Raw genomic sequence first — 72,089 nt, forward strand, 5'->3', positions numbered from 1 at the left:
AATTGTTCCTCTAGTGATGAAGTTGTTACCAATCAGATGCTGGTCACATGACACGGATAGTCTGCTTCTGCTACTATAGAAACTAAGCAGCTTTCTGCATTATAAATGATGTGACTGTACTACAGGAAAATGGCCGCCGCTCCCATATATACTGCTGTGTATATATAATGTTCTCCCTTCATCACAGAGAGACCCCTATAAGTGCCTGCCCCTAACCACCCCCTATAAGTGCCTACCCCTAACCACCCCCTATAAGTGCCTACCCCTAACCACCCCCTATAAGTGCCTACCCCTAATATCCCCTATAAGTGCCTACCCCTAATACCCCCTATAAGTGCCTTCCCCTAACCACCCCCTATAAGTGCCTACCCCTAACCCCCCCTATAAGTGCCTACCCCTAACCACCCCTATAAGTGTCTGCCCCTAACCTCCCCTATTACAGCTGAATCTCTCCCTGAAGCATGCTGGGAATACTGGAGCAGGAAGAGTACTGTCCCACAGAAGGGATGAAGTAGTAACTGGACAATGTTATTACACAGTATAATAGTCTATTTATGGCATAACTGAGGGCTGATTACCTAACGGTAATGTGATGTGTGACCCCGCTCGTCAGCGCACATCTGGGCGAGTCAGTAAAGCGCGTCTGTGTCCTGTAGCCTGGCTGACGTTAGTGATAGAGGGGGGGGCTGGTGTGTAGTTATTACAGACCCATAACAGACTAATACTATAACCCCCCAGTGTGATAATAGCATGGACACAGGACAGGAGTCATCCGTCCCTTACATGTTGTGTGTTATCTACATGAGACAGATATTGTTATACTGCGGTAACATAAGTTATCTATGTCTGTTACCAGATACGGCCATCATGGGAGAGCTCGTCTGGTGTGCTGGGGAGACACACGGGGCTGGTACTGACAGGAGGGACACAGCACAGGAGTGTTATGTCATTACTATACTTACTGATGGTGTAATATCTTATATATATACTGTATTGTGTGTCCTTATAGTGTTATACTGATGTACTAATCTGCTATTGTCTGCCCCAGCTCAGCCATCCGTAATACCTCACACCTCTGATATCTCACATCCGTAATACCTCCTACCTCTGCTCTCTCGCATCCGTAATACCTCCTACCTCTGCTCTCTCGCATCCGTAAACCTCCTACCTCTGCTCTCTCGCATCCGTAACACCTCCTACCTCTGCTCTCTCGCATCCGTAACACCTCCTACCTCTGCTCTCTCGCATCCGTAACACCTCCTACCTCTGCTCTCTCGCATCCGTAACACCTCCTACCTCTGCTACCTCACATCCGTAACACCTACCTCTGCTACCTCACATCCGTAACACCTCCTACCTCTGCTACCTCACATCCGTAACACCTCGTACCTCTGCAATCTCACATACGTAACACCTCCTACCTCTGCTATCTCGCATCCGTAACACCTCCTACCTCTGCTCTCTCGCATCCGTAACACCTCCTACCTCTGCTCTCTCGCATCCGTAACACCTCCTACCTCTGCTCTCTCGCATCCGTAACACCTCCTACCTCTGCTCTCTCGCATCCGTAACACCTCCTACCTCTGCTCTCTCGCATCCGTAACACCTCCTACCTCTGCTCTCTCGCATCCGTAACACCTCCTACCTCTGCTCTCTCGCATCCGTAACACCTCCTACCTCTGCTCTCTCGCATCCGTAACACCTCCTACCTCTGCTACCTCACATCCGTAACACCTCCTACCTCTGCTACCTCACATCCGTATTACCTCGTACCTCTGCAATCTCACATACGTAACACCTCGTACCTCTGCTATCTCACATCCGTAACACCTCGTACCTCTGCTATCTCACATCCGTAACACCTCGTACCTCTGCTATCTCACATCCGTAACACCTCGTACCTCTGCTATCTCACATCCGTAATACCTCCTACCTCTGCTACCTCACATCCGTATTACCTCGTACCTCTGCTATCTCACATACGTAATACCTCGTACCTCTGCTATCTCACATCCGTATTACCTCGTACCTCTGCTCTCTCACATACATAATACCTCGTACCTCTGCTCTCTCACATACATAATACCTCATACCTCTGCTCTCTCACATCCGTAATACCTCACACCTCTGCTCTCTCACATCCGTAATACCTCACACCTCTGCTCTCTCACATCTGTAATACCTCGCACCTCTGCACAATCATTGGTATCTTCGATGTACATCAGGCAGTCACGCAGCATTTATAACAGGCCTGAGTCAGCGTAGAACCTGCAAGTCTCGCCGTACGCACTCAGGCTGCGCATGTAATCACAGTGGCTAATTTCTGCACGCCCATGCTACGCGTTCATACGGACAGGCACGCCTACATTTTTCTGGCCACTCCCCCGACACCACCCCCAAACGCTCACAGCCTGTCACTCACTGTGCGATGGATTCCTATGTGTGTGTGTGTAATCGCTGTGTGACTGCAGCACAAGTGCAGCTTATACACATACACAATGGCTAACAATCGCCCGTTCTGTGTACGTAGCTGCATTTGCCATCGCTGCTTAATCAGCCCCTTTATACAGAGCCGGCCCTAGGCATAGACAAACTAGGTAAATGCCTGGGGGCATGCATACCAAGCCTAGTGCCAGCTCAGCATGAAAGCGGGCAATGGCAGTACCAGGACAGATGGATGGCACCTCTTGCTGTCCTACCACGATCGGAGCTCTCGGCACTGATTGGGCGGCAGCTCATACAGCCGGTGGCAGCGGGAGTGGGGAGCAGACAGCGGGCAGTAACTAGAATTACAGCTGGAGAAGGGTTCCCGGGCATGCCCAGCCACAGGAGCCCCCCCTGTCAAGGACCTTTGCAGAGTCCAGTAGCCCGGGCCTGTCTGCAGGGAGATAACAGGGGGGTGGGGGCGCCGATGCTCTGCCTGACATTTACACCTGTGTTATTTTACATTATAGGCCAACAAAAATAGTGTAATAACAAATGTATAACATTCACTCACACACACTCATACATACATACATATATACACACATTTTGTACATACATAAACACACACACACACACACTCATACTCACATATGTACACACTTATACTCATACATACAAACACACACATATCCATACACACATACTGTACATACATACAGACACATACTCACATACATAAACACACACTCATACATACATACACTCATACACACACATCCATACACACATACTGTACATACATACACACATACATACATATATACATACATACACACATACACAGGGTCATACTCACAGCAGCTCTCACACATACACAGGGTCACACTCACAACAGCTCTCACACATACACAGGGTCACACTCACAGCACCTATCACACATACACAGGGTCATACTCACAGCAGCTCTCACACATACACAGGGTCACACTCACAGCAACTCTCACACATACACAGGGTCACACTCACAGCACCTATCACACATACACAGGGTCACAATTACAGCAGCTCTCACACATACACAGGGTCACACTCACAGCAGCTCTCACACATACACAGGGTCACACTCACAGCAGCTCTCACACATACACAGGGTCACACTCACAGCAGCTCTCACACATACACAGGGTCACACTCACAGCAGCTCTCACACATACACAGGGTCACACTCACAGCAGCTCTCACACATACACAGGGTCACACTCACAGCAGCTCTCACACATACACAGGGTCACACTCACAGCAGCTCTCACACATACACAGGGTCACACTCACAGCAGCTCTCACACATACACAGGGTCACACAGCAGCTCTCACACATACACAGGGTCACACTCACAGCAGCTCTCACACGAACAAAGGCTCACACTCACAGCAGCTTTCACACATACACAGGGTCACACACACACAGGGTCACACTCACATCAGCTCACACATACACAGGGTCACACTCACAGCAGCTCTCACACATACACAGGGTCACACTCACAGCAGCTCTCACATACACAGGGTCACACTCACAGCAGCTCTCACACATACACAGGGTCAGATGCATTGCTTTTGGGTTCATTAATATATTATTGCAGCGGCCGGGTACGTGCGTGATCAGACCTGCGTTCATTGCGGAATCAGGGACCTGTGTTAGTAAATGCAGCCGGTAATTCTGGATTACCTAAAATCTACAAAAAGTGATATAAACAATCGCCAATGGGGGTGTCATATATATATATATATATATATAATCAACATAGATAATAATATAGAAGTATATGATTTATTAATTACAAAAACATTAATTTAGGTGTTACTGAGCACACAATAAAATATAATATACAATAAAAATTGATAAGGACTAAATATCTAACAGATATCACTACAGACAGCAACTGCGAGACAGACCAATGTCACTGTCACCCTGACACTGTATCACCTTGTACAATGTGTTACTAACCCAGAGTGTTATAGGGTCCAATTCAGTAATAATATTGTTATATGTACAATCACACACAATGTCACCTTGTATAGAGATGGCGATAAGCTTCTACTCACTGACTAATGTAATCATACACCTGTACATGTAACACAATGTATAGTCCTCCTAGTGCTGTGTCCTAGGTCTGTATGTCACCCAGCAGTGGTAGAATGATGAGCTGTAACACTATAACCACACACTAGTGCTGTGTCCTAGGTCTGTATGTCACCCAGCAGTGGTAGAATGATGAGCTGTAACACTATAACCACACACTAGTGCTGTGTCCTAGGTCTGTGTGTCACCCAGCAGTGGTAGAATGATGAGCTGTAACACTATAACCACACACTAGTGCTGTGTCCTAGGTCTGTATGTCACCCAGCAGTGGTAGAATGATGAGCTGTAACACTGTAACCACACACTAGTGCCGTGTCCTAGGTCTGTATGTCACCCAGCAGTGGTAGAATGATGAGCTGTAACACTATAACCACACACTAGTGCCGTGTCCTAGGTCTGTATGTCACCCAGCAGTGGTAGAATGATGAGCTGTTACACTATAACCACACACTAGTGCCGTGTCCTAGGTCTGTATGTCACCCAGCAGTGGTAGAATGATGAGCTGTTACACTATAACCACACACTAGTGCCGTGTCCTAGGTCTGTATGTCACCCAGCAGTGGTAGAATGATGAGCTGTAACACTATAACCACACACTAGTGCCGTGTCCTAGGTCTGTATGTCACCCAGCAGTGGTAGAATGAGATGTAACACTATAACCACACACTAGTGCCGTGTCCTAGGTCTGTATGTCACCCAGCAGTGGTAGAATGATGAGCTGTAACACTATAACCACACACTAGTGCTGTGTCCTAGGTCTGTATGTCACCCAGCAGTGGTAGAATGATGAGCTGTAACACTATAACCACACACTAGTGCTGTGTACTAGGTCTGTATGTCACCCAGCAGTGGCAGAATGATGAGCTGTAACACTCTAACCACACACTAGTGCTGTGTCCTAGGTCTCCATATCACCCAGCAGTGGTAGAATGATGAGCTGTAACACTATAACCACACACTAGTGCTGTGTCCTAGGTCTCCATATCACCCAGCAGTGGTAGAATGATGAGCTGTAACACTATAACCACACACTAGTGCTGTGTCCTAGGTCTGTATGTCACCCAGCAGTGGTAGAATAAGATGTAACACTATAACCACACACTAGTGCTGTGCCCTAGGTCTGTATGTCACCCAGCAGTGGTAGAATGATGAGATGTAACACTATAACCACACACTAGTGCTGTGTCCTAGGTCTGTATGTCACCCAGCAGTGGTAGAATGATGAGCTGTTATACTATAACCACACTAGTGCTGTGTCCTAGGTCTGTATGTCACCCAGCAGTGGTAGGATGATGAGCTGTAACACTATAACCACACACTAGTGCTGTGTCCTAGGTCTGTATGTCACCCAGCAGTGGTAGGATGATGAGCTGTAACACTATAACCACACACTAGTGCTGTGTCCTAGGTCTGTATGTCACCCAGCAGTGGTAGAATGATGAGCTGTAACACTCTAACCACACACTAGTGCTGTGTCCTAGGTCTCCATATCACCCAGCAGTGGTAGAATGATGAGCTGTAACATCACAGTATAACCACACAAATTACTAGGGAAAAATTTCTCATACTTAGGGCATGTAACTGGTTTATAACCTCTATGAGTTTCTCTGATGTGTAACAAGAGGTAATTCTGTATAAAATGCTTCCCACACTCAGAACTAGGAATGGATATCAGAAACCGATGGCTACCACCCATCAATGTTCCCAATCCGATTGAAGTACTCTTTCCATTGATGAGAGGGGTTTGCGACAGTATGAATTAAGCAGAAAACACCCTAAAGTGGTGTCTTCGGTGCCTATTGCAGTGCTGTTTTTTTTCTACACCTGGTTTAACCACCAATAATTATATAATTGCATGGTTATGATGTGATAGCTAGTAGCTATCGTATCACATGATTTGTCAGAAGCCCGGCAATCATTCGACACCAAGCTCCTCATGTCCATCCCTATTCAGAACATGGAAATGGCCTCTCATTTGTGTGACTTCTCACATGTCTAACAAGAGCTGATTTCTGTATAAAACATTTCCCACACTCAGAACATGAAAATGGTTTCTCACCTGTGTGACGTCTCTCATGTGTAACAAGATGTGATTTATGTGTAAAACATTTCCCACACTCAGGACATGGAAATGGTTTCTGACCTATGTGATTTCTTTCATGTATAACAACAGAGAATTTCCTTGTAAAACATTTCCCACACTCAGAACATGAAAATAATTTCTCACCTGTGTGACTTCTCTGATGTGTAACAAGAGCTGATTTATGTGTAAAACATCTCCCACACTCAGAGCATGGAAATGGTTTCTCACCTGTGTGACTTCTCTCATGTATAACAAGACCTGATCTCTGTGTAAAACATTTCCCACACTCAGGACATGGAAATGGTCTCTCACCTCTGTGACTTTTCTCATGTCCAACAAGAGATGATCTCTGTGTAAAACATTTCCCACACTCAGAACATGGAAATGGTTTCTCACCTGTGTGACTTCTCTCATGTATAACAAGACGTGATTTATGTGTAAAACATTTCCCACACTCAGAACATGGAAATGGTCTCTCACCTGTGTGACGTCTCTCATGTGTAACAAGATGTGATTTCTGTGTAAAACATTTCCCACACTCAGAACATGGAAATGGCCTCTCACCTGTGTGACTTCTCTTATGTGTAACAAGAGCCGATTTATCTGTAAACCATTTCCCACACTCAGAACATGGAAATGGTTTCTCACCTGTGTGACATCTCTCATGTATAACGAGCTGTGATTTATTTGTAAAACATTTCCCACACTCAGAACATGGAAATGGTTTCTCACCTGTGTGACTTCTCACATGTATAACAAGCTGTGATTTCCGTATAAAACATTTCCCACACTCAGAGCATGGAAATGGATTCTCACCTGTGTGACTTCTCTCATGTGTAACAAGATCTGATTTATGTGTAAAACATTTCCCACACTCAGAACATGGAAATGGTTTCTCACCTCTGTGACTTCTATTGTGTCTAACGAGAGCTGATTTGGGAGTAAAACATTTCCCACACTCAGAAGTGGCTGTATCACTGCTATGATCTGTACTATGTGCAGCAATATGTGAGTTACCAGGAGAACATTCCTCAATAATAGAGGGATCAGATGATATATCTGCACTAAGAAGAGCTGGATGTATATTTAGGGTAATGCGGTTTTCTTCTGGAGATCCTTGTGTGGGGTTATCTTCTAATTTAAAATCTGGAGACAAAACGAGATGCCCCTCCGAGGTCTTCCTTGTATTGTGTCCATCTGGTAGAAATAAAATAGTTATCCAAGTATCCCACAGCAAAGGCATCATTAATTATTATTTATCTCACCCCTATTCCCATAGGTTTGTGCTTAGAACATCTTGCAGAACACTTTGGGCTGGTACCGGTCACACTCATATACATAATATAGGAGAAGAAAGGAAACAAGGGGAGTTTGCCATATTAGAGCAATAAGACTTACTAAATGGAGCAGACCCCTAGGACTCTAGGCTCTTCTTACTAGCCCAGGAGCCGGCCAGCCCTACATAATGCCCAAGGGGGAACTTTCATCCAGTTCCCAAGTCTAGGCAAAGGGTGATGGATCTATCCCTCACCTCAGCATTTAGGCTATATGTCTTTATGAGGCCGCCATTTCTATTCATACAAGATAAATAGGCAGAAATAATTCCTCAGTGCTAATAAAAACATGTACAAAATACTAATGTATTAAGGTTGTATAATTATCTATATGTATCTATATATACAGTATATCTGTCTTAAAAGTCGCCCTGAGTGCTGCTGCAGATGCTATATAATTATTCCTTTCCTGACTGGGAAAAGAAATTGGAGGGCACCGGGCGCAGTACCGGACGGCAATCGTGTATGTGTACCGGCATTACCGAGTATTATACATATGGCTCTGTTGCCACTTAACGGCGAAACACATGCAGCCTGCTCAATGAGAAAAAACACAACTTATCTTCAGGACAACAGTCCAACGGCTAGTGCGGTGCCTTCTCGCAGCAAACAGAACTGACGCCCTGTGACCAGCGGCGGGGTATATAGGGCAGGACCTGGGGCATCCTGGGAGCTGAGAGCTTGAATTAACTGTTTGGTGCCTGGATGAATCCAAATACCCCAAAGTAATGGTTATGGACCGCATGGACCCCGAAGAAGAAAAGAGCAATATATAGAAATCTAAAATTTAGAGCAGTCAAAAATAAAGATACTCAGGAGTCATCCATCTTTGAGGAGGGCCGGTCTGGAGCACAGGGTCAGTATCTCTACCTTCTCAAGTATAATGGACTGTAACCTAGTGGCCACTGACATCCACAAGCTAACGTAAAGGAAAGCGCCAGCGATAACGGTAGCCATATTCTCCCAGGACCCTAGTAACATCCCAAAGATCATGACGTTTAGCAATAGTTCTAAGGGCCAAATCTTGAAAACATAAAAATAAGACATAAGGAGGACGAAACAATACTGTTCTTTGTCCTCAAAGAGAGAAATTTCAAAAGAACATCCCTAGAAGAAAGAGTGGGGGCTCACAGTCTGCAGGTTTAGGGTGCAGAGCCCGGCGAGCCCATTCAATATGGACTGAGGAACCAGAAAATTAAAGAACAGAAGATAGTTTTCCATACCTGAAGCATCTAAAGACTCAAGGATGCCACAAAGTGTGAGGTTGTTACGCCTTTGAAAGTTCTCAAGGTCCTCCGCATTAAGGAACACATTCTCCTGGTGAGGGAAGTCAATTTTATGGAGTTTATAGTCATCGTTCAGTTTAGATTCCGCAGCCACCACCCATTGGGACAAATCAGAAACATCCTTATGAATCTCCCCAATCATTGTTTGAAAGTCAGCAGTGAGTGTGTGCCGAAATTGAGACACCCACAAGTGTGATCCATATCAGCATCTGTAACCAGAGGAGTGGAGGAAGGAGGGGATTGAGGTGGAGGCATTTCCTGGCATAACGTCTGTCACTTCATAGATTTAGGTGCACTATATAAACATATCGTACAATCATCCGGACAAAAAGACATTTAGGTGAGAGGAGGTAGCTAAACCTCATGGGAGGGCTTCCGAGGGAAAACAATACATTTAGCACCCCAAAATAAAGGTCCTTACTGGTTAAGAGCTGTACAGGGAAATGGAGATGCACCCCAAATCAGGACTAGGGGAGGACAGGCAGCAGACACCTGAGGAAGAGAGGCCAGCCAAATGAACAGGAGCTGTACAGGGTACAATGGAAACTGGTGAAAGCTGAGGAGAGGTACAGGGGGTGAGACGATTACAGAATGCAGGGAGATAGCACGGTGAGTTTCCAGAGTCCAGCAGTGGCCAAAAAAAAAAAATCACACTGTTCGGCCATGCTTGCCGTGAAGGCTACTCAGTGGAGAAGGGAGAGCCAGAACATGGTGCAGTGAGTGACAGACAGCCCCCATTATATCACCAGGAAACTCCAGGAGAGGACAGTACCTCAGGTCTGCTGGCACTGACAGTCCAATGTGCATCATAAACTCCTCAGTGAGCTGCAGCTGTCAGAATGGACCCTTACAGCCTTCACAACCCTCTTCCAGAAAGAAGCCTCATCTGCTGGAGCAACCGGAGAAGAGACGTGCAGCACTCCCTCAGGTGTACAGGAGCCATCAAGCCACAGGAGGGAGACAGATGAGACAGTCTCTGCAACTAAGACAGCAGGTAGACACCATAGGGATGTCACGGAAACCAGAACGGAGACTAGCCCAGTCAGGTACAGCTGTCATAGCCTGCAAGTGTCAGGGACTCAGTGCAACCAGGGAAAAGAGGAGGACGACAACCCAGTCAGGTACAGCTGTCATAGCCTGCAAGTGCCAGGGACTCAGCGCAACCAGGCAAAAGAGGAGGAGACCAGCCCAGTCATGTACAGCTGTCATGGCCTGCAAATGCCGGGGGCTCAGTGCAAACAGGGAAAAAGAGGAGGAGACCAGCCCAGTCAGGTAAAGCTGTCATGGCCTGCAAGTGCCAGGGACTCAGTGCAAACAGGGAAAAAGAGGAGGAGACCAGCCTAGTCAGGTACAGCTGTCATGGCCTGCAAGTGCCAGGGACTCAGCACAACCAGGGAAAAGAGGAGGAGAACAGTCCAGGAAATCCTTGCAGGCATCACAGCCTAAAACCAATGGGTGAAAATAACATGGATATAAGGGTATGTGTGATGTAATACAATGGGTGAGAATAACATGGATATAAGGGTGTGTGTGATGTAAAACAATGGGTGAGAATAACATGGATATAAGGGTGTGAGTGATGTAATACAATGGGTGAGAATAACATGGAAATAAGGGTGTGTGATGTAATACAATGGGTGAGAATAACATGGATATAAGGGTGTGTGAGATGTAATACAATGGGTGAGAATAACATGGATATAAGGGTGTGTGATGTAATACAATGGGTGAGAATAACATGGATATAAGGGTGTGTGATGTAATACAATGGGTGAGGATGAGCTGTGTGATAGTGGAGGAGAGTGGTCGGATATTTAAGTTGGTAACACACAGTGACATGATGTAAGGGGGAGAGCAGGAGTGTAATAGGGGCTGATGTCTCCTGATGTATGAGATACACCAGAGAGTGTGGGGAGGAGACTGGTCAGATGTCTGGGCTGGTAATACACAGTGACATGACAGGATTAGGGGAATAGGAGTCAAACAAGGGTTGATTACATTTCCCTCATTAGCTTGTACTGACAGAGGAGGGTGTAGGATAAGAGATTGCTGTAGTGACTGAACAAGAGGAATATGTGACTCTATTCTGTAAAAAGTGTTTATTACTCACCAGTGCTGATATCTGTAGGGATTTCCTCCTCCTTACACCGCTGATCACCCCTCACATACGTCTCTTCTTCTCCCTCTATATCTTCTCCCTTTATATCAGTCACATACGTCTCTTCTTCTCCCTCTATATCTTCTCCCTTTATATCAGTCACATACGTCTCTTCTTCTCCCTCTGTATCTTCTGCCTTTATATCAGTCACATACGTCTCTTCTTCTCCTTCTATATCTTCTGCCTTCATATCAGTCACATTTGTCTCTTCTTCTCCTTCTATATCTTTTGCCTTAATATCAGTCAGAACATCAACCTTATTAATCCATTAAACAATAAAACAAATTAGTGATGTTTCTTTTCAATAATGGAGTTTACACAATATAATTTAAGTACATACAACACACACAGATTCTCTACCTGATGCTCCTGTGATTCTCCTGTATACAATCCTGGGAATAAAGAGGACGGGAACATCTCTCTGGGGTATTTCTGTTACTGAGCCCATCTGTGGGAGACACAGCACACTGAGTACATTGTATATATGTGATTATCAGGTGATGTGTATATAGGGGGCCCCAATAACTAATCCCCCCAGCAAATACAAAATAGTCTCCTCTTACCCAGTGATGTGAGGGTCCGGTGATTCTCGATCATCACTTCCTTGTACAGACCCCTGTGTTCCTCTATGTACTCCCGCTCCTGCATGGAGACATAGACAGTGACATCCTGACACCTTATAGGAACCTGACACACACAAAATGATAGTCATCACCCAGACACATCCCCTGGAATTACTGTATAATGTCCCATTCCCAGCAGTCTCCTCCCCAGTCATCACCCAGACACATCCCCTGGAATTACTGTATAATGTCCCATTCCCATGAGTCTCCTCCCCAATCATCACCCAGACACATCCCCTGGTATTACTGTATAATGTCCAATTCCCAGTAATCACCTCTCCAGTCATCACCGAGACACATCCCCTGGTGTTACTGTATAATGTCCCATTCCCAGCAGTCACCTCTCCAGTCATTACCCAGACACATCCCCCGGTGTTACTGTATAATGTCCCATTCCCAGCAGTCACCTCTCCAGTCATCAGCCAGACACGTCCCCTGGTGTTACTGTATAATGTCCCATTCCCAGTAATCATCTCTCCAGTCATCACCCAGACACATTCCCTGGTGTTACTGTATAATGTCCTATTCCCAGCAGTCTCCTCCCCAGTCATCACCCAGACACATCCCCTGGTGTTACTGTATAATGTCCCATTCCCAGTAATCATCTCTCCAGTCATCATCCAGACACATCCCCTGGTGTTACTGTATAATGTCCTATTCCCAGCAGTCACCTGTCCAGTCATCACCCAGACACATCCCCTGGAATTACTGTATAATGTCCCATTCCCAGCAGTTACCTCTCCAGTCATCACCCAGACACATCCCCTGGTGTTACTGTATAATGTCCCATTCCCAGCAGTCACCTCTCCAGTCATCACCCAGACACATCCCCTGGAATTACTGTATAATGTCCCATTCCCAGCAGTCTCCTCCCCAGTCATCACCCACACACATCCCCTGGTGTTACTGTATAATGTCCCATTCCCAGTAATCATCTCTCCAGTCATCACCCAGACACATCCCCAGTGTTACAGTATAATGTCCCATTCCCAGCAGTTACCTCTCCAGTCATCACCCAGATACATGCCCCGGTGTTACTGTATAATGTTCTATTCCCAGCAGTCACCTCTCCAGTCATCACCCACACACATCCCCTGGTGTTACTGTATAATGTCCCATTCCCAGTAATCATCTCTCCAGTCATCACCCAGACACATCCCCGGTGTTACTGTATAATGTCCCATTCCCAGCAGTTACCTCTCCAGTCATCACCCAGACACATCCCCTGGTGTTACTGTATAATGACCCATTCCCAGCAGTTACCTCTCCAGTCATCACCCAGACACATCCCCTGGTATTACTGTATAATGTCCCATTCCCAGCAGTCACCTCTCCAGTCATCACCCAGACACATCCCCTGGAATTACTGTATAATGTCCCATTCCCAGCAGTCTCCTCCCCAGTCATCACCCACACACATCCCCTGGTGTTACTGTATAATGTCCCATTCCCAGTAATCATCTCTCCAGTCATCACCCAGACACATCCCCAGTGATACTGTATAATGATCCATTCCCAGCAGTTACCTCTCCAGTCATCACCCAGATACATGCCCCGGTGTTACTGTATAATGTTCTATTCCCAGCAGTCACCTCTCCAGTCATTACCCAGACACACTCCCTGGTGTTACTGTATAATGTCCTATTCCCAGCAGTCACCTGTCCAGTCATCACCCAGACACATCCCCTGGTGTTAATGTATAATGTCCCATTCCCAGTAATCATCTCTCCAGTCATCACCCAGACACATCCCCTGGTGTTACTGTATAATGTCCCATTCCCAGCAGTCATCTCTCCAGTCATCACCCAGACACATCCCCTGGTGTTACTGTATAATGTCCCATTCCCACAGTCACCTCTCCAGTCATCACCCAGACACATCCCCAGGTGTTACTGTATAATGTCCTATTCCCAGCAGTCTCCTCCCCAGTCATCACCCAGACACATCCCCTGCTGTTACTGTATAATGTCCCATTCCCAGTAATCATCTCTCCAGTCATCATCCAGACACATCCGCTGGTGTTACTGTATAATGTCCTATTCCCAGCAGTCACCTGTCCAGTCATCACCCAGACACATCCCCTGGAATTACTGTATAATGTCCCATTCCCAGCAGTTACCTCTCCAGTCATTACCCAGACACACTCCCTGGTGTTACTGTATAATGACCCATTCCCAGCAGTCACCTCTCCAGTCATCACCCAGACACATCCCCTGGTGTTACTGTATAATGTCCCATTCCCAGTAATCATCTCTCCAGTCATCACCCAGACACATCCCCGGTGTTACTGTATAATGTCCCATTCCCAGCAGTTACCTCTCCAGTCATCACCCAGACACATCCCCTGGTGTTACTGTATAATGACCCATTCCCAGCAGTCACCTCTCCAGTCATCACCCAGACACATAACCTGGTGTTACTGTATAATGTCCCATTCCCAGCAGTCACCTCTCCAGTCATCACCCAGACACATCCCCTGGTGTTACTGTATAATGTCCCTTTCCTAGCACTCACCTCTCCAGTCATCACTCAGACACATCCCCTGGTGTTACTGTATAATGTCCCTTTCCCAGCAGTTTCCGCCCCAGTCATCACCCAGAAACATCCCCTGGTGTTACTGTATAATGTCCCATTCCCAGCAGTCACCTCTCCAGTCATCACCCAGACACATCCCCTGGTGTTACTGTATAATGTCCCATTCCCAGTAATCATCTCTCCAGTCATCACCCAGATACATGCCTAGGTGTTACTGTATAATGTTCTATTCCCAGCAGTCACCTCTCCAGTCATAACCCAGACACATCCCCTGGTGTTACTGTATAATGTCCTATTCCCAGCAGTCACCTGTCCAGTCATCACCCAGACACATCCCCTGGTGTTACTGTATAATGTCCCATTCCCAGCAGTCACCTCTCCAGTTATCACCCAGACACATCCCCTGGTGTTACTGTATAATGTCCCATTCCCAGCAGTCACCTCCCACTCATCACCCAGACACATCCCCTGTTGTTACTGTATAATGTCCCATTCCCCACAGTCACCTCTCCAGTCATCACCCAGATACATCCCCCCGATGTTACTGTATAATGTCCTATTCCCAGCAGTCATCTCTCCAGTCTTCACCCATACACATCCCCTGGTGTTACTGTATAATGTCCCCATCCTAGCAGTCACCTCCCCAGTCATCACCCAGATACATCCCCCTGTGTTACTGTATAATGTCCCATTCTCCGCAGTCACCTCTCCAGTCATTACCCAGACACATCCCCCGGTGTTACTGTATAATGTCCCATTCCCAGCAGTCACCTCTCCAGTCATCACCCAGACACATCCCCTGGTGTTACTGTATAATGTCCCATTCCCAGTAATCATCTCTCCAGTCATCACCCAGACACATAACCTGGTGTTACTGTATAATGTCCCATTCCCAGCAGTCACCTCTCCAGTCATCACCCAGACACATCCCCTGGTGTTACTGTATAATGTCCCATTCCCAGCAGTCTCCTCCCCAGTCATCACCCACACACATCCCCTGGTGTTACTGTATAATGTCCCATTCCCAGTAATCATCTCTCCAGTCATCACCCAGACACATCCCCTGGTGTTACTGTATAATGTCCCTTTCCCAGCAGTTTCCGCCCCAGTCATCACCCAGAAACATCCCCTGGTGTTACTGTATAATGTCCTATTCCCAGCAGTCACCTCTCCAGTCATCACCCAGACACATCCCCTGGTGTTACTGTATAATGACCCATTCCCAGCAGTCACCTCTCCAGTCATCACCCAGACACATCCCCTGGTGTTACTGTATAATGTCCCATTCCCAGTAATCATCTCTCCAGTCATCACCCACACACATCCCCTGGTGTTACTGTATAATGTCCCATTCCCAGCAGTCTCCTCCCCAGTCATCACCCAGATACATGACCCGGTGTTACTGTATAATGTTCTAGTCACAGCAGTCACCTCTCCAGTCATCACCCAGACACATTCCCTGGTGTTACTGTATAATGTCCTATTCCCAGCAGTCACCTGTCCAGTCATCACCCAGACACATCCCCTGGAATTACTGTATAATGTCCCATTCCCAGCAGTTACCTCTCCAGTCATCACCCAGACACATCCCCTGGTGTTACTGTATAATGTCCCATTCCCAGCAGTCTACTCCCCAGTCATCACCCAGACACATCCCCTGGTGTTACTGTATAATGTCCCATTCCCACAGTCACCTCTCCAGTCATCACCCAGACACATCCCCTGGTATTACTGTATAATGTCCAATTCCCAGTAATCATCTCTCCAGTCATCACCCAGACACATCCCCTGGTGTTAATGTATAATGTCCAATTCCCAGTAATCATCTCTCCAGTCATCACCCAGACACATCCCCTGGTGTTACTGTATAATGTCCCATTCCCAGCAGTCTCCTCCCCAGTCATCACCCAGACACATCCCCCGGTGTTACTGTATAATGTTCTATTCCCAGCAGTCACCTCTCCAGTCATCACCCAGACACATTCCCTGGTGTTACTGTATAATGTCCCATTCCCACAGTCACCTCTCCAGTCATCACCCAGACACATCCCCTGGTGTTAATGTATAATGTCCAATTCCCAGTAATCATCTCTCCAGTCATCACCCAGACACATCCCCTGGTGTTACTGTATAATGTCCCATTCCCAGCAGTCATCACCCAGACACATCCCCTGGTGTTAATGTATAATGTCCAATTCCCAGTAATCATCTCTCCAGTCATCACCCAGACACATCCCCTGGTGTTACTGTATAATGTCCCATTCCCAGCAGTCACCTCTCCAGTTATCACCCAGACACATCCCCCAGTGTTACTGTATAATGTCCTATTCCCAGCAGTCATCTCTCCAGTCTTCACCCATACACATCCCCTGGTGTTACTGTATAATGTCCCATTCCCAGTAATCATCTCTCCAGTCATCACCCAGATACATGCCCCGGTGTTACTGTATAATGTTCTATTCCCAGCAGTCACCTCTCCACTCATCACCCAGACACATCCCCTGGTGTTACTGTATAATGTCCTATTCCCAGCAGTCACCTGTCCAGTCATCACCCAGACATATCCCCTGGTGTTAATGTATAATGTCCCATTCCCAGTAATTATCTCTCCAGTTATCACCCAGACACATCCCCTTGTGTTAATGTATAATGTCCCATTCCCAGTAATCATCTCTCCAGTCATCACCCAGACACATCCCCTGGTATTACTGTATAATGTCCCCTTCCCAGCAGTCACCTGTCCAGTCATCACCCAGACACATCCCCCGGTGTTACTGTATAATGTCCCCTTCCTAGCAGTAACCTCTCCAGTCATCACCAAGACATATCCCCTGGTGTTACTATATAATGTCCTAATCCCAGCAGTCACCTCTCCAGTCATCACCAACACATATCCCCTGGTGTTACTGTATAATGTCCCATTCCTAGCAGTCATCACCCAGACACATCCCCCGGTGTTACTGTATAATGTCCCATTTCCAGCAGTCACCTCTCCAGTCATCACCCAGACACATCCCCTGGTGTTACTGTATAACGTCCCATTCCCAGCAGTCACCTCTCCACTCATCACCCAGACACATCCCCTGGTGTTAATGTATAATGTCCCATTCCCAGTAATCATCTCTCCAGTCATCACCCAGACACATCCCCTGGTGTTACTGTATAATGTCCCATTCCCAGCAGTCACCTCTCCAGTTATCACCCAGACACATCCCCCGGTGTTACTGTATAATGTCTTATTCCCAGCAGTCATCTCTCCAGTCTTCACCCATACACATCCCCTGGTGTTACTGTATAATGTCCCCTTCCCAGCAGTCTCCTCTCCCGTCATCACCCAGACACATCCCCTGGTGTTACTGTATAATGTTCCATTTCCAGCCGTCATCTCTCCGGTCATCACCCAGACACATCCCCCGGTATTACTGTATAATGTCCCCTTCCCAGCAGTCACCTGTCCAGTCATCACCCAGACACATCCCCCGGTGTTACTGTATAATGTCCCCTTCCTAGCAGTAACCTCTCCAGTCATCACCAAGACATATCCCCTGGTGTTACTATATAATGTCCTAATCCCAGCAGTCACCTCTCCAGTCATCACCAACACATATCCCCTGGTGTTACTGTATAATGTCCCATTCCCAACAGTCATCTCTCCAGTTATCACCCAGATACATCCCCCGATGTTACTGTATAATGTCCTATTCCCAGCAGTCATCTCTCCAGTCTTCACCCATACACATCCCCTGGTGTTACTGTATAATGTCCCCTTCCTAGCAGTAACCTCCCCAGTCATCACCCAGACACATCCCCCAGTGTTACTGTATAATGTCCCATTCCCAGCAGTCACCTCTCCAGTCACAACCAAGACATATAACCTGTTGTTACTGTATAATGTCCTATTCCCAGCAGTCACCTCTCCAGTCATTACCCAGACACATCCCCCGGTGTTACTGTATAAAGTCCTATTCCCAGCAGTCACCTCTCCAGTCATCACCCAGACACATCCCCTGGTATTACTGTATAATGTCCTATTCCCAGCAGTCACCTCTCCAGTCATCACCCAGACACATCCCCTGGTGTTACTGTATAATGTCTCATTCCCAGCAGTCATCTCTCCAGTCATCACCCAGACACATCCCCTGGTATTACTGTATAATGTCCTATTCCCAGCAGTCTCCTCCCCAGTCATCACCCAGACACATCCCCTGGTGTTACTGTATAATGTCCCATTCCCAGTAATCATCTCTCCAGTCATCACCCACACACATCCCCTGGTGTTACTGTATAATGTCCCATTCCCAGCGGTCTCCTCCCCAGTCATCACCCAGATACATGCCCCGGTGTTACTGTATAATGTTCTATTCCCAGCAGTCACCTCTCCAGTCATCACCCAGACACATTCCCTGGTGTTACAGTATAATGTCCTATTCCCAGCAGTCACCTGTCCAGTCATCACCCAGACACATCCCCTGGTGTTACTGTATAATGTCCCATTCCCAGCAGTCATCACCCAGACACATCCCCTGGTGTTACTGTATAATGTCCCATTCCCAGTCACCTCTCCAGTCATCACCCAGACACATCCCCTGGTGTTAATGTATAATGTCCAATTCCCAGTAATCATCTCTCCAGTCATCACCCAGACACATCCCCTGGTGTTACTGTATAATGTCCCATTCCCAGCAGTCACCTCTCCAGTTATCACCCAGACACATCCCCCGGTTTACTGTATAATGTCCCATTTCCAGCAGTCACCTCTCCAGTCATCACCCAGACACATCCCCTGGTGTTACTGTATAATGTCCCATTCCCAGCAGTCACCTCTCCAGTCATCACCCAGATACATCCCCCCAATGTTACTGTATAATGTCCTATTCCCAGCAGTCATCTCTCCAGTCTTCACCCATACACATCCCCTGGTGTTACTGTATAATGTCCCCTTCCTAGCAGTAACCTCCCCAGTCATCACCCAGATACATCCCCTTGTGTTACTGTATAATGTCCCATTCCCCGCAGTCACCTCTCCAGTCATCACCCAGACACATCCCCTGGTGTTACTGTATAATGTCCCATTCCCAGCAGTCACCTCTCCAGTCATCACCCAGACACATCCCCTGGTGTTACAGTATAATGTCCTATTCCCAGCTGTCACCTCTCCAGTCATCACCCAGACACATCCCAGGTGTCACTGTATAATGTCCTATTCCCAGTAATCATCTCTCCAGTCATCACCCAGACACATTCCCCGGTATTACAGTATAATGTCCCCTTCCCAGCAGTCACCTGTCCAGTCATCACCAAGACATATAACCTGGTGTTACTGTATAATGTCCCATTCCCAGCAGTCACCTCTCCAGTCATCACCCAGACACATCCGCTGGTGTTACTGTATAATGTCCCTTTCCCAGTAATCATCTCTCCAGTCATCACCCAGACACATCCCCAGTGTTACTGTATAATGTCCCATTCCCAGCAGTTACCTCTCCAGTCATCACCCAGACACATCCCCTGGTGTTACTGTATAATGTCCCATTCCCAGCAGTCACCTCTCCAGTCATCACCCAGACACATCCCCTGGTGTTACTGTATAATGTCCCATTCCCAGCAGTCACCTCTCCAGTCATCACCCAGACACATCCCCTGGTGTTACTGTATAATGTCCCATTCCCAGTAATCATCTCTCCAGTCATCACCCACACACATCCCCTGGTGTTACTGTATAATGTCCCATCCCCAGCAGTCTCCTCCCCAGTCATCACCCAGATACATGCCCCGGTGTTACTGTATAATGTTCTAGTCACAGCAGTCACCTCTCCAGTCATCACCCAGACACATTCCCTGGTGTTACTGTATAATGTCCTATTCCCAGCAGTCACCTGTCCAGTCATCACCCAGACACATCCCCTGGAATTACTGTATAATGTCCCATTCCCAGCAGTTACCTCTCCAGTCATCACCCAGACACATCCCCTGGTGTTACTGTATAATGTCCCATTCCCAGCAGTCTACTCCCCAGTCATCACCCAGACACATCCCCTGGTGTTACTGTATAATGTCCCATTCCCACAGTCACCTCTCCAGTCATCACCCAGACACATCCCCTGGTATTACTGTATAATGTCCAATTCCCAGTAATCATCTCTCCAGTCATCACCCAGACACATCCCCTGGTGTTACTGTATAATGTCCCATTCCCACAGTCACCTCTCCAGTCATCACCCAGACACATCCCCTGGTATTACTGTATAATGTCCAATTCCCAGTAATCATCTCTCCAGTCATCACCCAGACACATCCCCTGGTGTTAATGTATAATGTCCCATTCCCAGTAATTATGTCTCCAGTCATCACCCAGACACATCCCCTGGTGTTAATGTATAATGTCCAATTCCCAGCAGTCTCCTCCCCAGTCATCACCCAGACACATCCCCTGGTGTTAATGTATAATGTCCCATTCCCAGTAATCATCTCTCCAGTCATCACCCAGACACATCCCCTGGTGTTACTGTATAATGTCCCATTCCCAGCAGTCTCCTACCCAGTCATCACCCAGATACATGCCCCGGTGTTACTGTATAATGTTCTATTCCCAGCAGTCACCTCTCCAGTCATCACCCAGACACATTCCCTGGTGTTACAGTATAATGTCCTATTCCCAGCAGTCACCTGTCCAGTCATCACCCAGACACATCCCCTGGTGTTACTGTATAATGTCCCATTCCCAGCAGTCATCACCCAGACACATCCCCTGGTGTTACTGTATAATGTCCCATTCCCAGTCACCTCTCCAGTCATCACCCAGACACATCCCCTGGTGTTAATGTATAATGTCCAATTCCCAGTAATCATCTCTCCAGTCATCACCCAGACACATCCCCTGGTGTTACTGTATAATGTCCCATTCCCAGCAGTCACCTCTCCAGTTATCACCCAGACACATCCCCCGGTTTACTGTATAATGTCCCATTTCCAGCAGTCACCTCTCCAGTCATCACCCAGACACATCCCCTGGTGTTACTGTATAATGTCCCATTCCCAGCAGTCACCTCTCCAGTCATCACCCAGATACATCCCCCCGATGTTACTGTATAATGTCCTATTCCCAGCAGTCATCTCTCCAGTCTTCACCCATACACATCCCCTGGTGTTACTGTATAATGTCCCCTTCCTAGCAGTAACCTCCCCAGTCATCACCCAGATACATCCCCTTGTGTTACTGTATAATGTCCCATTCCCCGCAGTCACCTCTCCAGTCATCACCCAGACACATCCCCTGGTGTTACTGTATAATGTCCCATTCCCAGCAGTCACCTCTCCAGTCATCACCCAGACACATCCCCTGGTGTTACAGTATAATGTCCTATTCCCAGCTGTCACCTCTCCAGTCATCACCCAGACACATCCCAGGTGTCACTGTATAATGTCCTATTCCCAGTAATCATCTCTCCAGTCATCACCCAGACACATCCCCCGGTATTACAGTATAATGTCCCCTTCCCAGCAGTCACCTGTCCAGTCATCACCAAGACATATAACCTGGTGTTACTGTATAATGTCCCATTCCCAGCAGTCATCACCCAGACACATCCGCTGGTGTTACTGTATAATGTCCCTTTCCCAGTAATCATCTCTCCAGTCATCACCCAGACACATCCCCAGTGTTACTGTATAATGTCCCATTCCCAGCAGTTACCTCTCCAGTCATCACCCAGACACATCCCCTGGTGTTACTGTATAATGTCCCATTCCCAGCAGTCACCTCTCCAGTCATCACCCAGACACATCCCCTGGTGTTACTGTATAATGTCCCATTCCCAGCAGTCACCTCTCCAGTCATCACCCAGACACATCCCCTGGTGTTACTGTATAATGTCCCATTCCCAGTAATCATCTCTCCAGTCATCACCCACACACATCCCCTGGTGTTACTGTATAATGTCCCATCCCCAGCAGTCTCCTCCCCAGTCATCACCCAGATACATGCCCCGGTGTTACTGTATAATGTTCTAGTCACAGCAGTCACCTCTCCAGTCATCACCCAGACACATTCCCTGGTGTTACTGTATAATGTCCTATTCCCAGCAGTCACCTGTCCAGTCATCACCCAGACACATCCCCTGGAATTACTGTATAATGTCCCATTCCCAGCAGTTACCTCTCCAGTCATCACCCAGACACATCCCCTGGTGTTACTGTATAATGTCCCATTCCCAGCAGTCTACTCCCCAGTCATCACCCAGACACATCCCCTGGTGTTACTGTATAATGTCCCATTCCCACAGTCACCTCTCCAGTCATCACCCAGACACATCCCCTGGTATTACTGTATAATGTCCAATTCCCAGTAATCATCTCTCCAGTCATCACCCAGACACATCCCCTGGTGTTAATGTATAATGTCCCATTCCCAGTAATTATGTCTCCAGTCATCACCCAGACACATCCCCTGGTGTTAATGTATAATGTCCAATTCCCAGCAGTCTCCTCCCCAGTCATCACCCAGACACATCCCCTGGTGTTAATGTATAATGTCCCATTCCCAGTAATCATCTCTCCAGTCATCACCCAGACACATCCCCTGGTGTTACTGTATAATGTCCCATTCCCAGCAGTCTCCTCCCCAGTCATCACCCAGACACATCCCTTGATGTTACTGTATAATGTCCCATTCCCAGCAGTCACCTCTCCATTCATCACCCAGACACATCCCCTGGTGTTACTGTATAATGACCCATTCCCAGCAGTTACCTCTCCAATCACCCAGACACATCCCCTGGAATTACTGTATAAAGTCCCATTCCCAGCAGTCACCTCTCCAGTCATCACCCAGACACATACCCTGGTGTTACTGTATAATGTCCCCTTCCTAGCAGTAACCTCTCCAGTCATCACCAAGACATATCCCCTGGTGTTACTGTATAATGTCCCATTCCCAACAGTCATCACCCAGACACATCCCCCGGTGTTACTGTATAATGTCTCATTCCAAGCAGTCATCTCTCCAGTTATCACCCAGATACATCCCACGATGTTACTGTATAATGTCCTATTCCCAGCAGTCACCTCTCCAGTCATTACCAAGACACATCCCCCGGTGTTACTGTATAATGTCTCATTCCCAGCAGTCATCTCTCCAGTCATCACTCAGACACATCCCCTGGTGTTACTGTATAATGTACCTTTCCCAGCAGTTTCCGCCCCAGTCATCACCCAGAAACATCCCCTGGTGTTACTGTATAATGTCCTAATCCCAGCAGTCACCTCTCCAGTCATCACCCAGACACATCCCCCGGTGTTACTGTATAATGTCCCATTTCCAGCAGTCACCTCTCCAGTCATCACCCAGACACATCCCCTGGTGTTACTGTATAATGTCCTAATCCCAGCAGTCACCTCTCCAGTCATCATCAAGACATATCCCCTGGTGTTACTGTATAATGTCCCATTCCCAACAGTCATCACCCAGACAAATCCCCCGGTGTTACTGTATAATGTCTCATTCCAAGCAGTCATCTCTCCAGTTATCACCCAGATACATCCCCCGATGTTACTGTATAATGTCCTATTCCCAGCAGTCATCTCTCCAGTCTTCACCCATACACATCCCCTGGTGTTACTGTATAATGTCCCCTTCCTAGCAGTAACCTCCCCAGTCATCACCCAGACACATCCCCCAGTGTTACTGTATAAAGTCCCATTCCCAGCAGTAACCTCCCCAGTCATCACCCAGACACATCCCCTGGTATTACTGTATAATGTCCCATTCCCAGCAGTCACCTCTCCAGTCATCACCAAGACATATAACCTGGTGTTACTGTATAATGTCCTATTCCCAGCAGTCACCTCTCCAGTCATCATCCAGACACATCCCAGGTGTCACTGTATAATGTCCTATTCCCAGTAATCATCTCTCCAGTCATCACCCAGACACATCCCCTGGTGTTACTGTATAATGTCCCCTTCCCAGCAGTCTCCTCTCCGGTCATCACCCAGACACATCCCCCGGTATTACTGTTTAATGTCCCCTTCCTAGCAGTAACCTCTCCAGTCATCACCAAGACATATCCCCTGGTGTTACTGTATAATGTCCTAATCCCAGCAGTCACCTCTCCAGTCATCACCAAGACATATCCCCTGGTGTTACTGTATAATGTCCCATTCATAACAGTCATCACCCAGATACATCCCCCGGTGTTACTGTATAATGTCTCATTCCAAGCAGTCATCTCTCCAGTCTTCACCCATACACATCCCCTGGTGTTACTGTATAATGTCCCCTTCCTAGCAGTAACCTAAAGAGTCATCACCCAGACACATCCCCCAGTGTTACTGTATAAAGTCCCATTCCCAGCAGTAACCTCCCCAGTCATCACCCAGACACATTCCCTGGTGTTACTGTATAATGTCCCATTCATAACAGTCATCACCCAGATACATCCCCCGGTGTTACTGTATAATGTCTCATTCCAAGCAGTCATCTCTCCAGTCTTCACCCATACACATCCCCTGGTGTTACTGTATAATGTCCCCTTCCTAGCAGTAACCTAAAGAGTCATCACCCAGACACATCCCCTGGTGTTACTGTATAATGTCACATTCCCGGCAGTCTCCTCCCCAGTCATCACCCAGAAACATCCCCTGGTGTTACTTTATAATGTCCTAATCCCAGCACTCACCTCTCCAGTCATCACTCAGACACATCCCCTGGTGTTACTGTATAATGTCCCTATCCCAGCAGTTTCCGCCCCAGTCATCACCCAGAAACATCCCCTGGTGTTACTGTATAATTTCCTATTCCCAGCAGTCACCTCTCCAGTCATCACCCAGACACATCCCCTGGTGTTACTGTATAATGTCCCATTCCCAGTAATCATCTCTCCAGTCATCACCCACACACATCCCCTGGTGTTACTGTATAATGTCCCATTCCCAGCAGTCTCCTCCCCAGTCATCACCCAGATACATGCCCCGGTGTTACTGTATAATGTTCTATTCACAGCAGTCACCTCTCCAGTCATCACCCAGACACATTCCCTGGTGTTACTGTATAATGTCCTATTCCCAGCAGTCACCTGTCCAGTCATCACCCAGACACATCCCCTGGTGTTACTGTATAATGTCCCATTCCCAGCAGTCACCTCTCCAGTCATCACCCAGACACATCCCCCGGTGTTACTGTATAATGTCTCATTCCAAGCAGTCATCTATCCAGTTATCACCCAGATACATCCCCCGATGTTACTGTATAATGTCCCATTTCCAGCAGTCACCTCTCCAGTCATCACCCAGGACACATCCCCTGGTGTTACTGTATAATGTCCCGTTCCCATCAGTCACCTCTCCACTCATCACCCAGACACATCCCCTGGTGTTACTGTATAATGTCCCCTTCCTAGCAGTAACCTCCCCAGTCATTACCCAGACACATCCCCTGGTGTTACTGTATAATGTCCCATTCCCCACAGTCATCACCCAGACACATCACCCGGTGTTACTGTATAATGTCTCATTCCAAGCAGTCATCTCTCCAGTTATCACCCAGATACATCCCCCGATGTTACTGTATAATGTCCTATTCCCAGCAGTCATCTCTCCAGTCTTCACCCATACACATCCCCTGGTGTTACTGTATAATGTCCCCTTCCTAGCAGTAACCTCCCCAGTCATCACCCAGACACATCCCCCAGTGTTACTGTATAAAGTCCCATTCCCAGCAGTCACCTCTCCAGTCATCACCAAGACATATAACCTGGTGTTACTGTATAATGTCCTATTCCCAGCAGTCACCTCTCCAGTCATTACCCAGACACAACCCCCGGTGTTACTGTATAATGTCTCATTCCCAGCAGTCATCTCTCCAGTCATCACCCAGACACATCCCCTGGTATTACTGTATAATGTCTTATTCCCAGCAGTCACCTCTCCAGTCATCACCCAGACACATCCCCTGGTATTACTGTATAATGTCCCCTTCCTAGCACTCACTTCTCCAGTCATCACTGAGACACATCCCCTGGTGTTACTGTATAATGTCCCTTTCCCAGCAGTTTCTGCCCCAGTTATCACCCAGAAACATCCCCTGGTGTTACTGTATAATGTCCTATTCCCAGCAGTCACCTCTCCAGTCATCACCCAGACACATCCCCTGGTGTTACTGTATAATGTCCCATTCCCAGAAATCATCTCTCCAGTCATCACCCACACACATCCCCTGGTGTTACTGTATAATGTCCCATTCCCAGCAGTCTCCTCCCCAGTCATCACCCAGATACATGCCCCGGTGTTACTGTATAATGTCCCATTCCCAGCAGTCTCCTCCCCAGTCATCACCCAGACACATCCCCTGGTGTTACTGTATAAAGTCCCATTCCCAGCAGTCACCTCTCCAGTCATCACCCAGACACATCCCCTGGTGTTACTGTATAATGTCCCATTCCCAGCAGTCTCCTCCCCAGTCATCAACCAGACACATCCCCGGGTGTTACTGTATAATGTCCCATTCCCAGTAATCATCTCTCCAGTCATCACCCACACACATCCCCTGGTGTTACTGTATAATGTCCCATTCCCAACAGTCTCCTCCCCAGTCATCACCCAGATACATGCCCCGGTGTTACTGTATAATGTCCTATTCCCAGCAGTCACCTGTCCAGTCATCACCCAGACACATCCCCTGGTGTTACTGTATAATGTCCCATTCCCAGCAGTCATCACCCAGACACATCCCCTGGTGTTACTGTATAATGTCCCATTCCCACAGTCACCTCTCTAGTCATCACCCAGACACATCCCCTGGTGTTACTGTATAATGTCCAATTCCCAGTAATCATCTCTCCAGTCATCACCCAGATACATCCCCCCGATGTTACTGTATAATGTCCTATTCCCAGCAGTCATCTCTCCAGTCTTCACCCATACACATCCCCTGGTGTTACTGTATAATGTCCCATTCCCACAGTCACCTCTCCAGTCATCACCCAGACACATCCCCTGGTGTTAATGTATAATGTCCAATTCCCAGTAATCATCTCTCCAGTCATCACCCAGACACATCCCCTGGTGTTACTGTATAATGTCCCATTCCCAGCAGTCACCTCTCCAGTTATCACCCAGACACATCCCCCGGTGTTACTGTATAATGTCCCATTTCCAGCAGTCACCTCTCCAGTCATCACCCAGACACATCCCCTGGTGTTACTGTATAATGTCCCATTCCCAGCAGTCACCTCTCCACTCATCACCCAGACACATCCCCTGGTGTTACTGTATAATGTCCCATTCCCCACAGTCACCTCTCCAGTCATCACCCAGATACATCCCCCCGATGTTACTGTATAATGTCCTATTCCCAGCAGTCACCTCTCCAGTCATCACCCAGACACATCCCCTGGTGTTACTGTATAATGTCCCCTTCCTAGCAGTACACTCTCCAGTCATCACCAAGACATATCCCCTGGTGTTACTGTATAATGTCCCATTCCCAACAGTCATCACCCAGACACATCCCCCGGTGTTACTGTATAATGTCTCATTCCAAGCAGTCATCTCTCCAGTCATCACCAAGACATATAACCTGGTGTTACTGTATAATGTCCTATTCCCAGCAGTCACCTCTCCAGTCATTACCCAGACACATCCCCCGGTGTTACTGTATGTCTCATTCCCAGCAGTCATCTCTCCAGTCATCACCCAGACACATCCCCTGGTGTTACTGTATAATGTCCCTTTCCCAGCAGTTTCCGCCCCAGTCATCACCCAGAAACATCCCCTGGTGTTACTGTATAATGTCCTATTCCCAGCAGTCACCTCTCCAGTCATCACCCAGACACATCCCCTGGTGTTACTGTATAATGTCCCATTCCCAGTAATCATCTCTCCAGTCATCACCCACACACATCCCCTGGTGTTACTGTATAATGTCCCATTCCCAGCAGTCTCCTCCCCAGTCATCACCCAGATACATGCCCCGGTGTTACTGTATAATGTCCCATTCCCAGCAGTCTCCTCCCCAGTCATCACCCAGACACATCCCCTGGTGTTACTGTATAATGTCCCATTCCCAGCAGTCTCCTCCCCAGTCATCACCCAGACACATCCACTGGTGTTACTGTATAAAGTCCCATTCCCAGCAGTCATCACCCAGACACATCCCCTGGTGTTACTGTATAATGTCCAATTCCCAGCAGTCACCTCTCCAGTCATCACCCAGACACATTCCCTGGTGTTACTGTATAATGTCCCATTCCCAGCAGTCTCCTCCCCAGTCATCACCCAGACACATCCCCTGGTGTTACTGTATAATGTCACATTCCCGGCAGTCTCCTCCCCAGTCATCACCCACACACATCCCCTGGTGTTACATTATAATGTCCCATTCCCAGCAGTCTCCTCCCCAGTCATCACCCAGATACATGCCCCGGTTTACTGTATAATGTTCTATTCCCAGCAGTCACCTCTCCAGTCATCACCCAGACACATTCCCTGGTGTTACTGTATAAAGTCCCATTCCCAGCAGTCATCACCCAGACACATCCCCTGGTGTTACTGTATAATGTCCCATTCCCACAGACACCTCTCCAGTTATCACCCAGACAAATCCCCCGGTGTTAATGTATAATGTCCAATTCCCAGTAATCATATCTCCAGTCATCACCCAGACACATCCCCTGGTGTTACTGTATAATGTCCCATTCCCAGCAGTCACCTCTCCAGTCATCACCAAGACATATCCCCTGGTGTTACTGTATAATGTCCCATTCCCAACAGTCATCACCCAGACACATCCCCTGGTGTTACTGTATAATGTCCCATTCCCGGCAGTCTCCTCCCCAGTCATCACCCACACACATCCCCTGGTGTTGCTGTATAATGTCCTATTCCCAGCAGTCATCTCTCCAGTCTTCACCCATACACATCCCCTGGTGTTACTGTATAATGTCCCCTTCCTAGCAGTAACCTCCCCAGTCATCACCCAGATACATCCCCTTGTGTTACTGTATAATGTCCCATTCCCCGCAGTCACCTCTCCAGTTATCACCCAGACACATCCCCCGGTGTTACTATATAATGTCCCATTTCCAGCAGTCACCTCTCCAGTCATCACCCAGACACATCCCCTGGTGTTACTGTATAATGTCCTAATCCCAGCAGTCACCTCTCCAGTCATCACCAAGACATATCCCCTGGTGTTACTGTATAATGTCCCATTCCCAACAGTCATCGCTCCAGTTATCACCCAGACACATCCGCCGGTGTTACTGTACAATGTCTCATTCCAAGCAGTCATCTCTCCAGTTATCACCCAGATACATCCCCCGATGTTACTGTATAATGTCCTATTCCCAGCAGTCATCTCTCCAGTCTTCACCCATACACATCCCCTGGTGTTACTGTATAATGTCCCCTTCCTAGCAGTAACCTCCCCAGTCATCACCCAGACACATCCCCCAGTGTTACTGTATAAAGTCCCATTCCCAGCAGTAACCTCCCCATTCATCACCCAGACACATCCCCTGGTATTACTGTACAATGTCCCATTCCCAGCAGTCACCTCTCCAGTCATCACCAAGACATATAACCTGGTGTTACTGTATAATGTCCCCTTCATAGCACTCACCTCTCCAGTCATCACTCAGACACATCCCCTGGTGTTACAGTATAAAGTCCTATTCCCAGCAGTCACCTCTCCAGTCATCACCCAGACACATCCCAGGTGTCACTGTATAATGTCCTATTCCCAGTAATCATCTCTCCAGTCATCACCCAGACACATCCCCTGGTGTTACTGTATAATGTCCCCTTCCCAGCAGTCTCCGCTCCGGTCATCACCCAGACACATCCCCTGGTATTACTGTATAATGTCCCCTTCCCAGCAGTCACCTGTCCAGTCATCACCCAGACACATCCCCTGGTGTTAATGTTTAATGTCCCCTTCCTAGCAGTAACCTCTCCAGTCATCACCAAGACATATCCGCTGGTGTTACTGTATAATGTCCTAATCCCAGCAGTCACCTCTCCAGTCATCACCAAGACATATCCCCTGGTGTTACTGTATAAAGTCCCATTCCCAGCAGTCACCTCTCCAGTCATCACCCAGACACATCCCCTGGTGTTACTGTATAATGTCCCATTCCCAGCAGTCACCACCCAGACACATCCCCCGGTGTTACTGTATAATGTCTCATTCCAAGCAGTCATCTCTCCAGTTATCACCCAGATACATCCCCCGATGTTACTGTATAATGTCCTATTCCCAGCAGTCATCTCTACAGTCTTCACCCATACACATCGCCTGGTGTTACTGTATAAAGTCCCCTTCCTAGCAGTAACCTCCCCAGTCATCACCCAGACACATCCCCCAGTGTTACTGTATAAAGTCCCATTCCCAGCAGTAACCTCCCCAGTCATCACCCAGACACATTCCCTGGTGTTACAGTATAATGTCCTATTCCCACCAGTCACCTGTCCAGTCATCACCCAGACACATCCCCTGGTGTTACTGTATAATGTCCCATTCCCAGCAGTCATCACCCAGACACATCCCCTGGTGTTACTGTATAATGTCCCCTTCCCACAGTCACCTCTCCAGTCATCACCCAGACACATCCCCTGGTGTTAAAGTATAATGTCCAATTACCAGTAATCATCTCTCCAGTCATTACCCAGACACATCCCCCGGTGTTACTGTATAATGTCTCATTCCCAGCAGTCACCTCTCCAGTCATCACCCAGACACATCCCCTGGTGTTACTGTATAATGTCCCATTCCCAGCAGTCACCACTCCAGTTATCACCCAGACACATCCCCCGGTGTTACTGTATAATGTCCCATTTCCAGCAGTCACCTCTCCAGTCATCACCCAGGACACATCCCCTGGTGTTACTGTATAAAGTCCCATTCCCAGCAGTCTCCTCCCCAGTCATCACCCAGACACATCCCCTGGTGTTACTGTATAATGTCCCATTCCCCACAGTCATCTCTCCAGTCTTCACCCATACACATCCCCTGGTGTTACTGTATAATGTCCCCTTCCTAGCAGTAACCTCCCCAGTCATCACCCAGACACATCCCCCAGTGTTACTGTATAAAGTCCCATTCCCAGCAGTAACCTCCCCAGTCATCACCCAGACATATAACCTGGTGTTACTGTATAATGTCCTATTCCCAGCAGTCACCTCTCCAGTCATTACCTAGACACATCCCCCGGTGTTACTGTATAATGTCTCATTCCCAGCAGTCATCTCTCCAGTCATCACCCAGACACATCCCCTGGTATTACTGTATAATGTCCTATTCCCAGCCGTAACCTCTCCAGTCATCACCCAGACACATCCCAGGTGTTACTGTACAATGTCACATTCCCAGCAGTCACTTCTGCAGTCATCACAAAGATACATCCCCCCGGTGTTACTGTATAATGTTCTATTCCCAGCAGTCACCTCTCCAGTCATCACCCAGACACATTCCCTGGTGTTACTGTATAATGTCCCATTCCCAGCAGTCTCCTCCCCAGTCATCACCCAGACACATCCCCTGGTGTTACTGTATAATGTCCAATTCCCAGTAATCATCTCTCCAGTCTTCTCCCAGACACATCCCCTGGTGTTACTGTATAATGTCCCCTTCCCAGCAGTCTCCGCTCCGGTCATCACCCAGACACATCCCCTGGTATTACTGTATAATGTCCCCTTCCCAGCAGTCACCTGTCCAGTCATCACCCAGACACATCCCCTGGTGTTAATGTTTAATGTCCCCTTCCTAGCAGTAACCTCTCCAGTCATCACCAAGACATATCCGCTGGTGTTACTGTATAATGTCCTAATCCCAGCAGTCACCTCTCCAGTCATCACCAAGACATATCCCCTGGTGTTACTGTATAAAGTCCCATTCCCAGCAGTCACCTCTCCAGTCATCACCCAGACACATCCCCTGGTGTTACTGTATAATGTCCCATTCCCAGCAGTCACCACTCCAGTTATCACCCAGACACATCCCCTGGTGTTACTGTATAATGTCCCATTCCCAGCAGTCATCACCCAGACACATCCCCCGGTGTTACTGTATAATGTCTCATTCCAAGCAGTCATCTCTCCAGTTATCACCCAGATACATCCCCCGATGTTACTGTATAATGTCCTATTCCCAGCAGTCATCTCTACAGTCTTCACCCATACACATCGCCTGGTGTTACTGTATAAAGTCCCCTTCCTAGCAGTAACCTCCCCAGTCATCACCCAGACACATCCCCCAGTGTTACTGTATAAAGTCCCATTCCCAGCAGTAACCTCCCCAGTCATCACCCAGACACATTCCCTGGTGTTACAGTATAATGTCCTATTCCCACCAGTCACCTGTCCAGTCATCACCCAGACACATCCCCTGGTGTTACTGTATAATGTCCCATTCCCAGCAGTCATCACCCAGACACATCCCCTGGTGTTACTGTATAATGTCCCCTTCCCACAGTCACCTCTCCAGTCATCACCCAGACACATCCCCTGGTGTTAAAGTATAATGTCCAATTACCAGTAATCATCTCTCCAGTCATTACCCAGACACATCCCCCGGTGTTACTGTATAATGTCTCATTCCCAGCAGTCACCTCTCCAGTCATCACCCAGACACATCCCCTGGTGTTACTGTATAATGTCCCATTCCCAGCAGTCACCACTCCAGTTATCACCCAGACACATCCCCCGGTGTTACTGTATAATGTCCCATTTCCAGCAGTCACCTCTCCAGTCATCACCCAGGACACATCCCCTGGTGTTACTGTATAAAGTCCCATTCCCAGCAGTCTCCTCCCCAGTCATCACCCAGACACATCCCCTGGTGTTACTGTATAATGTCCCATTCCCCACAGTCATCTCTCCAGTCTTCACTCATACACATCCCCTGGTGTTACTGTATAATGTCCCCTTCCTAGCAGTAACCTCCCCAGTCATCACCCAGACACATCCCCCAGTGTTACTGTATAAAGTCCCATTCCCAGCAGTAACCTCCCCAGTCATCACCCAGACATATAACCTGGTGTTACTGTATAATGTCCTATTCCCAGCAGTCACCTCTCCAGTCATTACCCAGACACATCCCCCGGTGTTACTGTATAATGTCTCATTCCCAGCAGTCATCTCTCCAGTCATCACCCAGACACATCCCCTGGTATTACTGTATAATGTCCTATTCCCAGCCGTCACCTCTCCAGTCATCACCCAGACACATCCCAGGTGTTACTGTACAATGTCACATTCCCAGCAGTCACTTCTGCAGTCATCACAAAGATACATCCCCCCGGTGTTACTGTATAATGTTCTATTCCCAGCAGTCACCTCTCCAGTCATCACCCAGACACATTCCCTGGTGTTACTGTATAATGTCCCATTCCCAGCAGTCTCCTCCCCAGTCATCACCCAGACACATCCCCTGGTGTTACTGTATAATGTCCAATTCCCAGTAATCATCTCTCCAGTCTTCTCCCAGACACATCCCCTGGTGTTACTGTATAATGTCCCATTCCCAGCAGTCTCCTCTCCCGTCATCACCCAGACACATCCCCTGGTGTTACTGTATAATGTCCAATTCCCAGTAATCATCTCTCCAGTCTTCTCCCAGACACATCCCCTGGTGTTACTGTATAATGTCCCATTCCCAGCAGTCTCCTCTCCCGTCATCACCCAGACACATCCCCTGGTGTTACTGTATAATGTCCCATTCCCAGCCGTCATCTCTCCGGTCATCACCCAGACACATCCCCCGGTATTACTGTATAATGTCTCCTTCCCAGCAGTCACCTGTCCAGTCATCACCCAGACACATCCCCTGGTGTTACTGTATAATGTCCCCTTCCTAGCAGTAACCTCTCCAGTCATCACCCAGGCACATGCCCCAGTGTTACTGTATAATGTTCTATTCCCAGCAGTCACCTCTCCAGTCATCACCCAGACACATTCCCTGGTGTTACAGTATAATGTCCTATTCCCAGCAGTCACATGTCCAGTCATCACCCAGACACATCCCCTGGTGTTACTGTATAATGTCCCATTCCCAGCAGTCATCACCCAGACACATCCCCTGGTGTTACTGTATAATGTCCCATTCCCACAGTCACCTCTCCAGTTATCACCCAGACACATCCCCTGGTGTTAATGTATAATGTCCAATTACCAGTAATCATCTCTCCAGTCATCACCCAGACACATCCCCTGGTGTTACTGTATAATGTTCCCCTTCCTAGCAGTAACCTCCCCAGTCATCACCCAGATACATCCCCTGGTGTTACTGTATAATGTCCCATTCCCCGCAGTCACCTCTCCAGTCATCACCCAGACACATCCCCTGGTGTTACTGTATAATGTCCCATTCCCAGCAGTCACCTCTCCAGTCATCACCCAGACACATCCCCTGGTGTTACTGTATAAAGTCCCATTCCCAACAGTCATCACCCAGACACATCCCCTGGTGTTACTGTATAATGTCCAATTCCCAGTAATCATCTCTCCAGTCATCTCCCAGACACATCCCCTGGTGTTACTGTATAATGTCCTATTCCCAGCAGTAACCTCCCCAGTCATCACCCAGACACATCCCCTGGTATTACTGTATAATGTCCCATTCCCAGCAGTCACCTCTCCAGTCATCACCAAGACATATAACCTGGTGTTACTGTATAATGTCTCATTCCCAGCAGTCATCTCTCCAGTCATCACCCAGACACATCCCCTGGTATTACTGTATAATGTCCTATTCCCAGCAGTCACCTCTCCAGTCATCACCCAGACACATCCCCTGGTGTTACTGTATAATGTCCTATTCCCAGCACTCACCTCTCCAGTCATCACTCAGACACATCCCCTGGTGTTACTGTATAATGTCCCTTTCCCAGCAGTTACCGCCCCAGTCATCACCCAGAAACATCCCCTGGTGTTACTGTATAATGTCCTATTCCCAGCAGTCACCTCTCCAGTCATCACCAAGACATATCCCCTGGTGTTAATGTATAATGTCCCATTCCCAGTAATCATCTCTCCAGTCATCACCCAGACACATCCCCTGGTGTTACTGTATAATGTCCCATTCCCAGCAGTCACCTCTCCAGTTATCACTCAGACACAGCCCCCGGTGTTACTGTATAATGTCCCATTTCCAGCAGTCACCTCTCCAGTCATCACCCAGACACATCCCTTGGTGTTACTGTATAATGTCCCATTCCCACAGTCACCTCTCCAGTCATCACCCAGACACATCCCCTGGTGTTACTGTATAATGTCCCATTCCCAGCAGTCACTTCTGCAGTCATCACAAAGATACATCCCCCCGGTGTTACTGTATAATGTTCTATTCCCAGCAGTCACCTCTCCAGTCATCACCCAGACACATCCCAGGTGTTACTGTACAATGTCACATTCCCAGCAGTCACTTCTGCAGTCATCACAAAGATACATCCCCCCGGTGTTACTGTATAATGTTCTATTCCCAGCAGTCACCTCTCCAGTCATCACCCAGACACATTCCCTGGTGTTACTGTATAATGTCCCATTCCCAGCAGTCTCCTCCCCAGTCATCACCCAGACACATCCCCTGGTGTTACTGTATAAAGTCCCATTCCCAGCAGTCATCAAACAGACACATCCCCTGGTGTTACTGTATAAAGTCCCCTTCCTAGCAGTAACCTCCCCAGTCATCACCCAGACACATCCCCCAGTGTTACTGTATAAAGTCCCATTCCCAGCAGTAACCTCCCCAGTCATCACCCAGACACATTCCCTGGTGTTACAGTATAATGTCCTATTCCCAGCAGTCACCTCTCCACTCATCACCCAGACACATCCCCTGGTGTTACTGTATAATGTCCCATTCCAAGCAGTCATCTCTCCAGTTATCACCCAGATACATCCCCCGATGTTACTGTATAATGTCCTATTCCCAGCAGTCATCTCTCCAGTCTTCACCCATACACATCCCCTGGTGTTACTGTATAAAGTCCCCTTCCTAGCAGTAACCTCCCCAGTCATCACCCAGACACATCCCCCAGTGTTACTGTATAAAGTCCCATTCCCAGCAGTAACCTCCCCAGTCATCACCCAGACACATTCCCTGGTGTTACAGTATAATGTCCTATTCCCAGCAGTCACCTCTCCACTCATCACCCAGACACATCCCCTGGTGTTACTGTATAATGTCCCATTCCCAGCAGTCTCCTCCCCAGTCATCACCCAGATACATGCCCCGGTGTTACTGTATAATGTCCTATTCCCAGCAGTCATCTCTCCAGTCTTCACCCATACACATCCCCTGGTGTTACTGTATAATGTCCCATTCCCAGCAGTCATCACCCAGACACATCCCCTGGTGTTACTGTATAATGTCCCATTCCCACAGTGACCTCTCCAGTCATCACCCAGACACATCCCCTGGTGTTACTGTATAATGTCCCATTCCCAGCAGTCACTTCTGCAGTCATCACAAAGATACATCCCCCCAGTGTTACTGTATAATGTTCTATTCCCAGCAGTCACCTCTCCAGTCTTCACCCATACACATCCCCTGGTGTTACTGTATAATGTCCCATTCCCAGCAGTCATCACCCAGACACATCCCCTGGTGTTACTGTATAATGTCCCATTCCCAGCAGTCATCACCCAGACACATCCCCTGGTGTTACTGTATAATGTCCCATTCCCAGCAGTCACCTCTCCAGTCATCACCAAGACATATAACCTGGTGTTACTGTATAATGTCCTATTCCCAGCAGTCACCTCTCCAGTCATTACCCAGACACATCCCCCGGTGTTACTGTATAATGTCTAATTCCCAGCAGTCATCTCTCCAGTCATCACCCAGATACATGCCCCGGTGTTACTGTATAATGTTCTATTCACAGCAGTCACCTCTCCAGTCATCACCCAGACACATTCCCTGGTGTTACTGTATAATGTCCTATTCCCAGCAGTCACCTCTCCAGTCATCACCCAGACACATCCCCTGGTGTTACTGTATAATGTCCCATTCCCAGCAGTCATCACCCAGACACATCCCCTGGTGTTACTGTATAATGTCCCATTCCCACAGTCACCTCTCCAGTCATCACCCAGACACATCCCCTGGTGTTACTGTATAATGTCCCATTCCCAGCAGTCACTTCTGCAGTCATCACAAAGATACATCCCCCCGGTGTTACTGTATAATGTTCTATTCCCAGCAGTCACCTCTCCAGTCTTCACCCATACACATCCCCTGGTGTTACTGTATAAAGTCCCCTTCCTAGCAGTAACCTCCCCAGTCATCACCCAGACACATCCCCCAGTGTTACTGTATAAAGTCCCATTCCCAGCAGTAACCTCCCCAGTCATCACCCAGACACATTCCCTGGTGTTACAGTATAATGTCCTATTCCCAGCAGTCACCTCTCCACTCATCACCCAGACACATCCCCTGGTGTTACTGTATAATGTCCCATTCCCAGCAGTTTCCGCCCCAGTCATCACCCAGAAACATCCCCTGGTGTTACTGTATAATGTCCTATTCCCAGCAGTCACCTCTCCAGTCATCACCAAGACATATGCCCTGGTGTTACTGTATAATGTCCCATTCCCAGTAATCATCTCTCCAGTCATCACACAGACACATCCCCTGGTGTCACTGTATAATGTCCAATTCCCAGCAGTCACATCTCCAGTTATCACTCAGACACATCCCCCGGTGTTACTGTACAATGTCACATTCCCAGCAGTCACTTCTGCAGTCATCACAAAGATACATCCCCCCGGTGTTACTGTATAATGTTCTATTCCCAGCAGTCACCTCTCCAGTCATCACCCAGACACATTCCCTGGTGTTACTGTATAATGTCCCATTCCCAGCAGTCTCCTCCCCAGTCATCACCCAGAAACATCCCCTGGTGTTACTGTATAATGTCCTATTCCCAGCAGTCACCTCTCCAGTCATTACCCAGACACATCCCCCGGTGTTACTGTACAATGTCTCATTCCCAGCAGTCATCTCTCCAGTCATCACCCAGACACATCCCCTGGTATTACTGTATAATGTCCTATTCCCAGCAGTCACCTCTCCAGTCATCACCCAGACACATTCCCTGGTGTTACTGTATAATGTCCCATTCCCAGCAGTCTCCTCCCCAGTCATCACCCAGACACATCCCCTGGTGTTACTGTATAAAGTCCCATTCCCAGCAGTCACCTCTCCACTCATCACCCAGACACATCCCCCGGTGTTACTGTATAATGTCCCATTTCCAGCAGTCACCTCTCCAGTCATCACCCAGACACATCCCTTGGTGTTACTGTATAATGTCCCATTCCCACAGTCACCTCTCCAGTCATCACCCAGACACATCCCCTGGTGTTACTGTATAATGTCCCATTCCCAGCAGTCACTTCTGCAGTCATCACAAAGATACATCCCCCCGGTGTTACTGTATAATGTTCTATTCCCAGCAGTCACCTCTCCAGTCATCACCCAGACACATCCCAGGTGTTACTGTACAATGTCACATTCCCAGCAGTCACTTCTGCAGTCATCACAAAGATACATCCCCCCGGTGTTACTGTATAATGTTCTATTCCCAGCAGTCACCTCTCCAGTCATCACCCAGACACATTCCCTGGTGTTACTGTATAATGTCCCATTCCCAGCAGTCTCCTCCCCAGTCATCACCCAGACACATCCCCTGGTGTTACTGTATAAAGTCCCATTCCCAGCAGTCATCAAACAGACACATCCCCTGGTGTTACTGTATAAAGTCCCCTTCCTAGCAGTAACCTCCCCAGTCATCACCCAGACACATCCCCCAGTGTTACTGTATAAAGTCCCATTCCCAGCAGTAACCTCCCCAGTCATCACCCAGACACATTCCCTGGTGTTACTGTATAATGTCCCATTCCCAGCAGTCTCCTCCCCAGTCATCACCCAGACACATCCCCTGGTGTTACTGTATAAAGTCCCATTCCCAGCAGTCACCTCTCCACTCATCACCCAGACACATCCCCCGGTGTTACTGTATAATGTCCCATTCCAAGCAGTCTCCTCCCCAGTCATCACCCAGACACATCCCCTGGTGTTACTGTATAAAGTCCCATTCCCAGCAGTCATCAAACAGACACATCCCCTGGTGTTACTGTATAAAGTCCCCTTCCTAGCAGTAACCTCCCCAGTCATCACCCAGACACATCCCCCAGTGTTACTGTATAAAGTCCCATTCCCAGCAGTAACCTCCCCAGTCATCACCCAGACACATTCCCTGGTGTTACTGTATAATGTCCCATTCCCAGCAGTCATCAAACAGACACATCCCCTGGTGTTACTGTATAAAGTCCCCTTCCTAGCAGTAACCTCCCCAGTCATCACCCAGACACATCCCCCAGTGTTACTGTATAAAGTCCCATTCCCAGCAGTAACCTCCCCAGTCATCACCCAGACACATTCCCTGGTGTTACAGTATAATGTCCTATTCCCAGCAGTCATCACCCAGACACATCCCCTGGTGTTACTGTATAATGTCCCATTCCCACAGTGACCTCTCCAGTCATCACCCAGACACATCCCCTGGTGTTACTGTATAATGTCCCATTCCCAGCAGTCACTTCTGCAGTCATCACAAAGATACATCCCCCCAGTGTTACTGTATAATGTTCTATTCCCAGCAGTCACCTCTCCAGTCTTCACCCATACACATCCCCTGGTGTTACTGTATAATGTCCCATTCCCAGCAGTCATCACCCAGACACATCCCCTGGTGTTACTGTATAATGTCCCATTCCCAGCAGTCATCACCCAGACACATCCCCTGGTGTTACTGTATAATGTCCCATTCCCAGCAGTCACCTCTCCAGTCATCACCAAGACATATAACCTGGTGTTACTGTATAATGTCCTATTCCCAGCAGTCACCTCTCCAGTCATTACCCAGACACATCCCCCGGTGTTACTGTATAATGTCTAATTCCCAGCAGTCATCTCTCCAGTCATCACCCAGATACATGCCCCGGTGTTACTGTATAATGTTCTATTCACAGCAGTCACCTCTCCAGTCATCACCCAGACACATTCCCTGGTGTTACTGTATAAAGTCCTATTCCCAGCAGTCACCTCTCCAGTCATCACCCAGACACATCCCCTGGTGTTACTGTATAATGTCCCATTCCCAGCAGTCATCACCCAGACACATCCCCTGGTGTTACTGTATAATGTCCCATTCCCACAGTCACCTCTCCAGTCATCACCCAGACACATCCCCTGGTGTTACTGTATAATGTCCCATTCCCAGCAGTCACTTCTGCAGTCATCACAAAGATACATCCCCCCGGTGTTACTGTATAATGTTCTATTCCCAGCAGTCACCTCTCCAGTCTTCACCCATACACATCCCCTGGTGTTACTGTATAAAGTCCCCTTCCTAGCAGTAACCTCCCCAGTCATCACCCAGACACATCCCCCAGTGTTACTGTATAAAGTCCCATTCCCAGCAGTAACCTCCCCAGTCTTCACCCATACACATCCCCTGGTGTTACTGTATAATGTCCCATTCCCAGCAGTCACCTCTCCACTCATCACCCAGACACATCCCCTGGTGTTACTGTATAATGTCCCATTCCCAGCAGTTTCCGCCCCAGTCATCACCCAGAAACATCCCCTGGTGTTACTGTATAATGTCCTATTCCCAGCAGTCACCTCTCCAGTCATCACCAAGACATATGCCCTGGTGTTACTGTATAATGTCCCATTCCCAGTAATCATCTCTCCAGTCATCACCCAGACACATCCCCTGGTGTCACTGTATAATGTCCCATTCCCAGCAGTCACATCTTCAGTTATCACTCAGACACATCCCCCGGTGTTACTGTACAATGTCACATTCCCAGCAGTCATCTCTCCAGTCATCACCCAGACACATCCCCTGGTATTACTGTATAATGTCCTATTCCCAGCAGTCACCTCTCCAGTCATCACCCAGACACATTCCCTGGTGTTACTGTATAATGTCCCATTCCCAGCAGTCTCCTCCCCAGTCATCACCCAGACACATCCCCTGGTGTTACTGTATAAAGTCCCATTCCCAGCAGTCATCACCCAGACACATCCCCTGGTGTTACTGTATAATGTCCAATTCCCAGTAATCATCTCTCCAGTCATCTCCCAGACACATCCCCTGGTGTTACTGTATAATGTCTCATTCCAAGCAGTCATCTCTCCAGTTATCACCCAGATACATCCCCCGATGTTACTGTATAATGTCCTATTCCCAGCAGTCATCTCTCCAGTCTTCACCCATACACATCCCCTGGTGTTACTGTATAAAGTCCCCTTCCTAGCAGTAACCTCCCCAGTCATCACCCAGACACATCCCCCAGTGTTACTGTATAAAGTCCCATTCCCAGCAGTAACCTCCCCAGTCATCACCCAGACACATTCCCTGGTGTTACAGTATAATGTCCTATTCCCAGCAGTCACCTTTCCACTCATCACCCAGACACATCCCCTGGTGTTACTGTATAATGTCCCATTCCCAGCAGTCTCCTCCCCAGTCATCACCCAGATACATGCCCCGATGTTACTGTATAATGTCCTATTCCCAGCAGTCACCTGTCCAGTCATCACCCAGACACATCCCCTGGTGTTACTGTATAATGTCCCATTCCCAGCAGTCATCACCCAGACACATCCCCTGGTGTTACTGTATAATGTCCCATTCCCAGCAGTCATCACCCAGACACATCCCCTGGTGTTACTGTATAATGTCCAATTCCCAGTAATCATCTCTCCAGTCATCACCCAGACACATCCCCTGGTGTTACTGTATAATGTCCCATTCCCAGCAGTCACCTCTCCAGTTATCACCCAGACACATCCCCCGGTGTTACTGTATAATGTCCCATTTCCAGCAGTCACCTCTACAGTCATCACCCAGACACATCCCCTGGTGTTACTGTATAATGTCACATTCCCGGCAGTCTCCTCCCCAGTCATCACCTAGACACATCCCCTGGTGTTACTGTATAATGTCCCATTCCCCGCAGTCACCTCTCCAGTCATCACCCAGACACATCCCCTGGTGTTACTGTATAATGTCCCATTCCCAGCAGTCACCTCTACAGTCATCACCCAGACACATCCCCTGGTGTTACTGTATAAAGTCCCATTCCCAGCAGTCATCACCCAGACACATCCCCTGGTGTTACTGTATAATGTCCAATTCCCAGTAATCATCTCTCCAGTCATCTCCCAGACACATCCCCTGGTGTTACTGTATAATGTCCTATTCCCAGCAGTAACCTCCCCAGTCATCACCCAGACACATCCCCTGGTATTACTGTATAATGTCCCATTCCCAGCAGTCACCTCTCCAGTCATCACCAAGACATATAACCTGGTGTTACTGTATAATGTCCTATTCCCAGCAGTCACCTCTCCAGTCATTACCCAGACACATCCCCCAGTGTTACTGTATAATGTCTCATTCCCAGCAGTCATCTCTCCAGTCATCACCCAGACACATCCCCTGGTATTACTGTATAATGTCCTATTCCCAGCAGTCACCTCTCCAGTCATCACCCAGACACATTCCCCGGTGTTACTGTATAATGTCCTATTCCCAGCACTCACCTCTCCAGTCATCACTCAGACACATCCCCTGGTGTTACTGTATAATGTCCCTTTCCCAGCAGTCATCTCTCCAGTCATCACCCAGATACATGCCCCGGTGTTACTGTATAATGTTCTATTCACAGCAGTCACCTCTCCAGTCATCACCCAGACACATCCCCTGGTGTTACTGTATAATGTCCTATTCCCAGCACTCACCTCTCCAGTCATCACTCAGATACATGCCCCGGTGTTACTGTATAATGTTCTATTCACAGCAGTCACCTCTCCAGTCATCACCCAGACACATTCCCTGGTGTTACTGTATAATGTCCTATTCCCAGCAGTCACCTGTCCAGTCATCACCCAGACACATCCCCTGGTGTTACTGTATAATGTCCCATTCCCAGCAGTCATCACCCAGACACATCCCCTGGTGTTACTGTATAATGTCCCATTCCCACAGTCACCTCTCCAGTCATCACCCAGACACATCCCCTGGTGTTACTGTATAATGTCCCATTCCCAGCAGTCACTTCTGCAGTCATCACAAAGATACATCCCCCCGGTGTTACTGTATAATGTTCTATTCCCAGCAGTCACCTCTCCAGTCATCACCCAGACACATTCCCTGGTGTTACTGTATATTGTCCCATTCCCAGCAGTCTCCTCCCCAGTCATCACCCAGACACATCCCCTGGTATTACTGTATAAAGTCCCATTCCCAGCAGTCATCACCCAGACACATCCCCTGGTGTTACTGTATAATGTCCAATTCCCAGTAATCATCTCTCCAGTCATCTCCCAGACACATCCCCTGGTGTTACTGTATAATGTCTCATTCCAAGCAGTCATCTCTCCAGTTATCACCCAGATACATCCCCCGATGTTACTGTATAATGTCCTATTCCCAGCAGTCATCTCTCCAGTCTTCACCCATACACATCCCCTGGTGTTACTGTATAAAGTCCCCTTCCTAGCAGTAACCTCACCAGTCATCACCCAGACACATCCCCCAGTGTTACTGTATAAAGTTGCATTCCCAGCAGTAACCTCCCCAGTCATCACCCAGACACATTCCCTGGTGTTACAGTATAATGTCCTATTCCCAGCAGTCACCTCTCCACTCATCACCCAGACACATCCCCTGGTGTTACTGTATAATGTCCCATTCCCAGCAGTCTCCTCCCCAGTCATCACCCAGATACATGCCCCGGTGTTACTGTATAATGTCCTATTCCCAGCAGTCACCTCTACAGTCATCACCCAGACACATCCCCTGGTGTTACTGTATAATGTCACATTCCCGGCAGTCTCCTCCCCAGTCATCACCTAGACACATCCCCTGGTGTTACTGTATAATGTCCCATTCCCCAGAGTCACCTCTCCAGTCATCACCCAGACACATCCCCTGGTGTTACTGTATAATGTCCCATTCCCAGCAGTCACTTCTGCAGTCATCACAAAGATACATCCCCCCGATGTTACTGTATAATGTCCTATTCCCAGCAGTCATCTCTCCAGTCTTCACCCATACACATCCCCTGGTGTTACTGTATATTGTCCCATTCCCAGCAGTCTCCTCCCCAGTCATCACCCAGACACATCCCCTGGTGTTACTGTATAATGTCCCATTCCCAGCAGTCATCACCCAGACACATCCCCTGGTGTTACTGTATAATGTCCCATTCCCACAGTCACCTCTCCAGTCATCACCCAGACACATCCCCTGGTGTTACTGTATAATGTCCAATTCCCAGTAATCATCTCTCCAGTCATCTCCCAGACACATCCCCTGGTATTACTGTATAATGTCCCATTCCCAGCAGTCACCTCTCCAGTCATCACCAAGACATATAACCTGGTGTTACTGTATAATGTCCTATTCCCAGCAGTCACCTCTCCAGTCATTACCCAGACACATCCCCCGGTGTTACTGTATAATGTCTCATTCCCAGCAGTCATCTCTCCAGTCATCACCCAGACACATCCCCTGGTATTACTGTATAATGTCCTATTCCCAGCAGTCACCTCTCCAGTCATCACCCAGACACATCCCCTGGTGTTACTGTATAATGTCCTATTCCCAGCACTCACCTCTCCAGTCATCACTCAGACACATCCCCTGGTGTTACTGTATAATGTCCCTTTCCCAGCAGTTTCCGCCCCAGTCATCACCCAGAAACATCCCCTGGTGTACTGTATAATGTCCTATTCCCAGCAGTCACCTCTCCAGTCATCACCAAGACATATCCCCTGGTGTTACTGTATAATGTCCCATTCCCAGTAATCATCTCTCCAGTAATCACCCAGACACATCCCCTGGTGTTACTGTATAATGTCCCATTCCCAGCAGTCACCTCTCCAGTCATCACCCAGACACATCCCTTGGTGTTACTGTATAATGTCACATTCCCGGCAGTCTCCTCCCCAGTCATCACCCAGAAACATCCCCTGGTGTTACTGTATAATGTTCTATTCACAGCAGTCACCTCTCCAGTCAATACCCAGACACATTCCCTGGTGTTACTGTATAATGTCCTATTCCCAGCAGTCACCTGTCCAGTCATCACCCAGACACATCCCCTGGTGTTACTGTATAATGTCCTATTCCCAGCAGTCACCTCTCCAGTCATTACCCAGACACATCCCCCGGTGTTACTGTACAATGTCTCATTCCCAGCAGTCATCTCTCCAGTCATCACCCAGACACATGCCCTGGTATTACTGTATAATGTCCTATTCCCAGCAGTCACCTCTCCAGTCATCACCCAGACACATTCCCTGGTGTTACTGTATAATGTCCCATTCCCAGCAGTCTCCTCCCCAGTCATCACCCAGACACATCCCCTGGTGTTACTGTATAAAGTCCCATTCCCAGCAGTCACCTCTCCAGTCATCACCAAGACATATAACCTGGTGTTACTGTATAATGTCCCATTCCCAGCAGTCTCCTCCCCAGTCATCACCCAGACACATCCCCTGGTGTTACTGTATGAAGTCCCATTCCCAGCAGTCACCTCTCCAGTCATCACCAAGACATATAACCTGGTGTTACTGTATAATGTCCCATTCCCAGCAGTCTCCTCCCCAGTCATCACCCAGACACATCCCCTGGTGTTACTGTATAATGTCCAATTCCCAGTAATCATCTCTCCAGTCATCTCCCAGACACATCCCCTGGTGTTACTGTATAATGTCTCATTCCAAGCAGTCATCTCTCCAGTTATCACCCAGATACATCCCCCGATGTTACTGTATAATGTCCTATTCCCAGGGGTCATCTCTCCAGTCTTCACCCATACACATCCCCTGGTGTTACTGTATAAAGTCCCCTTCCTAGCAGTAACCTCCCCAGTCATCACCCAGACACATCCCCCAGTGTTACTGTATAAAGTCCCATTCCCAGCAGTAACCTCCCCAGTCATCACCCAGACACATTCCCTGGTGTTACAGTATAATGTCCTATTCCCAGCAGTCACCTTTCCACTCATCACCCAGACACATCCCCTGGTGTTACTGTATAATGTCCCATTCCCAGCAGTCTCCTCCCCAGTCATCACCCAGATACATGCCCCGATGTTACTGTATAATGTCCTATTCCCAGCAGTCACCTGTCCAGTCATCACCCAGACACATCCCCTGGTGTTACTGTATAATGTCCCATTCCCAGCAGTCATCACCCAGACACATCCCCTGGTGTTACTGTATAATGTCCCATTCCCAGCAGTCATCACCCAGACACATCCCCTGGTGTTACTGTATAATGTCCCATTCCCACAGTCACCTCTCCAGTCATCACCCAGACACATCCCCTGGTGTTAATGTATAATGTCCAATTCCCAGTAATCATCTCTCCAGTCATCACCCAGACACATCCCCTGGTGTTACTGTATAATGTCCCATTCCCAGCAGTCACCTCTCCAGTTATCACCCAGACACATCCCCCGGTGTTACTGTATAATGTCCCATTTCCAGCAGTCACCTCTACAGTCATCACCCAGACACATCCCCTGGTGTTACTGTATAATGTCACATTCCCGGCAGTCTCCTCCCCAGTCATCACCTAGACACATCCCCTGGTGTTACTGTATAATGTCCCATTCCCCAGAGTCACCTCTCCAGTCATCACCCAGATACATCCCCCCGATGTTACTGTATAATGTCCTATTCCCAGCAGTCATCTCTCCAGTCTTCACCCATACACATCCCCTGGTGTTACTGTATAATGTCCCCTTCCTAGCAGTAACCTCCCCAGTCATCACCCAGATACATCCCCTGGTGTTACTGTATAATGTCCCATTCCCCGCAGTCACCTCTCCAGTCATCACCCAGACACATCCCCTGGTGTTACTGTATAATGTCCCATTCCCAGCAGTCACCTCTACAGTCATCACCCAGACACATACCCTGGTGTTACTGTATAAAGTCCCATTCCCAGCAGTCATCACCCAGACACATCCCCTGGTGTTACTGTATAATGTCCAATTCCCAGTAATCATCTCTCCAGTCATCTCCCAGACACATCCCCTAGTGTTACTGTATAATGTCCTATTCCCAGCAGTAACCTCCCCAGTCATCACCCAGACACATCCCCTGGTATTACTGTATAATGTCCCATTCCCAGCAGTCACCTCTCCAGTCATCACCAAGACATATAACCTGGTGTTACTGTATAATGTCCTATTCCCAGCAGTCACCTCTCCAGTCATTACCCAGACACATCCCCCGGTGTTACTGTATAATGTCTCATTCCTAGCAGTCATCTCTCCAGTCATCACCCAGACACATCCCCTGGTATTACTGTATAATGTCCTATTCCCAGCAGTCACCTCTCCAGTCATAACCCAGACACATCCCCCGGTGTTACTGTATAATGTCCTATTCCCAGCACTCACCTCTCCAGTCATCACTCAGACACATCCCCTGGTGTTACTGTATAATGTCCTATTCCCAGCACTCACCTCTCCAGTCATCACTCAGATACATGCCCCGGTGTTACTGTATAATGTTCTATTCACAGCAGTCACCTCTCCAGTCATCACCCAGACACATTCCCTGGTGTTACTGTATAATGTCCTATTCCCAGCAGTCACCTGTCCAGTCATCACCCAGACACATCCCCTGGTGTTACTGTATAATGTCCCATTCCCAGCAGTCATCACCCAGACACATCCCCTGGTGTTACTGTATAATGTCCCATTTCCACAGTCACCTCTCCAGTCATCACCCAGACACATCCCCTGGTGTTACTGTATAATGTCCCATTCTCAGCAGTCACTTCTGCAGTCATCACAAAGATACATCCCCCCGGTGTTACTGTATAATGTTCTATTCCCAGCAGTCACCTCTCCAGTCATCACCCAGACACATTCCCTGGTGTTACTGTATAATGTCCCATTCCCAGCAGTCTCCTCCCCAGTCATCACCCAGACACATCCCCTGGTATTACTGTATAAAGTCCCATTCCCAGCAGTCATCACCCAGACACATCCCCTGGTGTTACTGTATAATGTCCAATTCCCAGTAATCATCTCTCCAGTCATCTCCCAGACACATCCCCTGGTGTTACTGTATAATGTCTCATTCCAAGCAGTCATCTCTCCAGTTATCACCCAGATACATCCCCCGATGTTACTGTATAATGTCCTATTCCCAGCAGTCATCTCTCCAGTCTTCACCCATACACATCCCCTGGTGTTACTGTATAAAGTCCCCTTCCTAGCAGTAACCTCACCAGTCATCACCCAGACACATCCCCCAGTGTTACTGTATAAAGTTGCATTCCCAGCAGTAACCTCCCCAGTCATCACCCAGACACATTCCCTGGTGTTACAGTATAATGTCCTATTCCCAGCAGTCACCTCTCCACTCATCACCCAGACACATCCCCTGGTGTTACTGTATAATGTCCCATTCCCAGCAGTCTCCTCCCCAGTCATCACCCAGATACATGCCCCGGTGTTACTGTATAATGTCCTATTCCCAGCAGTCACCTGTCCAGTCATCACCCAGACACATCCCCTGGTGTTACTGTATAATGTCCCATTCCCAGCAGTCATCACCCAGACACATCCCCTGGTGTTACTGTATAATGTCCCATTCCCAGCAGTCATCACCCAGACACATCCCCTGGTGTTACTGTATAATGTCCCATTCCCACAGTCACCTCTCCAGTCATCACCCAGACACATCCCCTGGTGTTAATGTATAATGTCCAATTCCCAGTAATCATCTCTCCAGTCATCACCCAGACACATCCCCTGGTGTTACTGTATAATGTCCCATTCCCAGCAGTCACCTCTCCAGTTATCACCCAGACACATCCCCCGGTGTTACTGTATAATGTCCCATTTCCAGCAGTCACCTCTGCAGTCATCACCCAGACACATCCCCTGGTATTACTGTATAATGTCACATTCCCGGCAGTCTCCTCCCCAGTCATCACCTAGACACATCCCCTGGTGTTACTGTATAATGTCCCATTCCCCAGAGTCACCTCTCCAGTCATCACCCAGATACATCCCCCCGATGTTACTGTATAATGTCCTATTCCCAGCAGTCAACTCTCCAGTCTTCACCCATACACATACCCTGGTGTTACTGTATAATGTCCCCTTCCTAGCAGTAACCTCCCCAGTCATCACCCAGATACATCCCCTAGTGTTACTGTATAATGTCCCATTCCCCGCAGTCACCTCTCCAGTCATCACCCAGACACATCCCCTGGTGTTACTGTATAATGTCCCATTCCCAGCAGTCACCTCTACAGTCATCACCCAGACACATCCCCTGGTGTTACTGTATAAAGTCCCATTCCCAGCAGTCATCACCCAGACACATCCCCTGGTGTTACTGTATAATGTCCAATTCCCAGTAATCATCTCTCCAGTCATCTCCCAGACACATCCCCTGGTATTACTGTATAATGTCCCATTCCCAGCAGTCACCTCTCCAGTCATCACCAAGACATATAACCTGGTGTTACTGTATAATGTCCTATTCCCAGCAGTCACCTCTCCAGTCATTACCCAGACACATCCCCCGGTGTTACTGTATAATGTCTCATTCCCAGCAGTCATCTCTCCAGTCATCACCCAGACACATCCCCTGGTATTACTGTATAATGTCCTATTCCCAGCAGTCACCTCTCCAGTCATCACCAAGACACATCCCCTGGTGTTACTGTATAATGTCCTATTCCCAGCACTCACCTCTCCAGTCATCACTCAGACACATCCCCTGGTGTTACTGTATAATGTCCTATTCCCAGCACTCACCTCTCCAGTCATCACTCAGACACATCCCCTGGTGTTACTGTATAATGTCCCTTTCCCAGCAGTTTCCGCCCCAGTCATCACCCAGAAACATCCCCTGGTGTTACTGTATAATGTCCTATTCCCAGCAGTCACCTCTCCAGTCATCACCAAGACATATCCCCTGGTGTTACTGTATAATGTCCCATTCCCAGTAATCATCTCTCCAGTCATCACCCAGACACATCCCCTGGTGTTACTGTATAATGTCCCATTCCCAGCAGTCACCTCTCCAGTTATCACCCAGACACATCCCTTGGTGTTACTGTATAATGTCACATTCCCGGCAGTCTCCTCCCCAGTCATCACCCAGAAACATCCCCTGGTGTTACTGTATAATGTTCTATTCACAGCAGTCACCTCTCCAGTCATCACCCAGACACATTCCCTGGTGTTACTGTATAATGTCCTATTCCCAGCAGTCACCTGTCCAGTCATCACCCAGACACATCCCCTGGTGTTACTGTATAATGTCCCATTCCCAGCAGTCATCATCCAGACACATCCCCTGGTGTTACTGTATAATGTCCCATTCCCAGCAGTCACTTCTGCAGTCATCACAAAGATACATCCCCCCGGTGTTACTGTATAATGTTCTATTCCCAGCAGTCACCTCTCCAGTCATCACCCAGACACATTCCCTGGTGTTACTGTATAAAGTCCCCTTCCTAGCAGTAACCTCCCCAGTCATCACCCAGACACATCCCCCAGTGTTACTGTATAAAGTCCCATTCCCAGCAGTAACCTCCCCAGTCATCACCCAGACACATTCCCTGGTGTTACAGTATAATGTCCTATTCCCAGCAGTCACCTGTCAAGTCATCACCCAGACACATCCCCTGGTGTTACTGTATAATGTCCCATTCCCAGCAGTCTCCACCCCAGTCATCACCCAGACACATCCCCTGGTGTTAAAGTATAATGTCCAATTCCCAGTAATCATCTCTCCAGTCATCACCCAGACACATCCCCTGGTGTTACTGTATAATGTCCCATTCCCAGCAGTCACCACTCCAGTTATCACCCAGATACATCCCCCGGTGTTACTGTATAATGTCCCATTTCCAGCAGTCACCTCTCCAGTCATCACCCAGGACACATCCCCTGGTGTTACTGTATAATGTCCCATTCCCAGCAGTCTCCTCCCCAGTCATCACCCAGATACATGCCCCGGTGTTACTGTATAATGTTCTATTCACAGCAGTCACCTCTCCAGTCATCACCCAGACACATTCCCTGGTGTTATTGTATAATGTCCTATTCCCAGCAGTCACCTGTCCAGTCATCACCCAGACACATCCCCTGGTGTTACTGTATAATGTCCCATTCCCAGCAGTCATCACCCAGACACATCCCCTGGTGTTACTGTATAATGTCCCATTCCCACAGTCACCTCTCCAGTCATCACCCAGACACATCCCCCGGTGTTACTGTATAATGTCTCATTCCAAGCAGTCATCTCTCCAGTTATCACCCAGATACATCCCCCGATGTTACTGTATAATGTCCTATTCCCAGCAGTCATCTCTCCAGTCTTCACCCATACACATCCCCTGGTGTTACTGTATAAAGTCCCCTTCCTAGCAGTAACCTCCCCAGTCATCACCCAGACACATCCCCCAGTGTTACTGTATAAAGTCCCATTCCCAGCAGTAACCTCCACAGTCATCACCCAGACACATTCCCTGGTGTTACAGTATAATGTCCTATTCCCAGCAGTCACCTGTCCAGTCATCACCCAGACACATCCCCTGGTGTTACTGTATAATGTCCCATTCCCAGCAGTCATCACCCAGACACATCCCCTGGTGTTACTGTATAAAGTCCCATTCCCAGCAGTCATCACCCAGACACATCCCCTGGTGTTACTGTATAATGTCCAATTCCCAGTAATCATCTCTCCAGTCATCTCCCAGACACATCCCCTGGTGTTACTGTATAATGTCCCATTCCCAGCAGTCTCCTCTCACGTCATCACCCAGACACATCCCCTGGTGTTACTGTATAATGTCCCATTCCCAGCCGTCATCTCTCCGGTCATCACCCAGACACATCCCCCGGTATTACTGTATAATGTCTCCTTCCCAGCAGTCACCTGTCCAGTCATCACCCAGACACATCCCCTGGTGTTACTGTATAATGTCCCCTTCCTAGCAGTAACCTTTCCAGTCATCACCCAGACACATCCCCTGGTGTTACTGTATAATGTCCCCTTCCTAGCAGTAACCTCTCCAGTCATCACTCAGACACATCCCCTGGTGTTACTGTATAATGTCCCATTCCCAGTAATCATCTCTCCAGTCATCACCCACACACATCCCCTGGTGTTACTGTATAATGTCCCATTCCCAGCAGTCTCCTCCCCAGTCATCACCCAGATACATGCCCCGGTGTTACTGTATAATGTTCTATTCCCAGCAGTCACCTCTCCAGTCATCACCCAGACACATTCCCTGGTGTTACAGTATAATGTCCTATTCCCAGCAGTCACCTGTCCAGTCATCACCCAGACACATCCCCTGGTGTTACTGTATAATGTCCCATTCCCAGCAGTCATCACCCAGACACATCCCCTGGTGTTACTGTATAATGTCCCATTCCCAGCAGTCATCACCCAGACACATCCCCTGGTGTTACTGTATAATGTCCCATTCCCAGCAGTCATCACCCAGACACATCCCCTGGTGTTACTGTATAATGTCCAATTCCCAGTAATCATCTCTCCAGTCATCTCCCAGACACATCCCCTGGTGTTACTGTATAATGTCCTATTCCCAGCAGTAACCTCCCCAGTCATCACCCAGACACATCCCCTGGTATTACTGTATAATGTCCCATTCCCAGCAGTCACCTCTCCAGTCATCACCAAGACATATAACCTGGTGTTACTGTATAATGTCCTATTCCCAGCAGTCACCTCTCCAGTCATTACCCAGACACATCCCCCGGTGTTACTGTATAATGTCTCATTCCCAGCAGTCATCTCTCCAGTCATCACCCAGACACATCCCCTGGTATTACTGTATAATGTCCTATTCCCAGCAGTCACCTCTCCAGTCATCACCCAGACACATCCCCTGGTGTTACTGTATAATGTCCTATTCCCAGCACTCACCTCTCCAGTCATCACTCAGACACATCCCCTGGTGTTACTGTATAATGTCCCTTTTCCAGCAGTTTCCGCCCCAGTCATCACCCAGAAACATCCCCTGGTGTTACTGTATAATGTCCTATTCCCAGCAGTCACCTCTCCAGTCATCACCAAGACATATCCCCTGGTGTTACTGTATAATGTCCCATTCCCAGTAATCATCTCTCCAGTCATCACCCAGACACATCCCCTGGTGTTACTGTATAATGTCCCATTCCCAGCAGTCACCTCTCCAGTTATCACTCAGACACATCCCCAGGTGTTACTGTATAATGTCCCATTTCCAGCAGTCACCTCTCCAGTCATCACCCAGACACATCCCTTGGTGTTACTGTATAATGTCACATTCCCGGCAGTCTCCTCACCAGTCTTCACCCAGAAACATCCCCTGGTGTTACTGTATAATGTCCCATTCCCAGCAGTCTCCTCCCCAGTCATCACCCAGATACATGCCCCAGTGTTACTGTATAATGTTCTATTCCCAGCAGTCACCTCTCCAGTCATCACCCAGACACATTCCCTGGTGTAACAGTATAATGTCCTATTCGCAGCAGTCACCTGTCCAGTCATCACCCAGACACATCCCCTGGTGTTACTGTATAATGTCCCATTCCCAGCAGTTTCCGCCCCAGTCATCACGAGGAAACATCCCCTGGTGTTACTGTATAATGTCCTATTCCCAGCAGTCACCTCTCCAGTCATCACCCAGACACATCCCCTGGTGTTACTGTATAACGTCCCATTCCCAGTAATCATCTCTCCAGTCATCACCCACACACATCCCCTGGTGTTACTGTATAATGTCCCATTCCCAGCAGTCTCCTCCCCAGTCATCACCCAGATACATGCCCCGGTGTTACTGTATAATGTTCTATTCACAGCAGTCACCTCTCCAGTCATCACCCAGACACATTCCCTGGTGTTATTGTATAATGTCCTATTCCCAGCAGTCACCTGTCCAGTCATCACCCAGACACATCCCCTGGTGTTACTGTATAATGTCCCATTCCCAGCAGTCATCACCCAGACACATCCCCTGGTGTTACTGTATAATGTCCCATTCCCACAGTCACCTCTCCAGTCATCACCCAGACACATCCCCCGGTGTTACTGTATAATGTCTCATTCCAAGCAGTCATCTCTCCAGTTATCACCCAGATACATCCCCCGATGTTACTGTATAATGTCCTATTCCCAGCAGTCATCTCTCCAGTCTTCACCCATACACATCCCCTGGTGTTACTGTATAAAGTCCCCTTCCTAGCAGTAACCTCTCCAGTTATCACCCAGACACATCCCCCGGTGTTACTGTATAATGTCCCATTTCCAGCAGTCACCTCTCCAGTCATCACCCAGACACATCCCCTGGTGTTACTGTATAATGTCCCATTCCCAGCAGTAACCTCCACAGTCATCACCCAGACACATTCCCTGGTTTTACAGTATAATGTCCTATTCCCAGCAGTCACCAGTCCAGTCATCACCCAGACACATCCCCTGGTGTTACTGTATAATGTCCCATTCCCTGCAGTCATCACCCAGACACATCCCCTGGTGTTACTGTATAATGTCCCCTTCCCACAGTCACCTCTCCAGTCATCACCCAGACACATCCCCTGGTGTTAAAGTATAATGTCCAATTCCCAGTAATCATCTCTCCAGTCATCACCCAGACACATCCCCCGGTGTTACTGTATAATGTCTCATTCCAAGCAGTCATCTCTCCAGTTATCACCCAGATACATCCCCCGATGTTACTGTATAATGTCCTATTCCCAGCAGTCATCTCTCCAGTCTTCACCCATACACATCCCCTGGTGTTACTGTATAATGTCCCCTTCCTAGCAGTAACCTCCCCAGTCATTACCCAGACACATCCCCTGGTGTTACAGTATAATGTCCCATTCCCCACAGTCATCACCCAGACACATCCCCTGGTGTTACTGTATAATGTCCCATTCCCAGCAGTCTCCTCCCCAGTCATCACCCAGATACATGCCCCAGTGTTACTGTATAATGTTCCATTCCCAGCAGTCACCTCTCCAGTCATCACCCAGACACATTCCCTGGTGTAAAAGTATAATGTCCTATTCCCAGCAGTCACCTGTCCAGTCATCACCCAGACACATCCTCTGGTGTTACTGTATAATGTCCCATTCCCAGCAGTCATCACCCAGACACATCCACTGGTGTTACAGGATAATGTCCCATTCCCAGCAGTCATCACCCAGACACATCCCCTGGTGTTACTGTATAATGTCCCATTCCCACAGTCACCTCTCCAGTTATCACCCAGACACATCCCCTGGTGTTAATGTATAATGTCCAATTCACAGTAATCATCTCTCCAGTCATCACCCAGACACATCCCCTGGTGTTACTGTATAATGTCCCATTCCCAGCAGTCTCCTCCCCAGTCATTACCCAGATACATCCCCCGGTGTTACTGTATAATATCTAATTCCCAGCAATCATCTCTCCAGTCATCACCCAGACACATCCCAGGTGTTACTGTATAATGTCCCATTCCCAGCAGTCTCCTCCCCAGTCATCACCCAGATACATGCCCCGGTGTTACTGTATAATGTTCTATTCCCAGCAGTCACCTCTCCAGTCATCACCCAGACACATTCCCTGGTTTTACAGTATAATGTCCTATTCCCAGCAGTCACCTGTCCAGTCATCACCCAGACACATAACCTGGTGTTACTGTATAATGTCCCATTCCCAGCAGTCTCCTCCCCAGTCATCACCCACACACATCCCCTGGTGTTACTGTATAATTTCCTATTCCCAGCAGTCACCTGTCCAGTCATCACCCAGACACATCCCCTGGTGTTACTGTATAATGTCCCATTCCTAGCAATAACCTCCCAAGTCATTACCCAGATACATGCCCCAGTGTTACTGTATAATGTTCTATTCCCAGCAGTCATCTCTCCGGTCATCACCCAGACACATCCCCCGGTATTACTGTATAATGTCTCCTTCCCAGCAGTCACCTGTCCAGTCATCACCCAGACACATCCCCTGGTGTTACTGTATAATGTCCCCTTCCTAGCAGTAACCTCTCCAGTCATCACCCAGACACATCCCCTGGTGTTACTGTATAATGTCCCCTTCCTAGCAGTAACCTCTCCAGTCATCACCCAGACACATTCCCTGGTTTTACAGTATAATGTCCTATTCCCAGCAGTCACCAGTCCAGTCATCACCCAGACACATCCCCTGGTGTTACTGTATAATGTCCCATTCCCAGTAATCATCTCTCCAGTCATCACCCACACACATCCCCTGGTGTTACTGTATAATGTCCCATTCCCAGCAGTCTCCTCCCCAGTCATCACCCAGATACATGCCCCGGTGTTACTGTATAATGTTCTATTCCCAGCAGTCACCTCTCCAGTCATCACCCAGACACATTCCCTGGTGTTACTGTATAATGTCCCATTCCCAGCAGTCTCCTCCCCAGTCATCACCCAGATACATGCCCCAGTGTTACTGTATAATGTTCTATTCCCAGCAGTCACCTCTCCAGTCATCACCCAGACACATTCCCTGGTGTAACAGTATAATGTCCTATTCCCAGCAGTCACCTGTCCAGTCATCACCCAGACACATCCCCTGGTGTTACTGTATAATGTCCCATTCCCAGCAGTCATCACCCAGACACATCCACTGGTGTTACTGTATAATGTCCCATTCCCAGCAGTCATCACCCAGACACATCCCCTGGTGTTACTGTATAATGTCCCATTCCCACAGTCACCTCTCCAGTTATCACCCAGACACATCCCCTGGTGTTACTGTATAATGTCCCATTCCCAGCAGTCTCCTCCCCAGTCATCACCCAGATACATGCCCCGGTGTTACTGTATAATGTTCTATTCCCAGCAGTCACCTCTCCAGTCATCACCCAGACACATCCCCTGGTGTTACTGTATAATGTCCTATTCCCAGCAGTCATCTCTCCAGTCTTCACCCATACACATCCCCTGGTGTTACTGTATAATGTCCCCTTCCTAGCAGTAACCTCCCCAGTCATCACCCAGACATATAACCTGGTGTTACTGTATAATGTCCTATTCCCAGCAGTCACCTCTCCAGTCATTACCCAGACACATCCCAGGTGTTACTGTATAATGTCCCATTCCCAGCAGTCTCCTCCCCAGTCATCACCCAGATACATGCCCCAGTGTTACTGTATAATGTTCTATTCCCAGCAGTCACCTCTCCAGTCATCACCCAGACACATTCCCTGGTGTAACAGTATAATGTCCTATTCCCAGCAGTCACCTGTCCAGTCATCACCCAGACACATCCCCTGGTGTTACTGTATAATGTCCCATTCCCAGCAGTCATCACCCAGACACATCCCCTGGTGTTACTGTATAATGTCCCATTCCCAGCAGTTATCACCCAGACACATCCCCTGGTGTTACTGTATAATGTCCCATTCCCACAGTCACCTCTCCAGTTATCACCCAGACACATCCCCTGGTGTTAATGTATAATGTCCAATTCCCAGTAATCATCTCTCCAGTCATCACCCAGACACATCCCCTGGTGTTACTGTATAATGTCCCATTCCCACCAGTCTCCACCCCAGTCATCACCCAGATACATGCCCCGGTGTTACTGTATAATGTTCTATTCCCAGCAGTCACCTCTCCAGTCATCACCCAGACACATTCCCTGGTGTTACAGTATAATGTCCTATTCCCAGCAGTCACCTGTCCAGTCATCACCCAGACACATCCCCTGGTGTTACTGTATAATGTCCCATTCCCAGCAGTCATCACCCAGACACATCCCCTGGTGTTACTGTATAATGTCCCATTCCCAGCAGTCATCACCCAGACACATCCCCTGGTGTTACTGTATAATGTCCCATTCCCACAGTCACCTCTCCAGTTATCACCCAAACACATCCCCCGGTGTTACTGTATAATGTCCCATTTCCAGCAGTCACCTCTACAGTCATCACCCAGACACATCCCCTGGTGTTAATGTATAATGTCCAATTCCCAGTAATCATCTCTCCAGTCATCACCCAGACACATCCCCTGGTGTTACTGTATAATGTCCCATTCCCAGCAGTCTCATCCCCAGTCATCACCTAGACACATCCCCTGGTGTTACTGTATAATGTCCCATTCCCCACAGTCACCTCTCCAGTCATCACCCAGATACATCCCCCCGATGTTACTGTATAATGTCCTATTCCCAGCAGTCATCTCTCCAGTCTTCACCCATACACATCCCCTGGTGTTACTGTATAATGTCCCCTTCCTAGCAGTAACCTCCCCAGTCATCACCCAGATACATCCCCTGGTGTTACTGTATAATGTCCCATTCCCCGCAGTCACCTCTCCAGTCATCACCCAGACACATCCCCTGGTGTTACTGTATAATGTCCCATTCCCAGCAGTCACCTCTCCAGTCATCACCCAGACACATCCCCTGGTGTTACAGTATAATATCCTATTCCCAGCAGTCACCTCTCCAGTCATCACCCAGATACATCCCAGGTGTCACTGTATAATGTCCTATTCCCAGTAATCATCTCTCCAGTCATCACCCAGACACATCCCCTGGTGTTACTGTATAATGTCCCCTTCCCAGTAGTCTCCTCTCCAGTCATCACCCAGACACATCCCCTGGTGTTACTGTATAATGTCCCATTCCCAGCAGTCACCTCTCCAGTCATCACCCAGACACATCCCCTGGTGTTACAGTATAATATCCTATTCCCAGCAGTTACCTCTCCAGTCATCACCCAGACACATCCCCTGGTGTTACAGTATAATATCCTATTCCCAGTAATCATCTCTCCAGTCATCACCCAGACACATCCCCCGGTGTTACTGTATAATGTCCCATTTCCAGCAGTCACCTCTCCAGTCATCACCCAGACACATCCCTTGGTGTTACTGTATAATGTCACATTCCCGGCAGTCTCCTCCCCAGTCATCACCCAGAAACATCCCCTGGTGTTACTGTATAATGTCCTATTCCCAGCACTCACCTCTCCAGTCATCACTCAGACACATCCCCTGGTGTTACTGTATAATGTCCCTTTCCCAGCAGTTTCCGCCCCAGTCATCACCAGCAAACATCCCCTGGTGTTACTGTATAATGTCCTATTCCCAGCAGTCACCTCTCCAGTCATCACCCAGACACATCCCCTGGTGTTACTGTATAACGTCCCATTCCCAGTAATCATCTCTCCAGTCATCACCCACACACATCCCCTGGTGTTACTGTATAATGTCCCATTCCCAGCAGTCTCCTCCCCAGTCATCACCCAGATACATGCCCCGGTGTTACTGTATAATGTTCTATTCACAGCAGTCACCTCTCCAGTCATCACCCAGACACATTCCCTGGTGTTATTGTATAATGTCCTATTCCCAGCAGTCACCTGTCCAGTCATCACCCAGACACATCCCCCGGTGTTACTGTATAATGTCTCATTCCAAGCAGTCATCTCTCCAGTCTTCACCCATACACATCCCCTGGTGTTACTGTATAAAGTCCCCTTCCTAGCAGTAACCTCCCCAGTCATCACCCAGACACATCCCCCAGTGTTACTGTATAAAGTCCCATTCCCAGTAGTAACCTCCACAGTCATCACCCAGACACATTCCCTGGTGTTACAGTATAATGTCCTATTCCCAGCAGTCACCTGTCCAGTCATCACCCAGACACATCCCCTGGTGTTACTGTATAATGTCCCATTCCCTGCAGTCATCACCCAGACACATCCCCTGGTGTTACTGTATAATGTCCCCTTCCCACAGTCACCTCTCCAGTTATCACCCAGACACATCCCCTGGTGTTACTGTATAATGTCCCATTCCCAGCAGTCTCCTCCCCAGTCATTACCCAGATACATCCCCCGGTGTTACTGTATAATGTCTCATTCCCAGCAGTCATCTCTCCAGTCATCACCCAGACACATCCCAGGTGTTACTGTATAATGTCCCATTCCCAGCAGTCTCCTCCCCAGTCATCACCCAGATACATGCCCCGGTGTTACTGTATAATGTTCTATTCCCAGCAGTCACCTCTCCAGTCATCACCCAGACACATTCCCTGGTGTTACAGTATAATGTCCTATTCCCAGCAGTCACCTGTCCAGTCATCACCCAGACACATCCCCTGGTGTTACTGTATAATGTCCCATTCCCAGCAGTCATCACCCAGACACATCCCCTGGTGTTACTGTATAAAGTCCCATTCCCAGCAGTCATCACCCAGACACATCCCCTGGTGTTACTGTATAATGTCCAATTCCCAGTAATCATCTCTCCAGTCATCTCCCAGACACATCCCCTGGTGTTACTGTATAATGTCCCATTCCCAGCAGTCTCCTCTCACGTCATCACCCAGACACATCCCCTGGTGTTACTGTATAATGTCCCATTCCCAGCCGTCATCTCTCCGGTCATCACCCAGACACATCCCCCGGTATTACTGTATAATGTCTCCTTCCCAGCAGTCACCTGTCCAGTCATCACCCAGACACATCCCCTGGTGTTACTGTATAATGTCCCCTTCCTAGCAGTAACCTCTCCAGTCATCACCCAGACACATCCCCTGGTGTTACTGTATAATGTCCCCTTCCTAGCAGTAACCTCTCCAGTCATCACTCAGACACATCCCCTGGTGTTACTGTATAATGTCCCATTCCCAGTAATCATCTCTCCAGTCATCACCCACACACATCCCCTGGTGTTACTGTATAATGTCCCATTCCCAGCAGTCTCCTCCCCAGTCATCACCCAGATACATGCCCCAGTGTTACTGTATAATGTTCTATTCCCAGCAGTCACCTCTCCAGTCATCACCCAGACACATTCCCTGGTGTTACTGTATAATGTCCCATTCCCAGCAGTCTCCTCCCCAGTCATCACCCAGATACATGCCCCAGTGTTACTGTATAATGTCCCATTCCCAGCAGTCTCCTCCCCAGTCATCACCCAGATACATGCCCCAGTGTTACTGTATAATGTTCTATTCCCAGCAGTCACCTCTCCAGTCATCACTCAGACACATTCCCTGGTGTAACAGTATAATGTCCTATTCCCAGCAGTCACCTGTCCAGTCATCACCCAGACACATCCCCTGGTGTTACTGTATAATGTCCCATTCCCAGCAGTCATCACCCAGACACATCCACTGGTGTTACTGTATAATGTCCCATTCCCAGCAGTCATCACCCAGACACATCCCCTGGTGTTACTGTATAATGTCCCATTCCCAGCAGTCATCACCCAGACACATCCCCTGGTCTTACTGTATAATGTCCCATTCCCACAGTCACCTCTCCAGTCATCACCCAGACACATCCCCTGGTGTTAATGTATAATGTCCAATTCCCAGTAATCATCTCTCCAGTCATCACCCAGACACATCCCCTGGTGTTACTGTATAATGTCCCATTCCCAGAAGTCTCCTCCCCAGTCATCACCCAGATACATGCCCCAGTGTTACTGTATAATGTTCTATTCCCAGCAGTCACCTCTCCAGTCATCACACAGACACATTCCCTGGTGTTACAGTATAATGTCCTATTCCCAGCAGTCACCTGTCCAGTCTCACCCAGACACATCCCCTGGTGTTACTGTATAATGTCCCATTCCCAGCAGTCATCACCCAGACACATCCCCTGGTGTTACTGTATAATGTCCCATTCCCACAGTCACCTCTCCAGTTATCACCCAGACACATCCCCTGGTGTTAATGTATAATGTCCAATTACCAGTAATCATCTCTCCAGTCATCACCCAGACACATCCCCTGGTGTTACTGTATAATGTCCCATTCCCAGCAGTCACCTCTCCAGTTATCACCCAGACACATCCCCCGGTGTTACTGTATAATGTCCCATTTCCAGCAGTCACCTCTCCAGTCATCACCCAGACACATCCCCTGGTGTTACTGTATAATGTCCCATTCCCACAGTCACCTCTCCAGTTATCACCCAGACACATCCCCTGGTGTTAATGTATAATGTTCTATTCCCAGCAGTCACCTCTCCAGTCATCACCCAGACACATTCCCTGGTGTTACAGTATAATGTCCTATTCCCAGCAGTCACCTGTCCAGTCATCACCCAGACACATCCCCTGGTGTTACTGTATAATGTCCCATTCCCAGCAGTCATCACCCAGACACATCCCCTGGTGTTACTGTATAATGTCCCATTCCCAGCAGTCATCACCCAGACACATCCCCTGGTGTTACTGTATAATGTCCCATTCCCACAGTCACCTCTCCAGTCATCACCCAGACACATCCCCTGGTGTTAATGTATAATGTCCAATTCCCAGTAATCATCTCTCCAGTCATCACCCAGATACATCCCCTGGTGTTACTGTATAATGTCCCATTCCCAGCAGTCACCTCTCCAGTTATCACCCAGACACATCCCCCGGTGTTACTGTATAATGTCCCATTTCCAGCAGTCACCTCTCCAGTCATCACCCAGATACATCCCCCCGATGTTACTGTATAATGTCCTATTCCCAGCAGTCATCACCCAGACACATCCCCTGGTGTTACTGTATAATGTCCAATTCCCAGTAATCATCTCTCCAGTCATCTCCCAGACACATCCCCTGGTGTTACTGTATAATGTCCTATTCCCAGCAGTCACCTCTCCAGTCATCACCAAGACATATAACCTGGTGTTACTGTATAATGTCCTATTCCCAGCAGTCACCTCTCCAGTCATTACCCAGACACATCCCCCGGTGTTACTGTATAATGTCTCATTCCCAGCAGTCATCTCTCCAGTCATCACCCAGACACATCCCCTGGTATTACTGTATAATGTCCTATTCCCAGCAGTCACCTCTCCAGTCATCACCCAGACACATCCCCTGGTGTTACTGTATAATGTCCTATTCCCAGCACTCACCTCTCCAGTCATCACTCAGACAGATCCCCTGGTGTTACTCTATAATGTCCCTTTCCCAGCAGTTTCCGCCCCAGTCATCACCCAGAAACATCCCCTGGTGTTACTGTATAATGTCCTATTCCCAGCAGTCACCTCTCCAGTCATCACCAAGACATATCCCCTGGTGTTACTGTATAATGTCCCATTCCCAGTAATCATCTCTCCAGTCATCACCCAGACACATCCCCTGGTGTTACTGTATAATGTCCCATTCCCAGCAGTCACCTCTCCAGTTATCACTCAGACACATCCCCCGGTGTTACTGTATAATGTCCCATTTCCAGCAGTCACCTCTCCAGTCATCACCCAGACACATCCCTTGGTGTTACTGTATAATGTCACATTCCCGGCAGTCTCCTCCCCAGTCATCACCCAGAAACATCCCCTGGTGTTACTGTATAATGTCCTATTCCCAGCACTCACCTCTCCAGTCATCACTCAAACACATCCCCTGGTGTTACTGTATAATGTCCCTTTCCCAGCAGTTTCCGCCCCAGTCATCACGAGGAAACATCCCCTGGTGTTACTGTATAATGTCCTATTACCAGCAGTCACCTCTCCAGTCATCACCCAGACACATCCCCTGGTGTTACTGTATAACGTCCCATTCCCAGTAATCATCTCTCCAGTCATCACCCAGACACATCCCCCGGTGTTACTGTATAATGTCTCATTCCAAGCAGTCATCTCTCCAGTTATCACCCAGATACATCCCCCGATGTTACTGTATAATGTCCTATTCCCAGCAGTCATCTCTCCAGTCTTCACCCATACACATCCCCTGGTGTTACTGTATAATGTCCCCTTCCTAGCAGTAACCTCCCCAGTCATTACCCAGACACATCCCCTGGTGTTACTGTATAATGTCCCATTCCCAGCAGTCTCCTCCCCAGTCATCACCCAGATACATGCCCCAGTGTTACTGTATAATGTTCTATTCCCAGCAGTCACCTCTCCAGTCATCACCCAGACACATTCCCTGGTGTAAAAGTATAATGTCCTATTCCCAGCAGTCACCTGTCCAGTCATCACCCAGACACATCCTCTGGTGTTACTGGATAATGTCCCATTCCCAGCAGTCATCACCCAGACACATCCACTGGTGTTACTGTATAATGTCCCATTCCCACAGTCACCTCTCCAGTTATCACCCAGACACATCCCCTGGTGTTAATGTATAATGTCCAATTCCCAGTAATCATCTCTCCAGTCATCACCCAGATACATCCCCTGGTGTTACTGTATAATGTCCCATTCCCAGCAGTCTCCTCCCCAGTCATTACCCAGATACATCCCCCGGTGTTACTGTATAATGTCTCATTCCCAGCAGTCATCTCTCCAGTCATCACCCAGACACATCCCAGGTGTTACTGTATAATGTCCCATTCCCAGCAGTCTCCTCCCCAGTCATCACCCAGATACATTCCCCGGTGTTACTGTATAATGTTCTATTCCCAGCAGTCACCTCTCCAGTCATCACCCAGACACATTCCCTGGTGTTACAGTATAATGTCCTATTCCCAGCAGTCACCTGTCCAGTCATCACCCAGACACATCCCCTGGTGTTACTGTATAATGTCCCATTCCCAGCAGTCTCCTCCCCAGTCATCACCCACACACATCCCCTGGTGTTACTGTATAATTTCCTATTCCCAGCAGTCACCTGTCCAGTCATCACCCAGACACATCCCCTGGTGTTACTGTATAATGTCCCATTCCCAGCAGTCATCACCCAGACACATCCCCTGGTGTTACTGTATAATGTCCCATTCCTAGCAGTAACCTCCCCAGTCATTACCCAGATACATGCCCCAGTGTTACTGTATAATGTTCTATTCCCAGCAGTCATCTCTCCGGTCATCACCCAGACACATCCCCCGGTATTACTGTATAATGTCTCCTTCCCAGCAGTCACCTGTCCAGTCATCACCCAGACACATCCCCTGGTGTTACTGTATAATGTCCCCTTCCTAGCAGTAACCTCTCCAGTCATCACCCAGACACATCCCCTGGTGTTACTGTATAATGTCCTATTCCCAGCAGTCACCTCTCCAGTCATCACCCAGACACATTCCCTGGTGTTACAGTATAATGTCCCATTCCCAGCAGTCACCTCTCCACTCATCACCCAGACACATCCCCTGGTGTTACTGTATAATGTCCCATTCCCAGCAGTCTCCTCCCCAGTCATCACCCAGATACATGCCCCAGTGTTACTGTATAATGTTCTATTCCCAGCAGTCACCTCTCCAGTCATCACCCAGACACATTCCCTGGTGTAACAGTATAATGTCCTATTCCCAGCAGTCACCTGTCCAGTCATCACCCAGACACATCCCCTGGTGTTACTGTATAATGTCCCATTCCCAGCAGTCATCACCCAGACACATCCACTGGTGTTACTGTATAATGTCCCATTCCCAGCAGTCATCACCCAGACACATCCCCTGGTGTTACTGTATAAAGTCCCATTCCCACAGTCACCTCTCCAGTTATCACCCAGACACATCCCCTGGTGTTACTGTATAATGTCCCATTCCCAGCAGTCTCCTCCCCAGTCATCACCCAGATACATGCCCCGGTGTTACTGTATAATGTTCTATTCCCAGCAGTCACCTCTCCAGTCATCACCCAGACACATCCCCTGGTGTTACTGTATAATGTCCTATTCCCAGCAGTCATCTCTCCAGTCTTCACCCATACACATCCCCTGGTGTTACTGTATAATGTCCCATTCCCAGCAGTCATCACCCACACACATCCCCTGGTGTTACTGTATAATGTCCCATTCCCAGCAGTCATCACCCAGACACATCCCCTGGTGTTACTGTATAAAGTCCCATTCCCAGCAGTCATCACCCAGACACATCCCCTGGTGTTACTGTATAATGTCCAATTCCCAGTAATCATCTCTCCAGTCATCTCCCAGACACATCCCCTGGTGTTACAGTATAATGTCCCATTCCCAGCAGTCTCCTCTCCCGTCATCACCCAGACACATCCCCTGGTGTTACTGTATAATGTCCCATTCCCAGCCGTCATCTCTCCGGTCATCACCCAGACACATCCCCCGGTATTACTGTATAATGTCTCCTTCCCAGCAGTCACCTGTCCAGTCATCACCCAGACACATCCCCTGGTGTTACTGTATAATGTCCCCTTCCTAGCAGTAACCTCTCCAGTCATCACCCAGACACATCCCCTGGTGTTACTGTATAATGTCCCCTTCCTAGCAGTAACCTCTCCAGTCATCACTCAAACACATCCCCTGGTGTTACTGTATAATGTCCCATTCCCAGCAGTCACCTCTCCACTCATCACCCAGACACATCCCCTGGTGTTACTGTATAATGTCTCATTCCCACCAGTCTCCACCCCAGTCATCACCCAGATACATGCCCCGGTGTTACTGTATAATGTTCTATTCCCAGCAGTCACCTCTCCAGTCATCACCCAGACACATTCCCTGGTGTTACAGTATAATGTCCTATTCCCAGCAGTCACCTGTCCAGTCATCACCCAGACACATCCCCTGGTGTTACTGTATAATGTCTCATTCCCAGCAGTCATCACCCAGACACATCCCCCGGTGTTACTGTATAATGTCCCATTTCCAGCAGTCACCTCTACAGTCATCACCCAGACACATCCCCTGGTGTTACTGTATAATGTCACATTCCCGACAGTCTCATCCCCAGTCATCACCTAGACACATCCCCTGGTGTTACTGTATAATGTCCCATTCCCCACAGTCACCTCTCCAGTCATCACCCAGATACATCCCCCCGATGTTACTGTATAATGTCCTATTCCCAGCAGTCATCTCTCCAGTCTTCACCCATACACATCCCCTGGTGTTACTGTATAATGTCCCCTTCCTAGCAGTAACCTCCCCAGTCATCACCCAGATACATCCCCTGGTGTTACTGTATAATGTCCCATTCCCCGCAGTCACCTCTCCAGTCATCACCCAGACACATCCCCTGGTGTTACTGTATAATGTCCCATTCCCAGCAGTCACCTCTCCAGTCATCACCCAGACACATCCCCTGGTGTTACAGTATAATATCCTATTCCCAGCAGTCACCTCTCCAGTCATCACCCAGATACATCCCAGGTGTCACTGTATAATGTCCTATTCCCAGTAATCATCTCTCCAGTCATCACCCAGACACATCCCCTGGTGTTACTGTATAATGTCCCCTTCCCAGTAGTCTCCTCTCCAGTCATCACCCAGACACATCCACTGGTGTTACTGTATAATGTCCCCTTCCTAGCAGTAACCTCTCCAGTCATCACCAAGACATATCCCCTGGTGTTACTGTATAATGTCCTAATCCCAGCAGTCACCTCTCCAGTCATCACCAAGACATATCCCCTGGTGTTACTGTATAATGTCCCATTCCCAACAGTCATCACCCAGACACATCCCCCGGTGTTACTGTATAATGTCACATTCCAAGCAGTCATCTCTCCAGTTATCACCCAGATACATCCCCCGATGTTACTGTATAATGTCCTATTCCCAGCAGTCACCTCTCCAGTCATCACCAAGACATATAACCTGGTGTTACTGTATAATGTCCTATTCCCAGCAGTCACCTCTCCAGTCATTACCCAGACACATCCCCCTGTGTTACTGTATAATGTCTCATTCCCAGCAGTCATCTCTCCAGTCATCACCCAGACACATCCCCTGGTATTACTGTATAATGTCCTATTCCCAGCAGTCACCTCTCCAGTCATCACCCAGACACATTCCCTGGTGTTACTGTATAATGTCCCATTCCCAGCAGTCACCTCTCCAGTCATCACCCAGACACATCCCCTGGTGTTACTGTATAATGTCCCATTCCCAGCCGTCATCTCTCCAGTCATCACCCACACACATCCCCTGGTGTTACTGTATAATGTCCCATTCCCAGCAGTCTCCTCCCAAGTCATCACCCAGATACATGCCCCAGTGTTACTGTATAATGTTCTATTCCCAGCAGTCACCTCTCCAGTCATCACCCAGACACATTCCCTGGTGTTACAGTATAATGTCCTATTCCCAGCAGTCACCTGTCCAGTCATCACCCAGACACATCCCCTGGTGTTACTGTATAATGTCCCATTCCCAGCAGTCATCACCCAGACACATCCCCTGGTGTTACTGTATAATGTCCCATTCCCACAGTCACTTCCCCAGTTATCACCCAGACACATCCCCTGGTGTTAATGTATAATGTCCAATTCCCAGTAATCATCTCTCCAGTCATCACCCAGACACATCCCCTGGTGTTACTGTATAATGTCCCATTCCCAGCAGTCACCTCTCCAGTTATCACCCAGACACATCCCCCGGTGTTACTGTATAATGTCCCATTTCCAGCAGTCACCTCTCCAGTCATCACCCACACATCCCCTGGTGTTACTGTATAATGTCCCATTCCCAGCAGTCACCTCTCCACTCATCACCCAGACACATCCCCTGGTGTTACTGTATAATGTCCCATTCCCAGCAGTCTCCTCCCCAGTCATCACCCAGATACATGCCCCGGTGTTACTGTATAATGTTCTATTCCCAGCAGTCACCTCTCCAGTCATCACCCAGACACATTCCCTGGTGTTACAGTATAATGTCCTATTCCCAGCAGTCACCTGTCCAGTCATCACCCAGACACATCCCCTGGTGTTACTGTATAATGTCCCATTTCCAGTAATCATCTCTCCAGTCATCACCCAGATACATCCCCCCGATGTTACTGTATAATGTCCTATTCCCAGCAGTCTCCTCCCCAGTCATCACCCAGATACATCCCCTGGTGTTACTGTATAATGTCCCCTTCCTAGCAGTAACCTTTCCAGTCATCACCAAGATATATCCCCTGGTGTTACTGTATAATGTCCTAATCCCAGCAGTCACCTCTCCAGTCATAACCAAGACATATCCCCTGGTGTTACTGTATAATGTCCCATTCCCAACAGTCATCACCCAGACACATCCCCCGGTGTTACTGTATAATGTCTCACTCCAAGCAGTCATCTCTCCAGTTATCACCCAGATACATCCCCCGATGTTACTGTATAATGTCCTATTCCCAGCAGTCATCTCTCCAGTCTTCACCCATACACATCCCCTGGTGTTACTGTATAATGTCCCCTTCCTAGCAGTAACCTCCCCAGTCATCACCCAGACACATCCCCCAGTGTTACTGTATAAAGTCCCATTCCCAGCAGTAACCTCCCCAGTCATCACCCAGACACATCCCCTGGTATTACTGTATAATGTCCGATTCCCAGCAGTCACCTCTCCAGTCATCACCAAGACATATAACCTGGTGTTACTGTATAATGTCCTATTCCCAGCAGTCACCTCTCCAGTCATTACCCAGACACATCCCCCTGTGTTACTGTATAATGTCTCATTCCCAGCAGTCATCTCTCCAGTCATCACCCAGACACATCCCCTGGTATTACTGTATAATGTCCTATTCCCAGCAGTCACCTCTCCAGTCATCACCCAGACACATCCCCTGGTGTTACTGTATAATGTCTCATTCCCAGCAGTCATCTCTCCAGTCATCACCCAGACACATCCCCTGGTAATACTGTATAATGTCCTATTCCCAGCAGTCACCTCTCCAGTCATCACCCAGACACATCCCAGGTGTTACTGTACAATGTCACATTCCCAGCAGTCACTTCCGCAGTCATCACAAAGATACATCCCCCCGGTGTTACTGTATAATGTTATATTCCCAGCAGTCACCTCTCCAGTCATCACCCAGACACATTCCCTGGTGTTACTGTATAATGTCACATTCCCAGCAGTCTCCTCTCCCGTCATCACCCAGACACATCCCCTGGTGTTACTGTATAATGTCCCATTCCCAGCCGTCATCTCTCCGGTCATCACCCAGACACATCCCCCGGTATTACTGTATAATGTCCCCTTCCCAGCAGTCACCTGTCCAGTTATCACCCAGACACATCCCCTGGTGTTACTGTATAATGTCCCCTTCCTAGCAGTAACCTCTCCAGTCATCACCCAGACACATCCCCTGGTGTTACTGTATAATGTCCCATTCCCAGTAATCATCTCTCCAGTCATCACCCACACACATCCCCTGGTGTTACTGTATAATGTTCTATTCCCAGCAGTCACCTCTCCAGTCATCACCCTGACACATTCCCTGGTGTTACAGTATAATGTCCTATTCCCAGCAGTCACCTGTCCAGTCATCACCCAGACACATCCCCTGGTGTTACTGTATAATGTACCATTCCCAGCAGTCATCACCCAGACACATCCCCTGGTGTTACTATATAATGTCCCATTCCCAGCAGTCATCACCCAGACACATCCCCTGGTGTAACTGTATAATGTCCCATTCCCACAGTCACCTCTCCAGTTATCACCCAGACACATCCCCTTGTGTTACTGTATAATGTCCACTTCCCAGTAATCATCTCTCCAGTCATCACCCAGACACATCCCCTGGTGTTACTGTATAATGTCCCATTCCCAGCAGTCACCTTTCCAGTTATCACCCAGACACATCCCCCGGTGTTACTGTATAATGTCCCATTTCCAGCAGTCACCTCTCCAGTCATCACCCAGACACATCCCCTGGTGTTACTGTATAATGTCCCATTTCCAGCAGTCTCCTCTCCAGTCATCACCCAGACACATCCCCTGGTGTTACTGTATAATGTCCAATTCCCAGTAATCATCTCTCCAGTCATCACCCAGACACATCCCCTGGTGTTACTGTATAATGTCCCATTCCCAGTAATCATCTCTCCAGTCATCATCCAGATACATCCCCTGGTGTTACTGTATAATGTCCTATTCCCAGCAGTCACCTGTCCAGTCATCACCCAGACACATCCCCTGGAATTACTGTATAATGTCCTATTCCCAGCAGTCAACTGTCCAGTCATCACCCAGACACATCCCCTGGTGTTACTGTATAATGTGCCCTTCCCAGCAGTCACCTCTACAGTCATCACCCAGATACATCCCCCGGTGTTACTGTATAATGTTCTATTCCCAGCAGTCACCTCTCCAGTCATCACCCAGACACATCCCCTGGTGTTACTGTATAATGTCCCCTTCCCAGCAGTCACCTCTCCAGTCATCACAAACACACATCCCCTGGGGTTACTGTATAATGTCCCATTCCCAGCAGTCACCTCTCCAGTCATCACCCAGACACATCCCCTGGTGTTAATGTATAATGTCCCATTCCCAGTAATCATCTCTCCAGTCATCACCCAGACACATCCCCTGGTGTTACTGTATAATGTCCCACTCCCAGCAGTCTCCTCCCCAGTCATCACCCAGACACATCCCCTGGTGATACTGTATAATGTCCAATTCCCAGTAATCATCTCTCCAGTCATCACCCAGACACATCCCCTGGTGTTACTGTATAATGTCCCATTCCCAGCAGTCACCTCTCAAGTTATCACCCAGACATA

The 72,089-nt window shown here is 48.4% G+C and overlaps 1 pseudogene across 1 annotated transcript; it reads right to left on the reverse strand.

Annotated features, from left to right (window-relative positions):
* Positions 1-4,265: 4,265 nt before the first annotated feature.
* On the reverse strand, positions 4,266-12,079 carry LOC148481721 (uncharacterized; annotated as a pseudogene). Its single transcript, XR_015871857.1, has 3 exons — positions 11,995-12,079; positions 11,384-11,879; positions 4,266-7,850 (listed from the first exon to the last, which is right to left on the reverse strand). The product of XR_015871857.1 is annotated as an uncharacterized LOC148481721 (transcript).
* Positions 12,080-72,089: the final 60,010 nt, after the last annotated feature.

Source organism: Taudactylus pleione, unplaced genomic scaffold (assembly GCF_031769625.1).
Source record: "Taudactylus pleione unplaced genomic scaffold, aTauple2 ptg000569l, whole genome shotgun sequence".
Lineage (NCBI taxonomy): Eukaryota > Metazoa > Chordata > Amphibia > Anura > Myobatrachidae > Taudactylus > Taudactylus pleione.